Source organism: Hyperolius riggenbachi, chromosome 2 (assembly GCF_040937935.1).
Source record: "Hyperolius riggenbachi isolate aHypRig1 chromosome 2, aHypRig1.pri, whole genome shotgun sequence".
Lineage (NCBI taxonomy): Eukaryota > Metazoa > Chordata > Amphibia > Anura > Hyperoliidae > Hyperolius > Hyperolius riggenbachi.
Window position 1 is genome coordinate 226,779,391 of NC_090647.1, and position 72,089 is coordinate 226,851,479.

General features: G+C 45.4%; 1 protein-coding gene across 1 annotated transcript; it reads right to left on the reverse strand.

Annotated features, from left to right (window-relative positions):
• Positions 1 to 29,064: 29,064 nt before the first annotated feature.
• Positions 29,065 to 53,264, reverse strand: IL18R1 (interleukin 18 receptor 1). The gene is made up of 7 exons (XM_068266021.1): positions 53,192 to 53,264; positions 50,087 to 50,155; positions 46,968 to 47,121; positions 39,828 to 39,961; positions 38,076 to 38,237; positions 31,463 to 31,618; positions 29,065 to 29,989 (listed from the first exon to the last, which is right to left on the reverse strand). The coding sequence occupies exons 1-7, from the start codon at positions 53,262 to 53,264 to the stop codon at positions 29,634 to 29,636; spliced, it is 1,104 nt and encodes a 367-aa protein (XP_068122122.1). The 3' UTR covers positions 29,065 to 29,633.
• Positions 53,265 to 72,089: the final 18,825 nt, after the last annotated feature.

Sequence of the window (72,089 nt, forward strand, 5' to 3'; positions counted from 1 at the left end):
ATGAATGGGCTGCTTGACTGTCGCCACAGTCTTGCTGTCCAATCCCTCCTCCCCCAAAGTGCCCATCAGCATCTCCTGCTCAAAATCGCCAAAAACAGCAGACAATTCCCTCATGATGCCTGGGGTCAAAATACTGCTGAATGACAGGTCGCCAACTTGTGACGGTGAACTGGCCTCCACCTCCTCCCCAGGCCCTGCTGGGCGGCTGATGTGAAACGGGGTGGTGGTGGTGGTGGTGGTGAGGGTGGAGGCCTCGGATGCAGAGCTGATGGCGGGCTGCTCATCCTCCGTCATCAGTTGCATCACAGTGGCTGCATCCTTTTCCTCAATGGGACGTTTCCGACCCGGCTGGAGGAAAATAGGAGCAGGTACTACATGCTGCTGCTGCTGTGTCTCTGCAGCGTGAGTTGCAGATGGTCCTGCTGGGCGCCCAAGGCGTCCACGGCCAGTGGCTATAGGCGGAATGTTAGCCACTGACGCTGCTGCTGCTGCTGCGGAACTGTGCATGGTGGCGCGGCTTGCTACAATGCTGCTCCCTCTCCTCCTGATTCCCTTGCTGCCCTTCCCCTTGCCCAAACCACGCTGGCTGCCACTTCCAGACATCTTAGATGTTTTTGGCGTAAACAAAAACGTTTTTTAAAAGGGCGGGTGAAAAAGTGGGGTACTTTAATGGAGTGGGTTGGTGGGTGAGGTGACACTAATCACTAAGTGATTAGATCGCTAAGTGATTACTAGTACAGTACAAATACAAAATACAATAATCAGTAATCAGTGAGTGTGAACAGTGAACAGTGAGTGTGTCCCCTAGTACACTAGTACAACTAGAAAATACAATAATCAGTAGTAATCAGATTCAGTAGAAGGAAATAGAGTGTGTGTACTGTACACTACAGACAGTGCACGCACACACACACGCAGGAGCTATGAACAGTGACAGTGAGTGTCCCTAGTACAGTACAACTACAAAATACAATAATCAGTAGTAAAGGACAAGACAGGGTAGAATACACAGCACAACAAACACAGGTATAGATGAGAAATAAACAGAGGACAGCTGCCCACACAGGCAAGGCCCTGAGGCATAAAGCTGTAAGCTTGCCTGCAGCAGCAGCTGTCTCTATGTAACACACAAGCTACTAACTAAAATACAATCTCTATCTAGCTAACAACAATATAGGTGTGTATAGCAGGTGTATGTGAGCAAAAACGCTAGGTGATTGACCACAATAGAGCACTTGGTAAGCCAAAGCACAAAGGAGCAGATCTCTCTCTGTACAAGTCTCAAGCAAGGACGGAAAAACCTAAAATGGCGGCCGCTATTTATAGTGTAGGGGCTGGCCAGGGCCCCCCTCTGTGTTTGGCTGCCGTCAGAGGGCCTGGGAGCCCTCTGATTGGCTCTAAGGACATCAATCTGGGCTATGACGCTATTCGAGCTCAGTATTCGAGCTCGAATACCGCTGTTTGCTCGAATAGCGCGAATAGTGAATGGGCTATTCGAGTTCACTCGAATAGCCCGTTCGAATAGCTGCAGCTATTAGAGCTCGAATACCGAGCTCGAATAGCTGAAAAAGAGCTCGAATATTCGAGCTACTCGAATATTCGAGCTCTGCTGAGCATCCCTGTAGTGAGATATAAACTTACAAGAATTCTTCTAAACAGGACATAAAGTGTAAGTCTATATTCCAGTCAATAGGTAGATGAGGTAATGTTTCTCGAATGAGAGTAAGTAAATGTGAACAGTATGTTGACATAAAACTCCCTGCAGCTCCCATTCCTTTCTAAACGGTATGTCAAAAATGAATCATGAATGCCTTAAGCCAGTAAGTGAACAACTGAGGAAATTCTTATCTAACACACAGAAATTTCCCTTCAGTTTCACAAAAAGTAATGAGGTAATGTGAATAACCTTTTCACTCATCCGCCCACCTACTTTCTGTGCTGTGCTAAAGCCTGCTTTTGCGGTTTAATCTATCACTATCCTATTAAAAGGCTGTTATGTTATTGAGGTTAATCTCACACCTGTTCACAATTGTAGAGCAAGAAGTTGGATGCAGGTAGTGTCGGACAGGGCCGACGGGAGCTTGGGTTTTTGCCCGGTGGGCCTGTTGCCCCCGGGGACCCCAGTGATGAAGAGGAGGGGGCACAGTGCAGGAAGAGAGGGCAGTGGGCACAGAGCGGCGGGGAGGGGGGGAAGCCTCCCCCTCTCCTCCCTCACCTGGGCCCCCCCTTCCGTGCTCCCCCTCCAGAATGTACAGTAGCAGCCATCCAGCGGCAGCAGTGGCAGTGGGGAATGGCTTACCGAGAGTCAGATAGCTCTGCATGCCGCTGGTCTGGTCTGATCTTCTGCACAGTCCAATCACGCTCTCACTGTACTTCCTGTGAGAGCGTGTTTGGACAGTGCAGAAGACCCAGTGGCGTTCCTACCATAGAGCGCAGGGGGGCGTGGTGCACCGGGTGACTGACAGCTAGGGGGGTGTCTCCACGACCCCCCACAGCAGCAGAGCAGGAGGGGAAAGCAGCGCTAGAAGGAGGGGCAGTGGGGGCAGCGGCAGGGAGGGGGGCAAGAACCCCCCTCCCTCACCTGGGACCCCTCCTTCTGCCTCTCTCCCCCTCCATAGATTACCGGCAAATGCAAACTCGGTGGGGAGGCATGCAGAGTTATTCACCTCACTTCCGCGTTCCAAGCGCTGGAACGCAGCGTCATGTCATCACAGGTCTCCATCTTCAATGCCCCCTCCTAATTAGCGGAAGCACAGTGGGCGGCATTGAAGGTGGAGATCTGTGACGACATGATGCTGCCAGCGCTTGGAACGCGGAAGTTAGGTGAGTAATTCTCCGCATGCTTCCCTGCCGAGCCTGCACTTGCATGTAATCTATGGAGGGGAAGAGAGGCAGAAGGAGGGTTCCCAGGTGAGGGAGGGGGGTTCTGGCCCCCCTCCCCGCCGCTGCCCCCACTGCCTTCTAGTGCTGCTTCCCCCTCCTGGGGCATCTATACAGTGGGGGCAACTGTACTAGCTATACTGGGGCATGTAAACTAAGTTTACTGGGGGCAACTATACTAGCTATACTGGGGCAACTATACTAACTTCACTGGGGGCAACTAGCTTCACTGGGGCAACTAGCTTCACTGGGGGCAACTATACTAGCTTCACTGGGGGCAGCTATACTGGGGGCAACTGTATCAGTTGCCTGGCTGCCGTGCTGGTCCTCTGCCTCTAATTCTTTCAACCATAGACCCTGAACAAGCATGCAGCAGGTCAGGGGTTTCTGACAATATTGTCAGAACTGACAAGATTAGCTGCATGCTTGTTTCTGGTGTAATTCAGTTCACTACTGCAGCCAAATAGATCAGCAGGGCTGCCTATTGTTTCAAAGAAAATAAATATGGCAGCCTCCATATCACTCTCATCCCGGGTTCACTTTAAATTACAGTTAGCTCCACCCTCATCCGTCATGGCCACACTCATTTATAGCGACACCCATTTGTGTTAGCTACCTATACTGAGGCCAACTTTAGGGGGAGGGGAGCCTACACCTGGCATTACCCACCATGTCGCGTTTAGCATGCCACAGTCACTTTTTTTATGACGGGGGGTGTCTTTTAATACCCAGCACCGGGTGTCGAATGCCCTAGTTACGCCACTGAGAAGACCCGACCAGCAGCGGCACACAGAGCTCTCTGACTCTCGGCAAGTGATTCCTGCTCGCTGCCGCTGGCTGGCTGCAATTCTGGAGGGGGGAGCATGGAAGGAGGGCCCCACGTGAGGGCCCTCTGTGCCGCTGCTCTGTGCCCACTGCCTCCCTTTCAGGCTGGGGGCACCTGTAACCTGGCTGGCTACCAATAGTGGGGGACACTTATATACATGCCTATCTAAAAAACTGGGGACATCTATAGACCTGGCTACCTATACAGGGGGCACCTATAGACCTGCCTACCTAAACTGGGGACACTTATAGACCAGCCTACCTAAACTGGGGTCACTTACAGACCTGGCTATCTAAACTGGCAACACCTATAGACCTGGCTACCTATACTGGGGGCACCTATAGACCTGCCTACCTAAACTGGGGACACCTATAGACCTGGATATCTAAACTGGGGACACCTATAGACCTGCCTACCTAAACTTGGGACACCTATAGACCTGGCTACTTATACTGGGGGCACTTATAGACCTGCCTACCTAAACTTGGGACACCTATAGACCTGGATATCTAAACTGGGGACACCTATAGACCTGCCTACCTAAACTGGGGACACCTATAGACCTGCCTACCTAAACTGGGGACACCTATAAACCTGCCTACCTTTACTGGGAAAGGACACCTATAGACCTGGCTAACTAAACTGGGTACACCTATAGACCTGGCTACCTATACTGGGGACACATATAGACCTGGCTACCTATACTGGGGGCACCTATAGACCTGGTGTTATGATCACTTCTGCAGCATGTACTGCTGGCTGCAGTTTTACTGTAGACAGGCAGTTTTTGATTTATTTGCGTTCATTTGCTCGCATAGTTTTGCTTGCGCTCACACTAAGTGTTGATTCCATCTGCAGTCGCTCTGAAGTTAATGACAGTTTAGGATGTTCTTGTGAAGTCAAACATTGTCTGTTGCAGCGGAGCTGCAATCCCTTTCATGTAGGTTGCATAGCTTTGTCTGCCTTTCCCTGCTGCCAGCTTGTGATTGATTATCATTCACCTGTGTGGGAATCTGCATGCTTGCTCCCATTGGATGACCTCAGTATAAAGGACTGCTTCCTGCAGTGCTCCATGGGCTATCATAGTTCCAGCATAGGCCTGTCTTGCTGTTACTCTGGCCCCAGACCGCGTTTCTAGGTCTAGTGTTGATTCATGTGGACTGCACTGATCTCCTGCATAGGAGTCAGTGAGTCCTTCTAGTCCTGTTCTTGTTTATCAGTATTTGTTACTTTGCTAGTCTTGCATCATATATTGGCAGTGGTGCTCAAATACCCCTTTTTAAAATTCGAGTTTGGTCAAATTCGAATAGTAAATTATTCGAGGTCAGTCGAATATTCGAGTCGAATAATTTTTACTATTCGATTCGACCTCGGACTTCGAGCTCACTATTCGAGTCGGTATTCGAGCTCATTATTCGAGCTGACTATTCGAATTGGCCTTAAATAGCTTCCAACACTTGTTTTGAGGGTGAATGATGCAAGAAACATCTTTTTTTCCAAGTAACAACAGCAAGTGATTATGTGGGGATGTTCCTTTAAAAAAAAAAAAAAAAGGTGGAAAGAGAAGTTGTGTCCAAAATTCTGTTCAGTACTGTATATACTTCTTCTTCTTCTTCTTCTTCTTCTTCTTCTTCTTTATCTTCTATATCTTCTTCTTCTTCTTCTATATCTTCTTCTTCTATATCTTCTTCTATATCTTCTTCTTCTATATTGTCTTCTTCTTCTTCTTCTTCTTCATCTTCTTCTTCTTCATCTTCTTCATCTTCTTCATCATCATCTTATTCTTATTCTTCCTCATCTTCTTCTTGTTCATCTTCTTCATCTTCTTCTTCTTCTTCTTCTTCTTCTTCTTCTTCTTCTTCTTCTTCTTCTTCTTCTTCTTCTTCTTCTTCTTCTTCTTCATCTTCTTCATCTTCTTCATCTTCTTCTTCTTCTTCTTCTTCTTCTTCTTCATCTTATTCTTCTTCTTCATCTTATTCTTCTTCTCCTTCTTCTTCTTCTCCTTCTATATCGTCTTCTTCTTCTTCACTTATTTCTCTTTTCAATTTTTTTTTTAAAGAAATGCAGCTATTTTTGAGCGTAACAAATAGCTGGTGGCGCACGCATGTTGGAAGCGCCATTGTATGTGCTCCCTGGCAGTGGAAACACACAGACAGCAGGAGGTAAATTCAGCAGCAGGAGGAGGAGGATGAGTGTGTGGCAGCAGGCAGTCAATGAGGCAGGCAGCGTGACATAATAGCCCTGGTACCTAGCGGTGATACCAGGGCTGTAAATAAACACAGCAGGCAGGAGGTCCCAGACAGCGGTCGTGCAGCCCACATCGTGTCCAATACACAACTGGGACAACACAGTTTTAAACCCGGGCACCTCAGAAAAATTAAACTTTTTTTTTTTTAATGGTTTTGTAGTTTTGGTTTTACAACCAATTACAGATATAGCTATTGTTTGACGTAATAGCTGGTGGCAGAGTGGCAGCAGAAGGTAATTCTGTGTACCCTGGCAGTGGGAAACACAGACAGACAGCAGCATCAGCAGGAGGAATGGAGGAGTAGTGTGAGTGTGGCAGCAGGCAGGCAGCGTGACATAATAGCCCTGGTACCTAGCGGTGATACCAGGGCTGTAAATAAACACAGCAGGCAGGAGGTCCCAGACAGCGGTCGTGCAGCCCACATCGTGTCCAATACACAACTGGGACAACACAGTTTTCAACCCGGGCACCTCAGAAAAATTAAACCTTTTTTTTTTTTAATGGTTTTTTGGTTTTGTTTGTAAAACCAATTACACAGATATATAGCTATTGTTTGACGTAATAGCTGGTGGCAGAGTGGCAGCAGAATGTAATTCTGTGTACCCTGGCAGTGGGAAACACAGACCGACAGCAGCAGCAGCAGGAGGAATGGAGGAGTAATTATGTGAGCAGCTATTGTTTGACGTAATAGCTGGTGGCAGAGTGGCAGCAGAATGTAATTCTGTGTACCCTGGCAGTGGGAAACACAGACCGACAGCAGCAGCAGCAGGAGGAATGGAGGAGTAATTATGTGAGCAGCTATTGTTTGACGTAATAGCTGGTGGCAGAGTGGCAGCAGAATGTAATTCTGTGTACCCTGGCAGTGGGAAACACAGACCGACAGCAGCAGCAGCAGGAGGAATGGAGGAGTAATTATGTGAGCAGCTATTGTTTGACGTAATAGCTGGTGGCAGAGTGGCAGCAGAAGGTAATTCTGTGTACCCTGGCAGTGGGAAACACAGACAGACAGCAGCATCAGCAGGAGGAATGGAGGAGTAGTGTGAGTGTGGCAGCAGGCAGGCAGCGTGACATAATAGCCCTGGTACCTAGCGGTGATACCAGGGCTGTAAATAAACACAGCAGGCAGGAGGTCCCAGACAGCGGTCGTGCAGCCCACATCGTGTCCAATACACAACTGGGACAACACAGTTTTCAACCCGGGCACCTCAGAAAAATTAAACCTTTTTTTTTTTTAATGGTTTTGTAGTTTTGGTTTTACAACCAATTACAGATATAGCTATTGTTTGACGTAATAGCTGGTGGCAGAGTGGCAGCAGAAGGTAATTCTGTGTACCCTGGCAGTGGGAAACATAGACAGCAGAAGGGCAGTACACAGCAGCCCACTGTAGGTGTAAAATGTGTGGCTGCAGGCGACGTAATAGTCAAAGTGAACCAGGCTGGCTTAGTGAGCAGGAGCCAGGAGGTGGTAAAGGGTGGTAAGGCACATTAACGATGGTTCTATGTTCCGGCAGCCAGTTCATGTCCCCCTCTCGCCGACAACAGGGGCCAGGAACTCGCTTTCCACCCACGCCTGGTTCATCTTGAGAAACGTCAGTCTGTCCACAGACTTGTGAGACAGATGTGAGCGTTTCTCGGTGACCACGCCACCAGCTGCACTGAAGCAGCGCTCGGACAGCACGCTGGAAGGGGGACAGGACAGCACTTCCAGGGCGTACTGCGCCAGCTCGCTCCAGATCTCCAGGCGCTTGACCCAATACTCCATGGGATCAACAGGGGCATCGCTGTCAAGCCCGCTGTAGGACCCCATGTAGTCAGCCACCATGCGGGTCAGGCGCTGGCTGTGACCGGAGGAGGATGCTGCTGCATGCACCTCCTCTCTAGTCACTGCTGCCGGAGCCTCTACAGTCCTGTAGAGCTCGTGGCTGAGAGACAGCAGGTCTGTGGGGCGCTTGCTGCTGGATGCAGGCACCTGCTGCTGCCTCTGTGCTGGCTGGACAGTGGGGGTGGAAGGCTGGGGGAAGGCTTCCTCCAAGCGCTCAACGAGGGCCTGCCGCAAGCTCCTTATTTGTTGCGCTGGGTCTCCTCCTGCAGGCGGCAGGAACTGGCTCAACTTCCCCTTGAGGCGTGGGTCCAACATCATGCTGATCCAGATGTCCTCCCTCTGCTTCATCTGGATCACCCTGGGGTCCTTGCGCAGGCACGTCAGCATGTGCGCTGCCATTGGGAAGAGGCGGGCCACGTGTGCTGGCACATCGATGGCAGTGCTGTCCTCATCCTCCTCCTCTGCCTCCTCAGCCTCATCTTCTCTCCACCCCCGCACCAACTCAGCTGCGCTGTGCTGATCCCCCTCATCAGCAGCAAGGTCAGGGACCTCCACCAAGTCCTCCTCCTCCTCCCCCTCAGAGGTGGACTGTGCAGCTGCATGATGACACTCCTGCTGGTCCAAGGCTGCCGCTCCCTGTTCCAGCAAAGCATCGAGGGCCCTGTTCAGCAGACAAACCAGGGGCACCCACTCGCAGACCATAGCATGGTCCCTGCTCACCATGTTAGTGGCCTGCAGAAAGGGAGCCAGCACTAAGCACACCTGCTGCATGTGCCTCCAGTCATCATCGGGGACGATGGACGGGATGTTGCTGGTCCTGTCCCTTCTCTGAGCGGCGGACACAGTGGCCTGGGCAAGGTACTGGTTGACAGCGTGCTTCTGTTCAACCAGACGCTCCAACATCGCCAGGGTGGAGTTCCAGCGAGTCGGAACGTCAATGATCAGCCGATGGCGTGGCAGCTCCAGCTCCTTTTGCACGTCTTCCAGGCTCGCACAGGCTGCAGCCGAGCGCCGGAAGTGACGCACAACCTCCCTTGCCGTTTCCAGCAGTTCACCCATCCCCTGGTAGGTGCGCAAGAACTTCTGCACCACCAGGTTCAGCACGTGGGCAAGACAGGGGATGTGGGTCAGGTTTCCCCTGTCTATTGCGGCAACCAGATTGGCCCCATTGTCGGCCACCACCTCTCCGACTCTGAGGCCTCTGGGGGTCAGCCAAATCCTCTCCTGCTCCCGGAGTTTGGCCAACACATGGGTTGCCGTCAGCTTGGTCTTCCCAAGGCTGACCAACTGCAGCAGCGCTTGGCAGTGGCGGGCCTTCACGCTGCTGCTGAGGCGGGGGGTTTGGCCAGGTGTGCCGGAGGATGGCAGAGGATCGGAGGAAACTGCTGCAGTTCCCCTGACCCTGCGGGGGGGCACCACCCACTGTGTTGCTGCTGCTGCTGCTGCTGTGCCCGCTGCTGCTCTCCCATCCTCACCCCCTTCCACCAAGCTGACACAGTGGACAGTGAAGGACAGGTAGCAGCCTGTCCCGAAGCGGCTGCTCCAGGAGTCCATGGTGACGTGGACCCTTTCACCAACCGCGTGCTCCAGCCCTCGCTCCACATTGGCCATCACAAAGCGGTGCAGTGCAGGAATGGCCTTGCAGGCGAAGAAGTGTCTGCTGGGGAGCTGCCAGTCTGGGGCTGCGCAAGCAAGCAGCGCACGCATGTCGCTCCCCTCCTGCACGAGCGTGTACGGCAGGAGTTGGGAGCACATGGCCCGTGCCAGCAAGCCGTTCAGCTGCCGCACGCGACGGCTGCTGGGAGGCAGAGCCCTAACCACCCCCTGGAAGGACTCGCTCAAAAGGCTCTGGCGTGGCTTTTTGCTGGCACGGGAATCAGCAGACACAGCAGAGGAGGCCACTGAGGACTGGCTGCCAGAACAGGCCTCAGTGTCGGCGGCAGGAGTTGCAGAGGGGGGAGGAGCAGTGCATTTCCGCACTCCTGCTGGTACTGCTGGAGGAGCAGGAGGGCGGGTGGCTGCTGTTGCTGCTGCTGCTGCTGCTGAAGGCTGTGCAGTGATGGGTGTGGTGCCACTGCCAGCACCAGATGCCTTCAGCCTCTGGAACTCCTCATGCTGGTGGAAATGTTTCGCAGCAAGGTGGTTGATGAGCGAGCTCGTGCTGAACTTTAAGGGGTCTGCACCTCTGCTCAACTTCCGCTGACAGTGGTTGCAAGTGGCGTACTTGCTGTACACTGTGGGCATGGTGAAAAAACGCCAGATTGGTGACAAAAACAACCCCCTACGGCATGGAACCGCTGGTGCCTGTCTCCCTGTGGTGGTTGGGGGGGGGGGCTTGGGTGCGGCTGGTGGTGGTACTGGCAGATGCTGCTGCTGCTGCTGAGCCTGAGACACCAGCAGGCTGTGGGACCTGCCTACTGCTGCCAATGCTTGCAATGATGCGCCTCCTTGCAAGGCCCACAAGCGCATCCTCCTCCTCCTCCTCAGAGCTGCTGATGACGACATCCCCTGGAGCTGGTGGCACCCAGTCTCTGTCTGTCACCGTGTCATCAACATCCTCCCCCTCCTGAAACATGTCCTGCTGGGATGATGACCCCCCAAACTCCTCTCCTGATGCATGGATGGGCTGCTTAACTGTCGCCACAGTCTTGCTGTCCAATCCCTCATCCCCCAAAGTGCCCATCAGCATCTCCTCCTCCAAATCGCCAACAACAGCAGACAATTGACTCATCATGCCTGGGGTCAAAAGAGTGCTGAGTGACAGGTCGGCGACTGACGGTGAACTGGCCTCCTCCCCAGGCCCTGCTGGGCGGCTGCTGCGAACAGGGGTGGTGGTGGTGGTGGTGAGGGTGGAGGCCTCGGATGCAGAACTGGTGGCGGGCTGCTCATCCTCCGTCATCAGTTGCACCACAGTGTCTGCATCCTTTTCCTCAATGGGACGTTTCCGACCCGGCTGGAGGAAAATCGGAGCAGGTGCTACACGCTGCTGCTGCTGTGTCTCTGCAGCGTGAGTTGCAGATGCTCCTGCTGGGTGGCGCCCAAGGCGTCCACGGCCAGTGGCTATAGGAGGAATGTTAGCCACTGACGCTGCTGCTGCGGAACTGTGCATGGTGGCGCGGCCGCGCCCGCGGCTTGCCACAATGCTGCTCCCTCTCCTCCTGATTCCCTTGCTGCCCTTCCCCTTGCCCAAACCGCGCTGGCTGCCACTTCCAGACATCTTCGATGTTTTGGGCGTAAACACAAAAGTTTTTTAAAAGGGCGGGTGAAAAGTGGGGTACTTTAATGGAGTGGGTTGGTGGGTGAGGTGACTGAGTGAGTGTCTAGTACAGTAAGTAAGTAGTAACAGTCAGGAAGTACAACTAGCAGTTACAATAATCAGTAGTAATCACAAGGAAATAGAGTGTGTGTACACTACAGACAGTGAGTGCACGCACGCGCAAACACGCGCAGGAGCTGGCCTATGAACAGAGACTGAGTGAGTGTCCCTAGTACAGTAAGTAAGTAGTAACAGTCAGGAAGTACAACTAGCAGTTACAATAATCAGTAGTAATCACAAGGAAATAGAGTGTGTGTACACTACAGACAGTGAGTGCACGCACACGCAAACACGCGCAGGAGCTGGCCTATGAACAGAGACTGAGTGAGTGTCCCTAGTACAGTAAGTAAGTAGTAACAGTCAGGAAGTACAACTAGCAGTTACAATAATCAGTAGTAATCACAAGGAAATAGAGTGTGTGTACACTACAGACAGTGAGTGCACGCACGTGCAAACACGCGCAGGAGCTGGCCTATGAACAGAGACTGAGTGAGTGTCCCTAGTACAGTAAGTAAGTAGTAACAGTCAGGAAGTACAACTAGCAGTTACAATAATCAGTAGTAATCACAAGGAAATAGAGTGTGTGTACACTACAGACAGTGAGTGCACGCACGCGCAAACATGCGCAGGAGCTGGCCTATGAACAGAGACTGAGTGAGTGTCCCTAGTACAGTAAGTAAGTAGTAACAGTCAGGAAGTACAACTAGCAGTTACAATAATCAGTAGTAATCACAAGGAAATAGAGTGTGTGTACACTACAGACAGTGAGTGCACGCACGCGCACACACGCGCAGGAGCTGGCCTATGAACAGAGACTGAGTGAGTGTCCCTAGTACAGTAAGTAGTAACAGTCAGGAAGTACAACTAGAAATTAAAATAATCAATCAGTAATCAGAAGGAAATAGAGTGTGTGTACACAGACAGTGAGTGCACGCACACGCAGGAGCTAGTAGCCTATGAACAGTGACTGAGTGACTGTCCTAGTACAGTTACAGTATAAAACTACAATACAAAATACAATCAATCAGTAGTAAAGGACAGCAGAAATACTGGTATAGATGAGAAATAAACAGAGGACAGGAGAGAACAGCTGCCCACACAGGCAAGGCCCTGAGGCCTAAAGCTGTAAGCCTGCAGCAGCTGTCTCTATGTAACACAAAAGCTACTAACTAAAATACAATGTCTATCTAACTAACAACAATATAGGTGTGTATAGGCAAAAACGCTAGGTAAATGACCACAATAAAGCTCTTGCTAAGCCAAAGCACAAAGGAGCAGATCTCTCTCTGTACAAGTCTCAGGCAAGGACGGAAAAACGGAACATGGCGGCCGCTATTTATAGGGTAGGGGCTGGCCAGGGTCCCCCTCTGTGATTGGCTGCCGTCAGAGGGCTTGGGAGCCCTCTGATTGGCTCTAAGGACATCAATCTGGGCTATGACGCTATTCGAGCTCGGTATTCGAGCTCGAATAGCGCCGTTTGCTCGAATAGCTCGAATAGTGAATGGGCTATTCGAGTTTACTCGAATAGCCCATTCGAATAGCTCTAGCTATTCGGAGCTCGAATACCGAGCTCGAATAGCTGAAAAAGAGCTCGAATATTCGAGCTACTCGAATATTCGAGCTCTGCTGAGCACCACTGTATGTGTTCATTGCCAATATATATACATATACGTGTTTGTTATTTTCAATTGTATTCGTGTTATGTTAATACATCAGTGTCGCTGATATATACGTACTCGAACTGTTTATATCCTGTGTTCAGTCAGTCAGTTTCCAGCACGTTTCGGTAGGTTGCGCTTATCGTGATCACCCGTGCTTAGTTAGTTCAGTCCTGTTCCTGTTACCTTGCGTGGATTGCGCTCACTTCTGCGTAGAAATAGCGAATCCTTCCTAGTCCTGTTCCTTGTATTGCTCCAGTTCCTAGCTAGTGTTCCTTGCTTATGTTATATATCGGTTCATCGCCGATATATACATATGTTAGTCAGTCGTTTTTAGCTTCATTGATAGCTGTAATTATAATACGCTAGGAATATCATATCCATTGTATTTAAGTATTGTTTGTGGTTGCTCGGATCCACGCCTGCTCTGTGCGCCACATCTCCTACGGGAGTCAGTCCTCTCCTCCACTACAACTGGGGATATCCTGGTTCCTTGTGCTTGCGTGTGTGTCTCCTTCACATCAGGTTAGGCATTACGTGCTGACTGTGGAGTGTATACCACCGAGCGTAACACCTGGCTACCTATACTAAGGGCACCTATAGAACTGGCTTCCTATATTGGGGACACCTATAGCTAACTACCTATACTGGGGACGTCTATAACTTTCTATCTATACTGTGGACACCTATAGTTAACTACCTATACTGGGGACACCTATAGCTTGCTACCTATACTGGGCGTGCCTATAGCTAACTACCTATAATGGGGACACCTATAACTTGCTACCTATACTGGGAACACTTATAGCTGGCTACCTCTACTGGTGACAACTATAGTATACTCAGGCTCTAGGCCCTTCATATGACACTGACCTCAGGTCCTGGTCCTGCATACTCTAAGGCTACACAGCAATGCACCCAGCCCACCCCAGCCAGCACTGGCTACCTAATACTGATATATATGGGCATATGACCACTTCTGTTTTTTTGGGGAACATGGCTACTTAATTTATGTATACAGGGCCCATTTGGCTACTATTTTACTTTGATGCACCTGGCTATTTATTTTTTTCATTGTAAGGCACCTGTCTACTTAATTATTTTATCTGGAGGTGGTTGACTACTTAAAGCGGTATAAAACTCTGACATAATATGTTTTCCTATGTTTTATATGCCATACGGTTATCATATATGCTTTTGTGCATAAGCATTATTATTCATTTAGAAATTATACGTTCCCAAAGTACACTTTTTTTGCCCTGAGAGCTGAATTTTATTTATAACTGCTTTATTCATGTTCTAATGTAAGCAGAAATGCTTTCTGATTGTCTGATTTTGCTCAGCAGAGCCTGCAGTGTCAGAGAAGTGTTTATTTACATTCCTCACTTGATACAATTAAATACAAGATAACATTATCGAAAGTTCGAATGCATCCAGCTTTGCTGGCAGGGAACTTCTAAGTCCTGTGTGTAACCCTTTGAATGTTGTTCTATTTAAAAAAATGCTGGTTGTATATAATATGCTTTAAATAATCTATTAGAGCAAAGAAGAAATGCTGGGTTTCATTCCGCTTTATTATTTTTATTTTGCGTCATTTGACTACTTAATGAATTATCATGAGGCAATGTGACTACTTGATTATTTTATCTAAAATGCATCTGGTTGGACCCACTCTCTGTGAATAACACCACTACTTATTTTGTATATTTTTTTGTTATTTTGTGTATTTTTAAGTCTGCCCATGTCCCTTCATGACCATGCCCATGTTCCAGTGCGTGATGACACCCATTAATGCATGCTGCAGCACGCACAGCGCGCCACATGGGGACATCTTCCTGTTATGGACTGTCCTCTGAAGTGCTCACAATATATTTCCTACCATAACTTAATGTCCTACCAAACTATGTATATATATATGTATATATATATATATATATATATATATATATATATATATATATATATATATATATATATATATATATATATACAGTGCAAAATGTCTAGAGTACATGCGTATGTAAGCCCAAAATGGGGGGGGGGGGTGGAGGGCCCCAGGCTGAAGCTTTCCTGGTGGGCCCTTAGTGTCCCAGTCCGACCCTGGATGCAGGCTTAAAACATGACCATCAACAAATCGACATTTTGTCATCCAAAAATGCCATTATTTCAGAAATCAGCCATGGAAATAGAGGAAGAAGACAGGCACAGGCTTAAAACAGAACTTGCATTTTTACCCTTGGTGCAGAAAGTTGTGTAGAGGAGGCCCCAGTAGGAAGCTCCTCACCTTACAGCTGATGGTCTTGCATCATCAGAGGTGGAACTGGAGGGCACAGGGAGGCTCTGCTCGCTTCCTCAGAGACCAAATACTAAAGTGTTTGGCCTCTGAGGAAGGGATCGATGCTCGTGAAATAGCTGTCAGGTTATATGGCCATTTCAGGGATGGAATAAATTGATCGTTTTGCACTGCAACTAAGCAGGTACCCGGAATCTGTTTTTTACATAGTGGAAAGACTTTGCAAAACAGCTGTAATGTAGGGAGAAGAGCTTCCCACCTGAGCCTCCTCTGCACAACTTTCTGCAAGTAGAATAAAAATGCAAGTTCTGTTTTAAGCCTGTGCTGTCTCCTTGCTCTACAATTTTGGTTATTTGTCTCTGGATATGACGGTTGCATAACTGATTGCTGAAATGATAGCATTGTTGGATGAACAACTGTGGGTTTGTTGAGTTCTGGTCATTTTACTTACCTATAGAATAATCTCATACCTATTGTTGCATTTCTATTGGTGGCTTGTATTTCTTCTTGGCTTTCAAACAAGGGGAAATGATCGCATACATACAAAAAGCTGCTTTTTTAAGGGGGGCAATACTGTGCTTTAAAGGAAATTTAGTGAAAGACAAACAGTTGTACATATAGACATCCTGACATAGTCGATGCTCCAACACAATGGGCTCAATCCAAATAACTTTTTCTCCTAATGCGGAGAATACACAATAGGCCAGATTTATCAAAGCATTACCGACAGTTTTTTCTTCTAAAACTGTTCTAACCAGCAGAAGAACAGTTCTGCATGATAGTAAGAAACTTCCCAAAGCCTATGTAATAGCGGCAGTTTAGCGTGGATTTCTAGAGCTGCACTACAGTTAAGAAAAGTGCAAATCCATCCCTAAACTGCTGCAGATTAAGAAGTGCTCATTAGCAGTTCCCCAGCAGTGCAGGCTAGATGTGATTTGTGAAGGGCTCCTCCTCCCTCACTCAGAGCTTGCTGACAGCAGATGTGTTGGTTACCTCAGCAACTGCAATTCCCCTCACACACTGCACTGCCTGAGAGACCTTCCTAGCTCCTTCTATTCCTTACAGTTTAAGAAGGAATCTGCACTATTTAGTGATTTCTTAAGATGCCTGAGACAGTTCTGCACGGATTTCTAAAAACCTACTAATATTTTGTCTCAGACACTCCTGATAAATCTGGCCCAATGAGTTTTTCCAGCAGATTTACTAGCCAATTGATTTTCCGATCATTTTTCCGATTTATTTTCTAATCGTTTTTCTGATCAATTTCCATTCACTTCTATGAGAAAATCGATCAGAAAAACGACCAATATCAGACCGAACCTGTTGTAAATTTTTTATCGAGCCATCCATCTGCCAAAAAACGCATCGAGTATTCCCAGCCTAAGTTTCCTCCTAGGTGATATTTTCACATCTTATAAATAATATGCGTTTTAAACCACCAGCAAGCAGAAAAATACTTTTTGGTACTTTTTCAATTGCAGAGTGCTTAACCTTTAGGGACCGGCCGCCTAACTCCCTTTAAGGACCGGGCAAATTTGTATGCGGGGGGAGGCACGTTTGGGGGGTCAGGCAGCAGGATCCCTGCTGGGGCTTGCTGGGCATCATGTCCACTGTGTGGCCAGGGCCGGTTTAAGCAACAATGGGGCCCCAGGGCAAAATAAACCTTGGGGGCCCCCCCAACAGATACCCCGGAGAAAAAATTGGCATTAAGGGACCTTTTTTGCAGCTGGTATAGTCAGGGTTTGAAGCCCCAATCGGTCAGAGCTCCACATTCTGCCTACCCTAGCCTGCTTGGGGGACAAGGGGTTAAAAAGTTTCAGGAGGGGGGACCCCACATAATTAAAAAAAAAAAATCCCACACTCTAAACATAAAAAAAAATAGGGAACATAGGAAAAAAATGCCAGGGATCTTCATACAGCCATATTGCGGCTGTATAGCGATCCCTGGCCAAAGCGCTGCGGCTGCGTATGGACCCCCTGGAAATCCTGTCAGGAAATTTGTTGCTCTTTCTTTTAATACATGTAAAATTACACTACCGTTAGGTTTGCTACTAAAAGTGACATTTACCGCATTTAAAAGTATACTTTTTTCCTTCGAAACTTTAAAATCGATTTTTTCAAAAACGATAAGGTCTTTTTGAAAAATTGTTTTTTCCTCTTATTCCCAATGATCTCCTTAACATAGCCTGCAAATTTAGGGTTTCTATAATTTAAGGTTGATTTGCTATTAACCATTAAAGTCTGCTGGTTTTTAAATGTGTATTTTTTTTCCTTTGAAACTTTAAAATTGATTTTCTCAACAACTACAAGGTGGATTTGAAATTTTTTTTTTCCTCTTGTAGCCACTGGGGGCCCCTACAAGCTCTGGGGCCCTGGGGCAGCTGCCTCCTTTGCCTCTATGGTAGCGCCGGCCCTGTGTGTGGCCAGATATCCCCCCTGTAGCCAGCAGCCTTTACTCACCTTCCAGGCTCCAGCAATGAGCCGCAGTGGACCCCTCTGCTCTGACCAGCATCCCCATTCATACTGACTCTCAGTTCTGGGTCGCTGCTTGATGGCGTCATCAAGCCGTAACCCGGCACTGACGTCAAAGTGAGCGGAGATGCCGGCCAGAGCGGTTGGGAGCGCCGATCGCCGGGGGAACATCAGGGAGGTGAGTGGACCCTCTTCTTTCCCCCTACCGCCGCAGCTGTCACAGTGATCACTATGATCCGCCGGCGATCATAGTGATCACGTGATCAGAAGCCATACGCGATGACTTCTGATCACTGAGGGGAGATGTCAGCTGTCATATGACAGCTAAATCTCCCCTCTCTGGTGCACATAATCGCGTTGGGAAACGGCAGGCGACGTTGATTCTACGCCGCATCAGGCTAGAACAGCCATAAGTGCGGCGTAGGATCTAATATAGGCGGTCCCCAAAAGGTTAAACGTTATTTTAAACAGAGGATGAAAAATTATCTCTTAGGGGAAAACTAAAGGGACCCATACACTGGTAGATTTCAGCCATCGATCGATCAATTGTATGGAATCGATCGATTGATTGGAAATCAATTCTATCAAATCTATCGATCGATTTGCGGCCAAATTGAATCGATTTTGATCGATTTCATCTATCTGACAAGATGGAAAATCTAGGTCCATAGAGTTGCAATGGATCTAATGGTCCAATAATGCATTTAGATCGATTTCCAATAGATTTAATTCTGAAATCTATTGGAAATCTGTTCCTGTGTGGCACACAACAGATAGATTCCTGCCAGATTCGACTTGACAGGCATCTGACAGAAATCTATCTGATGGTCGAATATGCTACAAATCTATAAGTGTATGGCCACCTTTGGCAGAAAAAAGTAAATTGGATTGGGCTCAATAAGATCAGCTTACAGATATACATGACTTAAGGGGCCCATACACTCAGCTGGTTTTTGGCCGATCGAGCGATCAAAATTGATCGATTGATTTGTCGATTGCAAATCGATCTGGCAGGCTGGAAAATCTAGGTCGATCTGTTGAGATTGCTTATCATTTTGCATTAGCCCTAATGGAAATATGATGGCAAAAAAATACCATTAGATCGATTTTCAATAGATTTCAAACTGAAATCTATTGGAAATCTGTTCCTAGTAAAAATGCTCCTAAACACATCAGATAAATCAGAAATCTATCTGCTAATCTAACGAGTGTATGGCCACCTTTTCTCCCTGGACAGAGAAAAGAGTGTCAATACTCTATCTGCAGTTGGGTGCCACAGAGGTCAGTTGGAAAAAGTCTGTCTAGCAGATAATGGTTGGGTATGGCTGAGAGCACTTATAGACATTCACACTTGTTGTACAGCTGTCATCAGGTGGCATCAAGTGATATTCATTTGTCTATAACTAGTTTTATCAGCAATCAATAAAGCAATATATTTGGATTATTCACCTCTCTTATGCCTGAGTTCACCTTTTTGTGGGCATAACTGTTGATACATTTACAATATATATAGGAGCAGCATTAGTAATGTGATGTATTTGCATTATTGCTCAGAGGCTATATTTGATTGGGAAACTATTAAAGCATGATTATAGTGAAATGTGGTGATTTACATAGTATCCATCTGTGTGTGAGAATCACAATACAAGCTTCTACAGGCGAGAAACAAACATACATTTATTTCATTCTGGAAATTCATAGCTGATGTTTAAGTCCACTTCACTTCAGGAAATCCCTTATCAAGATAAAACCCTGACTTAACAGGAACGCCTAACATATTAACTTTCTCACTTAGCAGTACACCTGTCTTGCAGATTGGAAAACACTTGCAAAGCGGAGAAAGATTGCTTAATTGCATGAGGTTAAAAGGAAACACAGAACCACATGACCTACTTAATGGTAAAAAGTTGCAAAAGGGATTTCCTATGTTTGCACAATGTTTGGCTCTTTTCAGTACAAGTACAAAACAACATTTTAAAAGCTTTTAGCATAGACAAGAATAATTCTACATTAACACAGTGTGGTACGGCCAAGCATGTGTTAATTAGCTGTGTGACCTCTTCTCATTATAGTGAGCAAAGAATGTAATGGTGTTATGTGTCCCCAACTGCAATGATTGCTGTCAGTGAACATGTGCTGTGCCAGCCTGTAGTTAAGGCGGCCAGTCCACACACCATACAATTTTTTATATTTCTTTTCAATTCAAGATTTACAATCAGTTTTTCTGATTGATTGCAACATTTGAAAAATCTGATCAATTTTTCCCCAATTATGAAAAAAATGATTGAAAACTGTGAAAGAATTCTGTTTGTCTCTACATTTTGAAATTGTCAATCTACCACACACCATACAACAGAAATTCCCACCACTCCCGATTGAGGGGGGGAAAAGGGGGAAATCTGATTTTCACACAAATGTAAAAAAGCAATTTGATTTTTCTGTTGAAACAATCGTTTTTATCTAATTTCTGTGAAATAAGATCATTTTATTGTATTGTGTGTGGCCACCAATATACTGACATTCCTCACACATTAAGCAAGATCGCACTACAGTAGCTTATACTTGCAATAATCTTTTTTCGCTACTGCTAATTTATGTTAGGCTTGTTAGCAAATCACTGGTAGTGTAAAAAACAAAAAAGCTAAGATGTAACTGCAAACTTGAAACGTCACACCATGGATCCCCATAGAAGAATTACGTTGAGCTCCAACCCAGGACACAGTTGAACTACTCTATGGATATTTTAATTAAGCATTCATATAGCGCTGACATTTTCTACTGTGCTTCATAGAGTACTTCATGGAGTATTCTGAGCAATTTATGTAATTGTTACCTCCTGCTCACAGTCTACACTTTTGTCTAAGAAACCAGTGAACCTACCAAAATGTTTCTCTAAATAGTTTTTTTGTGATGTGGTTGGAAATGAGGTGATGGCTGAAAACTGGGGATTCTATTGCTACAAGGGCTCCAAGCGCAAGCCATGTTTGCATCCTGATTAGCCCTGTACTGAGAGATTATGTACCTCCATAACTATCTTCATTCTAAAAAAATCTCAACTGTCTGACTCAGTGGCGTAGCTAGGGTGTTTAACACCCGGTGTGGATAATTCACCGACACCCCCCCCCCAAAAAAAGCGAAGCACGCAGCGGCAAAAAATGGGTGTGGACATGACATGGGTAGGGGTAACTGTAAGGCAGTGGGCTAATATAGGTAGCCAGAATAGTTGCCCCCAGCATAGGTTAGATAGGTAGGTGCCCCCAGTATAGGTTAGTTAGGTAGGTGCCTCCGATATAGGTAGCCAGTATAGTTGCCACCAGTATAGGCTAGGTAGGTAGGTGCCCCCAATACAGGTTACATAGGTAGGTGCCCCAGTATAGATTACATAGGTAGCTACCCCCAGTATAGGTTAGATTAGGTAGGTGCCCCCTAGTATAGGTTAGATAGGTAGCTGCTGCCCAGTATAGGTTAGATTAGGTAGGTGCCCCCCAGTATAGGTTAGATAGGTAGCTGCTGCCCAGTATAGGTTAGATTAGGTAGGTGCCCCCCATTATAAATTAGATAGGTAGCTGCCCCCAGTATAAGTTAGATTAGGGAGGTACCCCCCAGTATAGGTTAGATTAGGTAGGTGCCCCCCAGTATAGGTTAGATTAGGTAGGTGCCCCCCAGTATAGGTTAGATTAGGTAGGTGCCCCCCAGTATAGGTTAGATTAGGTAGGTCCCCCCCAGTATAGGATAGGTAGGTAGGTGCCCCTCAGTATAGGTTAGATAGGTAGGTGTCCCCCCTAAGGGAGGCAGCCGCGGGGAGGGCAGCCCGACCTCTTCCTGTTAGCCGGAAGCAGTGTGTGTAACAGCGTATACGGAGAGGAGAAGACCAGCGGCGACTGAGCGGCGATGGGAACGCAGGGAGGTGAGTCGTTTAGTACACCGGCTCCCCTGCGCATTGCTGTATGAATTCTGGAGGGGGGAGCACGGAGGACAGCCCTGGGAGAGGGAGGGAGAGGTCGGGCTGCCCTCCCCGCGGCTGCGGCTCTCCCCTATATGCAGCGCACCCCCTCTAGGGCGGCTGGGGTCACCCCACCTGGTGCGGGTCGCACCCCCCGCACCCCCGTCACAACGCCAGTGGTCTGACTTATTGAGCTGTTAATAACAACAGCCAACAGAGTCAGTAACCGTCAATAAGCAAAAAGTCAGTGAGGTTGCAGGAAGCTAAAACACCTCATTCAAGGTCAGTAGCTCAGAAATCAGGTCATTGCTATGATCCTATAGGGTCTGGAGCACTATAAACAATGTGGTGTGCTCAGTAAAAAGTGAGCGTGGCCACAACAAACTCTGTGTTAGGTTACATAATGCATGAGATAGATTGCATGCTGTAATACGCCAGGAATAAAACTCAGTAATGCACTCTCATTCACACAGGAGCCATAGACATTTTTCCACGGTAGTTAATGGTCATCTGCAATTGCAAACTTCCATCCATTTAGAAATACAGTATTTTAATTCCCTACACAAGGCTTAATGCTTTCTTGTCTGTCTATGCATACATTTCTGTCAGCACTTAATAGTGAGCTTGATGCAAATGCTATTGGCCTTTCACACTTGTCTGGGAGGAAAGGGGTATAATTGCTCACAGTCCATACATGGATGCATCACACACTTCTTGGCCTTCAGGATTGGAAAGAACACATTTCTTTGCTTTCTGAAATGTGTTTTCACATTCTTAAAGAGAATCTGTATTGTTAAAATCACACAAAAGTAAACATACCAGTGCGTTAGGGAACATCTCCTATTACCCTCTGTCACAATTTCGCCGCTCCCTGCCGCATTAAAAGTGGTTAAAAACAGTTTTAAAAAGTTTGTTTATAAACAAACAAAATGGCCACCAAAACAGGAAGTAGGTTGATGTACAGTATGTCCACACATAGAAAATACATCCATACACAAGCAGGCTGTATACAGCCTTCCTTTTGAATCTCAAGAGATCATTTGTGTGTTTCTTTCCCCCTGCATCTCTCATGCACTGAAGTTTCAGGCTGCTCTTTTTCTTCCTGCAAACAGCTTTGCCCTTGTCTGTAATTTCTCACTGTGTGAAAGCCCAGCCAGCTCAGAGGACGATGTATTCAGCTTGTAAAAGATAAGAGAGAAGAGAGAAGCTGCTCTAATCTAAATAATACACAGGCAGTGTGCATAGAGGGGCCTGGAAGGGTGAGTTCATAGCAGAACCACAACACTGAAGAACTTGGCAGCCTTCCAGACACAGGCCTGACAAGTCTGACAAGAGAGAGATAAGTTGATTTATTACAGAGACTGTGATAGTACAAAGTGCTGCAGTAAGCCAGAACACATTAGAATAGCTTTTGGAACTTGTAGGATGATAAAAAACAGGATGCAATTTTTGTTACGGAGTCTCTTTAAGTCCTCTCCCATTTAACTACCTTCTATAGCAAGTTGATTTGTAGCGTCATTGCCAAATTCAACACAAACAAACAAACAAACACAGAACATTTATATCGCGCTTTTCTCCTGGCGGACTCAAAGCGCCAGAGCTGCAGCCACTAGGACGCGCTCTATAGGCAGTAGCAGTGTTAGGGAGACTTGCCAAAGGTCTCCTACTGAAAAGGTGCTGGCTTACTGAACAGGCAGAGCCGAGATTCGAACCCAGGTCTCCTGTGTCAGAGGCAGAGCCCTTAACCATTACTCCATTCAGCCACTGAACATGGATGGTGTATGGATGGTGCTCTTGGGACAATGGGACAATGCCAATCAGGGGCGACTCTAGCCATTTTTTCACTCCAGGCAAGAAATCCTGCGGCAACCAAACCTGCAGCGTTTCACCCAAAAAAATAATCGTAATACAGCAGCATTTCACCAGAAAATAATTGTTATGCGGCAGCGTTTCACCAGAAAATACATGTATTGCAGAAGTGTTTCACCAGAAAATACTCGTAATGCAGCAGTGTTTCACCAAGAAATAATCGTAATGTGGCAGTATTACACTTATTGCGGCAGCGTTTCACCAGAAAGATACACATAAATGCGGCAGTGTTTCACCAGAAAATATGCAATGCGGGCAATGTTTCACCAGAAAATACACGTAATGTGGGCAGTGTTTCACCAAAAAATACACTTCGGCAGGGCTCCACTTTCATGAGGCACAAAGGGGGACAGAAGAAGGCACAGGGGGACTGAAGAAGGCACACAGGGGGACAGAAGGAGGCACAAGGGGACAGAATGAGGACCACATGGGGACAGAAGGAGGCAAAATGGGGGACAAAAGGAGGCACAATGAGAGATACAAAGGAGGACAGAAGGAAGCACAGGAGGACAGAAGGTGATACACAGAGGGCATCAGAGGTACAGGGGGACAGAAGAAGACAGGAGGGCCAGAAGGAGACACAAAAAAGGACAAAATGAGGCACATGGGGACTGAAGGAGGCACATGGGGACAGAAGGAGGCACAAAGGGGGGGCAGAAGGGGGTATAAAGGGGGGTAGATGGAGGCACAATCAGGGACAGATTGAGGCACAAAGGGGGACCAAAGGAGGCACGGGAGAAAAGAAGGAGGCACAGAGGGACTGTAGGAGGCACACAGGGGACAGAAGGAGGCACAAAGGGGGCAGAAGGAGGCACTATGGGGGACAGAAAAAAAAGAACAAAGGGGGACAGAAGGAGGCACAGGGAGACAGTAGGAGGCACAAATGGGAACAGAAGGATGCACAAAGGAGGACAGAAGGAGGTACAATAGGGGGGCAGAAGAAGGCAGAGGGGATGTAAGGAGGCACAGGGAGACATAAGGAGGCAGAGGGGGACAGACAGAGCCACAGGGAGACAGAAGAAGGCACAAAGGGGCACAGAAGGAGGAACGGGGGACAGAGGAAGGCACAGGGGACGGATGTGGCACATGGGGACTGAAGAGGCACATGGAGACAGAAGGAGACACAGGAAGACAGAAGGTGACAGAGTAGGACTGAAGGAGGAACAGGGGGCAGAGGTAGCACAAGGGGACAAAGAAAGGCACTGGGGGACAGAAGAAGGCACAAATGGGCACAGAAGGAGGCAGAGGTGGCACAGTGGGACTGAAGGAGGCACATGGAGACAGAAGAAGGCACAAAGGGAGACAGAAGGAGGCATAAAGGGAGACAGAAGGACAAACAGGGGGTCAGACATGGCACAAGGGACTGAAGGAGGCACAAGGAGACAGAGCCAGGCACAAAAGGGACAGAAGGAGGCACAAAGGGGGGGGGGGAAGGATGCACAAGGCGCAGAGGGACACAGTGGCAGCTGCCTGCAACTTACGCTAAGCAGATGCAAGTAATAGAACACCCACAGGGGGGAAGTGGGCCCTTAGTCGGGGTGGGTCTTCATTCAGGTGGCCCCTAGGACCAATGTCACTCCAAGCAATGGGGCAATGGCCTGTACTGCCTATGCCTAAAAGCACCCCTAATGCCAATTATCGAACTGCTGTACAGTACTGGTACCTTCCTCTGCTTTCATAATGTCTAATAAGCCTTTGAGAGCTCAGTCAGTTTTGCTGTAAGTCAATCATGGAGCTTAATATGATATGTAATCTAGTGTAATTGGTGATTTTAAATTCTCTGCAAATAGAAACATAATTTTCTATAATAAGAGATACAACATGTATTCCTCAAGCACTCCATGGACATCCACACCATTCAGGCTTATGAACATGGATGCATGAATATTGGGGACAGCTGGCTCTAATGACACCACTGTCAGTAAGGAGAAAGTATCACTGCCGGCAAAAGTTAAAAATGGTCTCTAGAGCATACATGTCAAACTCTGGCCCGCGGGCCAAATCTGGGCCTCAGAGCCACTAAATTTGGCCCTCAAGTGGCTTCCCCACTTTGCAGAATGTTTAGCCCACTCTAGACCATTAGGGAAACTGTATTGGAGGTGAAGCCCTAGAAAACCAGTGAAGCCATATGGCGGAGGTTGGGAAAAGCATTAAACACTAGGGAACTGTATAGGGGAGAGTGGAGGCCACAAAGCATCAGGGAACTGTATGGGGGGAAGGACCACTAGACACCAGGGAACTATAGCGGTTGGAGGGGCCATTAGACACCAGGGAACTTTATAAGGTGGACAGTAGACATTGAGGTTGGCCCGCGACTAGGTGCCAGTGTTCAATTTTGGCCCACTTTGAATTTGATTTTGACACCCCTGTTCTAGAGAGATTATCGTCAGACCTCTTCTTCTTTAGTCTATAGGTTTCTTTTTCCCCATGCCCTCCCTGATGTGATCCGTGGTAAGCATTTGCACCATCTCTAGACCATCCACCATCTCTAGGGCCATCTACCTTACCATTTTTGGTCACTGCAACTATGGGAAATATAAAAAGGTAGCAATCCTGTCAATCAAGAATCCACTTTTCCCAAGTGCTGATTAGCAGAAGGGAAGAATTAGAGTCTACATTTCCAAACTCAAATCTGTGATGTTCATAATGAGTTTGACTTAACCTTAACACAAACAGCGGGGGGCCAAGAGCGGTAAGGGGGGCCCAACTCCCCCTGATAAAGGGGTCCATGCTTCAGATCAGGTGTTTATGTGGCTACATTTGTTATGATATGATTATGATGTCTGCACTTAATTTATGATCCTTGCAAGGTATACCACCCCCCCCCCCCCCCCCACCCCATTTGTGAGGGTCAGCAAGGGTAGGCAACGGAAAGGGTGAGAAAGGGTTTATTTATTTAAATAATTATATAGCACCACAGCAATGTATAGAGTATATTGTCTTGTCACTAACTGTCCCTCAGAGGGGCTCACAATCTAATCCCTACCATAGTTATATGTCTATGTATGTATCATGTAGTGCATATATCATAGTCTGGGGCCAATTTCGGAAGAAGCCAATTAACTTATCTGTATGTTTTTTGGATGTGGGAGGAAACCAGAGTGCCCAGAGGAAACCGACGCAGACACGCTCACCACTACGCCACCGTGGGTTATTGTGTTAAATGTGCCAATTACAGTAGTGCAATATCTCCCTGGTAATGTGCAATGTACTGTATTCAATACTTCAGAGTGGGCTGCACTATATAGCAACATGTTTTCATAGTGTGAATGAGCCCTCACTGTTTTTTTTCACATTTCTTTAGTAAGTTCAGATCTGCTTTGAAGGACAACTAACCTAAGAGGCATATGGAAGCTGCCATATTTGTTTCCTTTTAAACAATTACCTTACCTAGCTGTTCTGCTGATCCTCTGCCTCTAAAGCTTTTAGTCAAATACCATGAACAAGCATGCAGATCAGATGTTTGACTTAAGTTTGACAGCATTTATCGCATTCTTGTTTCAGGTGTGTTATCCAGAGTCACTACTGATGCATGAAAGATCAGCAAGATGCCAGGCTCATTGGTATTGTTTAAAAGGAAAAAAATATGGCCGCCCCCATATGCCTTTAAGGTCAGTTGTCAAGGGTTGTTTAGAGCAGATCATATGTTGAGTATGAAGCAATAGCTGGCCCAGTCTAATATTTGTATCACTAGTCATGACTCGCTTCTGGCACGGTGCTATATTTCGGCCAGCATACCCAGTACCAAAAAAAGACAGAAATTAAAGAAACAACCCGTTGTGGCCAATGATGTAATTTTACTTGCTAGTCTGTCCAATTTAACTGTCACAAAATGGTAAGAATGAATGGACTTTAGAGAGTCACAGCATCAGATCAATAATACTTCATACATATTTTATTTCATTATTATATATTATATAATACATATTACAACTTCAAAGTTACATAAAAAAGTAAAAATATTATTACAGTTCAGGATAATTAATTTGTAAGTATGAAAACACATGTGCCTTTTCACAATATAAGTACAGTTTGCAGAAAGGCTGGATGATATTGATAGAAGGTATGGATTTGAGGTATATGATGCAGATACTGTCAGGCGAGACTTAGTTCCTTAGTTCCTGACAGTGTGTTGGAATGGGGGAAAAAGTCAAAATTACAAAATGACACGGATGCATTTCTAAATACTTATATATTAAGGATAGGCAAGAAAATCAGTAGCAGATTTACAACATTGCTCTTGTGATATATTGCAAGAGAAGCAGAAAGGATTGCCACACACTACTAGCAAAGAGCAGTGGTGTAGCAATGGGGGATGCAGAGGTTGTGACCGCACCAGAGGTCCAAAGGCCCCGGTATTAGCTCTGGAGGGCCTCTGTAAAACTTGCACTGGGACCCAAAGCTCCTTAGTTATGCTACTGGTAAGAGGTTAAGGTTTTGGCCTCAGGAAAGGGCGAATGTTAGGGGCTGGTTAGTTAGACGTAGGTTAGAATCAGATATCAGAAGAGTTTAGGGTTAATGTTGCAAGGAGGGAAGTCCACCGTCAGCATTAGGAGGGGGATCTAGCATTAAGGGAATTGCTTAGGATTAGGTACATTGACAGGGGAAATTCATTGAAACACTGACTAAAACAGCATTGACAGCAGGAAGCCATATCACTGTTATAATGAAGCAACATTCCTTTTGAAATTATGAAGACCTAGCTGTGAAGTGATCACTGGAATGTCAGGGATAAACACAATGGGGGGAGTTGAGCAGTACTCCTTTAATGCCAGAAAGGAAAGTTGACTTGAAATAAAATTTGGAAAAAACGAGAGCACAATATAGTGTAGTATGTTAAGTATCAATAAAGTAAAGATGATCAGTGAGAAGAGTATACTCACAAACATGGGTTACCACACAGGCAACCACTGTATAGACAGGTGGGGAGATTAGACCTGTCCTCACTCAGGGATAAGAAGTCGCTCTCTGTAGATCAGAAAAGGGGTAGCTCACCCCTCCGCCAGGGGTGGACACAGTATAGCAGTAGGAGAACAGAGGCGCCAGCAGGATAAAAATGGATAAAACCTTTGAAATTTGCTAGGAGGAAGCAGTGGACTTACCTCCAGAAAGCAGACACGAAAGACTGTCCGAATAGAAGCAATCACATTTATTATATAGTACCCCAAAAGTGCAGTGCAACGCGTTTCACAGGCAACGCCCGCTTCATCAGGCAATAAAGTGAGGACAAACAGAAATTCGGCAATAGGCGCTATACTTGCTATTGCCGAATTTCTGTTTGTCCCCACTTTATTGCCTGATGAAGCGGGCGTTGCCTGCGAAACGCATTGCACTGCACTTTTGGGGTACTATATAATAAATGTGATTGCTACTATTCAGACAGTCTTTCGTGTCTGCTTTCTGGAGGTAAGTCCACCGCTTCCTCCTAGCAAATTTTAAAGGTTTTATCCATTTTTATCCTGCTGGCGCCTCTGTTCTCCAACTGAAATACAATTTGTTAGCATGGGTTTCTCTTACTTCTGGAGGTTAAGATAGCATGGAAATGTTAAACACAATAGATCATCATAAGGATTTTAGATACTATTATCATCAACGATAGGTGGTGCTAAAGAAGGAGTTAAAATAATGAAAACATTGAAGAAGGAGTGGAAGTAAGTACTTACTTCTGGAATAAGCACCCAGCATAGCACATTTTCCAAAGCATTACTGGCACAATAAAAATATGCTTCTCAAAGGAAAATATTAGGGTTGGGCTCCTGACAGGGGAGGAATTAAGGTTTAATGCTAGGTTCAGGTTAGGGCTATTTGATGGGTTGCAGCAAAGAGGAGGGTTTGTTTTGTGTTAAAGCCCAACTTAACACAAAATGTTATACCAAAAAAAGGTCAATTCTAATTTAAACCAGGATGATACATTTTTGCATATGAGAAACGTGCTTGGAGCTGCAGTACAATTTACTTCCTGTCCTGTCAGCTGGTGGACAGGTCAGTTGAGAGTGGTAATGTAATTCACAAAGTAGGTAGAGTACTTTTTCAAAACATGTGCAGTAAATAACGATGGTGGTGGCAAAGATCAGTTATATAGGTAGTGACAAGAGTATAAAAGGGGAAAAGTTTGTACATTTGTTTCTTTAGCTGCACAGTTAATCATCTATCTCATTCACATTCAACCCCATTCACCAAAACCTTAAACCCCTTTAAACAATACCCACAACTACAATACAATTTTATCTGAAGTTCAACTCTAATCAAATTTCTGTTTAATTAATTATTCTGATTTATCAATTATTTATTCATAAAGCCAAAACATCATATCAATGTCCATTTCTTCTGTCGGCTGTGAAAATCACTGCTTGTTTTAGTTGGCTTGGCTGGCATTAGATACTGGATTCTCTTCCAAAATCTTGAATTGAGAGGATGAGACTTCGCCCCCTCCCATCTGACTTTGTTTCTTGTCTTTAGAAGCTGCAGAGATTCTGGTACAACACTTAGCTCACTCAGAGGTGTGAACTCAACCAGAATAACTTTAATCTTCCGCTCCACCATTGCTTTGTGCAACCCACTTTCAAACTCATACATTGCTTTACCAGAAGTGTAGTTTTTGCTTATGACAATGATTAATCTCCTGCTTTTTTCAAGAAATGCATGTATATCGTCAGCTATAGCTGTGAAAAAAAAAATGTTTTTATAAAAATATATCAATTTTCTATAATAGCGTCTGCATCAACTATGCCAACACAGCATTACGAAAATAGCAGTAACACAGAGGTGCATTTGTACCACTAAATAGGTAAATACAAATAACAAATTAATATAAAATGAAATGCTTTTGGTACAAAGAAAGATACAGTAAGTAAACTCAAACTCATAATTCATGATATGTAAAAAAACAAAAAAAAAATCTTCTTGTATGTAAAGGAATCAAACAAGGGAAACAGGAAGGAAGTGGAAAACATGAGGAGAACTTGAGAAGTAAGGAAAGGATGAAATTAATAGAAGTAAAGGAGAACATATGGGGGAACAAACTAAAATGTGAAAAAGTATTTGCCCTTCTATTAATTTCACCCATCATTGCATGTATTTGAAGTATTTGAACACCTGAACTCAGAGGGATATGGAAGCTGACATACTGTATTCATTTCATTTTAAACAATGGCGATTGCATGGCTGGCCTTTTGAGCCTCTGTCTCGAATACCCTTAGCCATAGACCCTAAGCAAGCATGCAGATCAGATGTTTCTGACTGAAGTCTGACTGGATTAGCCACGTGATTGTTTCAGATGTGACATTCATATACTACTGCAGTCTGCAGCCAAAGAGATGCTCTGTGGCGCCAGCCTCCTTAAGCTTAATGCAAAGTGGGCATAGGGAGCAAATGATGCAAGTGGCACTATACCGCCGACATCCTCCCTCTGGTTCCTAACACATGTCATGTGATCGGGACCTGACGGAGGATGTCAGTGGAACAGCGTTGCTCGTCGGTGGAAGAGGAGGCCGATTCTGCATCCAGATCAGGTAAATATAAAAAGCTACCTGCACCCACTCTTCATTAGTCTTAGAGAAGCAGCTCAAGAATAGCCGCCTGCAGCTGCCTTGCCCACTGTTAATTTAAAATCAGATTAAGCGGCCAGGGCATTTAAATGGTTAAGGAAGCATATTATAAGTCATAGGCCATGTATGTTTATTAATGAATTATAAGCATAAAGCTTGTAGCGCCATCAAGTCTCAAATACAGCTTACTGTACCCCCGCCGCCTCCATTTACCTTCTGTGCTACTCCCTTCACCCATCAGACTGTAAGCTTGAATGGACAGAGCCTTCTCTCCTATTGTATCATCATACACTGTATTTGCTGACTGACCCAATTCATACAAATTGTGCTATACAATATGTTTTGATCTGCACAGCCCTTGTTTGTGTAAACTGTTTGTAATATATCTATTTGTCCCATGAAAGATGATGGTGCAATATATAGTATATGAAAAATGAGTGGGATAGTGTTAGAATACTACACTTGGTTGTCTGAAGTCAGATTTAGTCAGATTTAGATAAAATAATGCAAGGAACAGAAAACCATACTGTAGGAAAGATGCTGAGAAAAATACACCAAACATTCAAATAAATAATAAATAGCTCCCACCTCCTCCTGGAATAACATCCCTCTCAAAAAGGCATAGTTTAAAACCAAAGCAGTTCTCTAATATTGGAGCAAGTGTGCAGAATGCAAATTTTCTCTCTTCTCCTTGAAGGCTGGAATGACTTTCCAATGAAATGTAGGCATCATATTCTTTAGAATCTGAGAAACAGACACAACACATTCTGAGCTGTAGTGACTGTATAATGAAATCTACTTATCATCATAAACCAGTAATAAGCGCAAATATTTGGGTGATTTTAAGCCTTCGAGCCCAAATATGTAAATGTGACCCAGATAAGAAAGTATTCCTTCAGTTCACCTTTTGGATAAATGACACCATCATTAGAGATCATTTAATCTGATTTTTACGATCAAATTGTACAGAAAACCATGCAATCTGTAGAGAAAATCAACTTGAAATGATTCTATGATCGATTGGACTACAGAACTTTGTCAATCGGAATGTTGGATTTTACAATCAAATCCGAAGAGAGAAGGTACCCTCATTGTCCCATTTAAGTAAACAAGAGGGGTGCAGCAAGGCCCAGACAAACGAATGAGTGGCTTAAGGCCTCACCTACAGCAGGGGCCTCCCATACTGCTAGGCCGCCATGTCTGTGACTTATGTATGGCTGCCACTGCCTCCTGATCACTCACACACAGATCTCAGTGGCAACAGAGGGGAGATTGGCGTAGTGACCACGGAGTGCGCTTCAGATGTTGATGTTAGGTCATTGCTTACTTCCTGCATTTGAAGTGTGCCACAGAGTTACTGTGTGCTGCTCTCCTCTCTTCGGGTTACTGCTGATCTGCAGGTCTGTGAGTGTCTGGAATGGGGAGGCAGCAGGAAGCTACATACACCCACTGACACTAAGGCCCTACACTGGGAAGGGTGGGGGACTTTGGCTACCTATACTGGGGGGTGTCTGTCTATTCTGGAGGAAGCCCTAGCTACCTATACTGAGGTAGCTTATCTATACTGGGGGGACACCTTGGCTACCTATACTGAAGGTGGCTACCTGTACTGGGGGGGCGGAGGTGTGCATCATTGGCTACCTACTTACACTGGAGGGCTAATTTTTGTTGTTGGGGGGCACCTTTGGCTTCCTATTAGTATGTGAGAAGGGGCCTCTGACTGGGGGAGGGCCACAAATGATGTGCTGCTTCAGGTTACAAAAACCTTATCAGCCCCCCCTGGCGCACACTCGATAATTACCTTCCCATTACTTACCACCCTGATAATCTTATTGAATGACTGCATCTGAGTAACAGAGCCAGCACAAGGTCCTCCAGCACCCAAGGCTGAGAAACCAAAGTGCGCCCCTTCATCTCTCCCACCCAGCCGTCACACACTGATTGCTATTAGACTAAGAGGAGCCACAGGGCCCACAACCTCCCTAACACCTTAATCTTTAGTTATCTGGCTTGCAGTCACTTCCATGTATCCCCGGCCCTTTCCTTATTTCTCTCTGCTTCAAACACAGTAGGTAAAAGATAGCTCAGTGACTTATGCTCCCCCTCCTACCTGAGGCTGGAGCCTCTCTCGCCTCTGCCTCGGCCTGGCCCTGCTGAGTAATATATTGTACCATAAATGGGCACATTTATGCCATTTGTCAGACAAACTATACACCCATAGCAGTCTATGGAAAATCTTGTTCCAACACATGTCCTCGAAAAGTTTCTGAAAGGGGTTGTGAGGGTCTGCAATCATTACAAATAATACAGAACATGGTTAAAAATAAAAATAGTGGTGCTGTTTTAGCTTAGAATGTTTCTGAAAAGGACATCATTGTCAGATTAAAAATATCTGTTTGTCAGATTAAGAATCTATTTTATAAAAATACTTTTTCTATTGAAAATAGTTATGGTACTCGTTGTTTCTTTCTATATTTTCCCCTTCTGTATGTGCACAGGCAGCTGTTGCCTTCTCGTGGCCAGGAGCATTCTGCGTCTGCGCACTACTGCATGCATGAGGAAGCGTGACTCAACCAGAGTACCAGGCCTTTCAGCAGGGGACAGGAGCGTCCCAGGGGACCGAGCAGCCTCAATGGGATGGAGGAAGCCCAAGGTAAGTATAAAACCTGAGACTTTTATTGTCTCAGGTACACTTTAAGCACTTGAGGACCCACCCTTTACCCCCCCTTAAGGACCAGCGCTGGTTTGATTGATCTGTGCTGGGTGGGCTCTGCAGCCCCCAGCACAGATCAGGGTGCAGGCAGGGAGATCAGATTGCCCCCCTTTTTTCCCCCCTATGGGGATGATGTGCTGGGGGGGTCTGATCTCTCCTGCCTGCTGTGGGTGGCGGGGGGGGGGGCACCTCAAAGCCCCCCTCCGCGGCGAAATTCCCCCCTCCCTCTCCTACCTGCTGCCTCCCCCGGTGATCGGGGCTGCACAGGACGGCTATCCGTCCTGTGCAGCCAGTGACAGGACGTCCCCTGTCACATGGCGGCGATCCCCGGCCGCTGATTGGCCGGGGATCGCCGATCTGCCTTACGGCGCTGCTGCGCAGCAGCGCCGTACAAATGTAAACAAAGCAGATTATTTCCGCTTGTGTTTACATCTAGCCTGCGAGCCGCCATCGGCGGCCCGCAGGCTATTCACGGAGCCCCCCGCCGTGATTTGACAGGAAGCAGCCGCTCGTACGAGCGCTGCTTCCTGATTAATTAGGCTGCAGCTGGCGACGCAGTACTGCGTCGCTGGTCCTGCAGCTGCCACTTTGCCGACGCACGTTATGAGTGTGCGGTCGGCAAGTGGTTAAACAAGACTTACTTAAAGCCATGTGTTTATGTTGTTGTAATGATCCGCTCAGCTGGCTGCACAGGCAGCCAGCTGTTTGACCATTCCTTATGTCTGAGAGATGCAGGTCTCTGGAAAAGAGACCTGGCTTCATCTTGCAACTTTCAGAGTTGCTTTGCTGAGGAATTTGCATACATGCAAATTGCTCAGCTGTCTCATTGGAGGGCTGGCAGTATAAAAGCCTGCTGCTGACCAGAAGGCTTCGCTGGTCATAACGGTTTGTAAACAAACTCCTGGAGTGTCAGCCTTCTCTGTTGGATTGTTAGCTAACTTAGAGTATATCGGGGGGCTGTATTAGACACCCCTCTAGTCCAGTCAGGTTGTATATTTGTATTGCCTGTTCTGTCTGTTGGGTGCTAACCAGAGCAGCGGTTGCCACTAGTAGCTCCTTCTGTTTCTATACTTGGATCACACTCGCTCTGGCGGAAAGAGCAGTGGATCTTGCTAAGCTCTGTTGCTTTACTTGGATCGCACTTGCTCTGGCGGAAAGAGCAGTGGATCCTGTTACCTCTGTTGCTTTACTTGGATCGCACTTGCTCTGGCAGAAAGAGCAGTGGATCCTGCTAGCTCTGTTGCTTTACTTGGATCACACTCGCTCTGGCGGAAAGAGCAGTGGATCCTGCTAAATCTGTCTCCCTATTTAGATCGCACTCGCTCTGGCGGAAGAGCGGTGGATCGTATATCTCACTTATTCCTGTTTCCGTTTATCTGTCTTGTCTGATACGAACGCTTGCTGGAGGCTCGGTGAGGTAACTGTTAAGCAAGCGCTCGCGTCCTCTGTTTCGTGTTTGTCTGTCGGTGGTTAGTTAGGCGTGCTTGTCTCTGTTGTGCTTAACATGCGGAGATCGCGCTGTAAACGCGTTCGCTGTTGCGAATGAGTGCGGTGTTCGTGTTTAGTTAGCGTTTGTTATTTTCCTTATCTTCTCATTGTATGATTTGCTGTGCCTTTGCTACTCTCGTGCCCTGTCTTGCTGTAGCCTTGTGTCACCTCTGGCAATCGCCTCTCTTGCAATTGCGTAACTACTTCGTATCTGCTGTTGTGTGTGCACCGTCGCGGGTTGGCGACTAGATTGGTGCACACACATACATTCTGTCCCTGTGCTCATTCTCATTCGCAATCGCTTCTCTTGCGATTGCGTTCTCACTTAGATTCCTCTGTTGTATGTCCACCGTCGCAGGTTTGCGACTAGATTGGTGGACATACATACAGTCCTCCTCTGTGCTTATTCAGTCTTGTGTCGCTGTTAGCAATCGCTATCCCTTGCGATTGCCTTCTCACCTAATTTTCATGGTTGTGTGTTCATCGTCGCTGGTTGGCGACTAGATTGGTGGACACACATACACTATCGCTTTACTCTCTCTCTTTAAGGGCTATCTTGCCCTGCATTCTTCCCTTCGTACAATTCCTGTCTGGCGTTTGTGGCAGGGCAGAGGATCTGTTCCTCTGCACTCCACAGCTCCATCTGCCAACAGGAATCTCCCTCCACAGGTGCGTTGCACCTTTTGCTGGGTTCTCTCAAATTGTACGCTTGTGGAGGATTTCCGCAGTGTCAGCGCACATCCTGTGCGCTGACCACGGAGAGAATTCCACAATCGTTACAGTTGTACTGTAATTACTGCTGTTTGCAGCAAAGGAGTCCAGTGGCCCTTCATAAAAAATTGCCTATTTTTCCAGCCTTTAGCAACACCATATAGGCTAAGTACAATTATTTACTTATCCGTGATAGAATAGAAACTAAAAGGCAATTGTGTATTGAATCATCAAGTCTGATGCCTGTATTGCATGTTTCATTTTTAGCCATCTCTACCTCTTATGGAAGTGCAATCTATAACGAGGACAATAACTTTTATAGAGTTGAAACTCCCATGACTGTCATGATTCATGAATTACTTGCAGTTAAAATATGTGTGTCATAAACATAGGCAAACCAAACTGATGATGATAGCTTTCATATGATAGATGAAATGGAGTGAATTCCATATCCTGCTCTTCTCTCCTGACGTGTATGGCTCTGTTACCTCCCGCAGCGTCTAAAGTCAGAAACGGCATTCATTTTTCTGAAATATGTAACTAGAATGACTTAAAGCAGAAACAGCAGCCAACATTTCCCCTGTGCTCTACTAGATTACCCACACAATTATACTGTAAGCTATAAAAACAAAACACTTTTCCTGAAATCAGGGGGTAACTAGAGGAGAGCCACCCCTCACAGGAGGGGACGGGGGGCAGAGATGTGGGAACCCCAACTAACTTCCCTCCCTCCAATACAGGGGATCATCCTTCAGATCAGATGTTTTTTGTGGCCACACTTTGTGTATGGCTATAAAGACAATGAAGGACAAACTTATTTTATGACCCCTGTGAGATGGGCCCCAAGGCTGTGAAGGGCACCAAGAGGAGGCAAGGGAAGGGGTATGAACATTGGGGAGGCCCCATCAAAGCTTATTTGGGTGGCCCCATGAATTGTAAATAGCACAACACTTTAGAAAGAATTGACTCTTGGGTGCATGTGAATCTACAACAACTTTAATGAAAAATTACTCATAGTATACAAAATTACCATATCAATTATAAAATCCCACCCTAGATATCAAAAAATCTCTGCATAAAAGTTGGCCAAATTCTTTAAATGCATGTGAAATAGGGGCTGCAGTCCCCAGTCCTTTGAAACACCTATTTCACATCATTTATATAGATATATTTATAGAGTTTGCCAACTTTTATGTGGGGATTTTTTTATATCTAGGGTGGGATTTTATAATTGATATGGTAATTTTGTATACTATGAGTAATTTTTCATTAAAGTTGTTGTAGATTCACATGCACCCAAGAGTCAATTCTTTCTAAAGTGTTGTGCTATACAGTGGCTTGCAAAAGTATTCGGCCCCCTTGAAGTTTTCCACATTTTGTCACATTACTGCCACAAACATGAATCAATTTTATTGGAATTCCACGTGAAAGACCAATACAAAGTGGTGTACACGTGAGAAGTGGATCGAAAATCCTACATCATTCCAAACATTTTTTACAAATCAATGACTGCAAAGTGGGGTGTGCATAATTATTCGGCCCCCTGAGTCAATACTTTGTAGAACCACCTTTTGCTGCGATTACAGCTGCCAGTCTTTTAGGGTATGTCTCTGCCAGCTTTGCACATCTAGAGACTGAAAACCTCCGTAAATACAGAAGAGAAATAATAACAAAAAGATATATATAAAGATTAAATATTGTTACGTAATTCAACAATACAGCTTAACCCAACCCTACCCTCACAGAACCCTCCCCTGGTGGTGCCTAAAACTAAACACTCCCTTGGTGGCGCCTAACCCTAACCCCCCCCCGTGGTGCCTAACACTAACCACCCCCCTGGTGGTGCCTAACACTAACCACCCCCCTGGTGGTGCTTAACTCTGACGACTCCCTCTGTAGAAATGCCCTTTTTTACACGTAGAAACAATAATATCTTTGATAATGTAAAATCTGTAAAATCTGTAAATATAAACGAAATAATATGACAAAAACTATAACGCTTCTAAAACGATAACATACTTCAAAAACTATAATGTTCTAATGTTGTTAACAATATTTATCATGGCGCCCTTTTTTCTGCTTTTTTCGCCGTGTTAACGATAATTGCATTAAAGTCTATGGCGGTGCCCTTTTCGTCCACCCTCAGCCGGCGCCCTTTTTTCCTGCTACCGTAAAAAGGGATTACTAATAGTGTACAATCCGGCAAGTGCATGTATATCTTTTTAATTACATTTTATTGTTTGCATCAATGAAAAGGTAAGTGATAAAGCTCACAGCTATGAAACCTACCTCCAATGGTCTCATCAAGACCTGTTATTTTCCGGTACAGTAAAACAATTTCTATTCTGAAGTAGATGCACAGGCCAAAAAGAAACACTATGGAAATGAAGGAAGATATAGATGCAATGATTGAAGTCGTAAAGACACCTCTAGGAATACCCCAACTTTTATCTGTTGAATTAGAAAATATATTATTTAGCATTTCTCTCTCCACAGGATGTATATTGGTTCATGCAAACTTTTTCTAGGCATCTAAATCACTATAAATATTAACAATATTAGGGGCCTGATTTATTGAGGCACGGAATGGATCAAATTTGCCAAAACTGATGCCTTTTCCATCATGTGAGTTCATATTTGCACTTAAAACCAATATAGAACAATGGGATTGTTTATACTTAACTGAAAATGTTGCATGTCGCAAAGAACTTTGCAGTGCAGCATAATTTCTCACATCGTGTGCATTTTCACATTGACAATCATTGAGCTACTGTAGGAAAACGTGTGCATTGTACCGCTGTAGGAGGTGCACAGTGTCTAAAAATGTGGACACAAAGACAAGTTTGACCCCTTCCAACCCAAGCATCTCCTGGTTTATTAAAAGGTACCTGCATTGACATGTGATATCATTATATAAACATAGGTGCATATAGTACTAGTACTACTAATAAATTGTGTGAAGTCCCTTTCTATTTAACTGCATTTATAAAAAAAACCAGTATTTTTATCTATGCCAATGAGGCATTCGAACAGCAAGTCAATTGCAGCCCACTGTCCTGTAAAGGAAATAGTCAAAACATTTCTATATGGCTGAGAAAATACCGCTGATAGGGTTTTATTGCAGAAAGCTACAAAGGGTCATTACTTTTGTTTTTCAGCTGAATCCATCAGATTTTACACCAGACTGTCATTTGGAATTCAATCTTAAAATTCAGCCTGTAAAATGGAAATAAAAATGTGAGATATGTTACTAATGTTCTAGTTTAATCCCATATATACTAGTTCCAACTAGTATGTATGGGCTTGAATTCGGTTTGAATGGTATTTTTTTCTCTTTACTTTATCACTCTTGCTATCAAATTATTTATTATACCGAAAAGCATTTAGTAAGACAAAGAGACATCTCCTTTCTATTTTTCAGACTATGATGAGAACTAATAATCCAGCATGAAGAGGTTTCCAATGAAGCTTGGTACCGTGGTCCCACCACACGCCTCCCCAATCATGCTCCCAATGCCAGGAGTGTTCTGCATATGCGCAGTTCAGTAAGGCCTTAACTGCACTTGCACAGAATACCCTCAGCCACGGGAGCGCAATGAAGGAGGTGCACGGCCCAGAACAGTGCATACACAGCAGTGTCCCACAACCCAGCTGGATTGCGGTCTTCACAGTTGCATAGCAGATTGGACCAGAAGAACATTGAGGGAGTGGAAAGATTACAGGGGCCTGGAGAAAGACCCTGGTGACTAAAAAAATGCTTTTTTCTAGCAATTAGCAATGTTTGCAGTGTTCCTCTGTCTAATACTAACAAGTCGCTGCTCCACTGCATCCACTATCCTTCACCTTTCGCTATTGACAAACCCACAACAATTCTAACTTAAAACCTATTAAACAAGGTGTTACAATAATCAATGACTTAGACCCTCTAATGAAATCAAATTATTAAGAGGAACACATACTATAAAGCTATGTTGCCCATTGTATTGTGTTATTAATAAGATTCACTGCAATCACTTATACATTCATATTCTATAAGCTTACCTTTCAATTTTAAAACATATTTCCTTGTATCTGTACCATCTGCAGTTGTTAAAATGCAATCATATGGGTGCTTAATATCATCAGCACTTATATTTATGACATACAGTTCTATTACTAAAATTTCTTCATTTAATCTGTAAAAAATAGGAAAGCAGACCTATAATTATAAATCACAATTCACATGAATGATACATATTACATTATGTACATATTACATTATTACATCATGGTGCATATTACATTATTATGATAAACTAAAAGAAATACCTCTTTATCTTCATAAGTAGAACAACTAAATATGTTCCTAACGTCTGTCCCATAAAAACCACAAACAGTCTTCCTCCCTACTTACCCCTTTCTGACACAGTGGTCCATGTCAATTATTATCACTAATGCCTGGTACACACCATGCAATTTCCCGTCAGATAGAGGAGTCAAATCAATAATTTCCAACAGGTCCGATCTGCTTTTCGATCGTTTTTCTGATCAGTTTTGTATAGAAGTGGTTGGAAAATTGATCAGAAAAACAATGGGTAATCAGATCAAACCTGTCAGAAATTATCGATTCAAACCTGTCTATCTGATGGGAAATTGCATGGTGTGTATCAGACATAACACAGCTGTTTAAACTGTGGCAGCTTCTTCTGCAAGGGTGTATCAAATATATTATATAGGGTAGCCCCTGCAACCACAATAGTGGAGAGAGCTGTGGGGGGCTCAACATACAAAAGCTTGGAGGCAAAAGTTTGGGTGCCGCCATAGGTGCCTGTATATAGTATGAAATATGGGCACCACCCACAATGCAAAATACGACTGCAAATATCTGGTGCAGTGCCCACTATCTGTAGCCATATTTTGCATTGCAGGTCGCCCAGCTGACCACTAATTATCAGGTGTCAAAATTTCACACTATAGCTGCTATTTATACAGGCGCCTATGTTGAATCCCAAATTTTTGGGTGGCGGGGGATTTGTTAAGGTTAGGTGTGCTGGCAGGGGGTTAGGTTAGGCATCCAGGGGTGTGGTTAAGGTGAGGCTTTGGGGGGGAGGTTAAGATTAGGTGTGGGGCGTTGAGGTATGCCATTGTAGAGGGTTCTATGTGAGAATAGGGTTACGTTTTGCTGCAGTAATATATTGGTGACATTTACCAGTACTTTACCAACAAAAAATCCTGTTGAATATCTGTAAAATACCGATATTCTACTATCAGCTACACCTGGGCACTGAAATGTCCCAGCGCCCCTATTTCATGTACACCCAACATACTACATTCCCTCAGCAGTCCATCCTCCAGAATCTGGGAAAGGGTAGGAGGCACCCTTTGGCCACTTGCTTCCTCAGGTCTATAGGTGTGCCTGAAGTGTCACGTCTCTCTCCTGGCGCTCAGGAGAGAGACGTGACACTTCAGGCACACCTATAGACCTGAGGAAGTGGCTGTGGCCGTGAAACGCGTTGTCATTTGTGCCCTAATAAAATTTGAGAAGCTTTTACCACTACCTTAGGTGTGAGTCTCACTACTATAAGGTAGAAATGTAGTACCTTACTTCAATTACTATAGTACCCATAAGAACTACTGATACACGTCCACGGGCGCTGCCTACCCTTTCCCAGTTTCCTTCACCCCTATACCGGGGAGTGCACACTCAGAAGCTTTCCCAGTGGCCTATCTTTTGCCTGGAGCTGTGACCTACCCCGCTATCGGAAGCAAGGCCGAGTGAGGACGGTACTTCCTCACATGCTAGAAGAGAGGTTGCTTACTTAGCAACCCAATATTGTGAGTATATTTCTTTTCGCTACACATATACTCTGGTGTCCCTTTGATAATACACCAGATCAGGCTCCCGGTCTCCCTGTGCTTTTTGGTTTCCTACAAGAGCCTGCCATCCTCCAGAATAGTGTTTTTGTGACCATACTTACTACGGGTGGGAAGGTTATGATCACCATACTTATTTTCTGACCCCTGGCAGATGTCACCAAAGGGAGGCAGAGAAGGAGGTTGGAGGGAGGCCCATTTGGAGGGGGGTTTCCATGATTTGTACTGCTCTTCTCCCTCCTTTCTTCCTCTTAAAGTTCCCGTCAACATTGACATTTTTAAAGATCACTTCATTCAGATCAAAAGAAAAGATCATATTTTTAAATCTTCAGCATTAAAGAGACTCCGTAACAAAAATTACATCCTGTTTTTTATCATCCTACAAGTTCCAAAAGCTATTCTAATGTGTTCTGGCTTACTGCAGCACTTTCCACTATCACAGTCTCTGTAATAAATCAACTTATCTCTCTCTTGTCAGACTTGTCAGCCTGTGTCTGGAAGGCTGCCAAGTTCTTCAGTGTTGTGGTTCTGTGATGCATCTCCCCTTTCCTGGCCCCTCTATGCACACTTCCTGTGTATAATGCTCTCTTGAGATACAAAAGGAAGGCTGTATACAGCCTGCTTGTGTATGGATGTATTTTCTATGTGTGGACATACTGTACATCAACCTACTTCCTGTTTTGGTGGCCATTTTGTTTGTTTATAAACAAACTTTTTAAAACTGGTTTTAACCACTTTTAATGCGGCGAGGAGCGGCGAAATTGTGACAGAGGGTAATAGGAGATGTCCCCTAACGCACTGGTATGTTTACTTTTGTGCGATTTTAACAATACAGATTCTCTTTAAAGGATCCAAGCTAATCCCATCTTCAATGCTATTTGTAAGAAAAAATCCCCATCCCAATCAACCAGTTCTTAAAGAGGTACTTTATCAAAATATAGTAGTAGGGGAAAAATAAATCAATATATTGCAAAGAGAGAAGTTAAAAAACCAGAAGGTAGATAAAGAAAATATTGATACTCGCCCTGGAATTAATTGATGTTGTTTTGATCTACTGTAGTCTGCAGGTCATCATCTTTACCTCTGGCAGCCATGAAAATAATGGACAGCACAAACTGCCCTTTTTCTATAAACACACCCACTAACAATGTGATAGGCTAAAATATATATAGAGGGAAATACTGCTTGCTTGGCATTTGGAACAGCTGTTATATCTCACAATGCAATGAGGTTCATACACAAAAAAAAACCTTCCATGGCTCTGACATCACACAGCGGGAGGGGTTTCACCTCAATATCAGCCAAACAGACATCCCTGATGATCTATTCAATTATAAGGTAAACATTTCTTGTGGGCAATTATATATCAGCTGCTGATTGGGAAGGAATTTACACTTACCTTATCAAACACATGGAGAAACTGCTGGCAAAACACAAAAGGGAAACCAAGAGCCCAATATAGTGTAGTATGTAGAAATAACCAGTTACTTAACCACTTAAAGGACGTCTGTTCTTTGAGAAAATAGATTTTAAAATTCTACTTCTGACCATGGGAAAATTAAACGCCCACCGACTTTAGCGGTTAATAGTAAAATCCCCTTAAAAGCTAGAAACACCTTTGCTGGGAATTTTAAGAAGAACAGTGGGAACAAGAGGAATATTTTATCCTTTTTGAGAAAATTGATTTTAAAGTTTCAAAGTAAAAACAGCCAATTAATTCGATTCAATTCAGTAAAAAGAACCGGATCATTCATGAACCGGTTAGTATAGCTTAGGATGCAACCTGTGCAGGACACATAGCTGCCGGCTCCCGCTGTCTCTCCCCATCTGCCTTCACCTGTCACTCTCACCTAGCCTAGCACCTGGTGCACCCATGGGTGCACCAGGTGCCAGGCTAGGTGAGGGTGAGAGGTGAGGAGGCGGGGAGGACAGCAGGAGCCGGCAGATATGCGTCCTATGCGACGCATTCTCTGCTATTTGGGGGCAGAAGATCGCAGGATTAGAGGATACTGTTGCCGCGGGACATTTCCGAGGATATTGGCGTGGGAACTTTTTTTAAAGGTACAGGTAAGTATTTCTGGTTAATTAAGAACATTAAAGGACTTTTTTCGTTGTCGTGTTTTTATTTTATTTAACCCTTTGTGGAAATGGGTAAGGGGTACTTTGTACCCCTATACTCATTTCTCCTGGGAGGGGGGTGGGCATCTGGGGTCCCCTTCTGAAAGGTGACTCCCAGATTCCACCATGAACCTCCCCCCAGGGAGTCATCACCCCCACCTCCTCCTGGGGCACCGGAGGTGGGGAAAAGCCCCTTGCCCATGAATTGGACAAGGGCTCGGGGGGAGAGGGGAAGGCTTACCTGCCCCTCTCCCCCTGAACCCCCCCCCCATACCATAGGCTATGCGGGCTGGTATAGCTCAGGGTGCGAAGCCCCACGGGGCCGGGGCTCCACGTTCTGGCTATCCCAGCCTGAATGGGGGACAAGGGATTACAGAGAGCTCGGGAGGGGGGACCCCACATCCTTTTTTTTTCAGATTTCCCAGACTCAGCACATAAAAAATAATAAAAATGTTTAATTTTTTTAAAAAATATTGTTTCCTGCTATCTTCTTAACATATCCTGCAAATTTGGTGTTGCTAGGATGTAAGGGGCCTTTGCTATTAACTGCTAAAGTCGGCGGGTGATAACCAACCAGAGTTATGGGGGTGCAAAAATGCTGAATTTTGCCATTGGCTTGTATTGGGCTTCCTATTTCACTGTTAAAAACCTCAAATCTCTTCAAAGGACGATGGCTCAGCAGTGGCAAATTTTCTAGCATTGTAGGGACTTTTAGGGGGCTCAGGACTGGTGAGTTTGGGGCCCCTAGGCTGAAGAGGTCATAGCCTAGGGTCACAAAAGCTTGTTTTTTTGGCAATAGTGCCGGTGACGAACGTAAATCACCACCATGGCCATTAGCAAAGTCTGAAGCTCACGACATTTCGCATGCAGGTAGAAAGCATATTGTTGTACTTGCACTCCAATTTTGGGTTCCCTAAATCTCTGCAAACCAGAGTTATGGGGGTGCAAATGTGCTAAAATCTCCCATAGGCTTTCATTGGGGCCTAGGTTTTTTAGGGTACAAAAGCGCAGGTTTCTGCCAAACGGTATGGCCGAGCGGCCCCAAATTTTCAGGCTTTGTACGGAGTTTAAGGGGGCTCAGGGCTGGTGAGTTTCGGGCCCTTTCCTTACGGTTCAGCAGAAACCTGCGCTTTTGTACCCTTATAACCTAGGCCCCAATGTATTGGAGAGTGCACCACCAGTTTGTTAATAAATGAGGCACATGTGGTATCATTTTAAAGGGAACCAGAGAGGAGCGGTGATAAAAAAAGAACACGCTTTTATACATACCTGGGGCTTCTTCCAGCCCCATAAGCCTGGATCGCTCCCACGCCGCCATCCTCCGCTTCCTGTATCGGCGGTACCGGGTCCCGTCACTTCCAGCGGACGCGGACAATTGGCCGCATCTGCCGGCCGACTCGCGGCAACGACGGCGGATTCAGGCAGCAGAGGACGGCGGCGTGGGAGCGATCCGTGTGCATGGGACTGGAGGAAGCCCCAGGTATGTATACCAGCTTTCCCCCAACGTCTCTGGTTCCCTTTACCCATGACGAGTTGTAGAATATATTTTGGTGGGTCTAAAAGCTTGGATACACATCACATAAAAAATAGGTACAGACAACCTCAATCCAACATAAAAAGTCATTTTAAAAATTATGATAAAATTTGTGAAAGTTTTAGCAAAACTACAAGAGACATATTTGGTAACATTGAATCCATGATAAGTAGTAGAATAGAGTTTAGAAAGTTTTAGGGTTGAGACCCATGTCCTGTGTATTCTTTTTAGTGACAAATTAAATCAAAGGCAATTAAAATTTTGCATATTCTGTACCAAAATAAGAGAAAAAGTGACAGAATATGAAAGAAACAACATATATTGTTACCTTGGGAACTTGGTTTTTTAAATATGTATGCCATGAGGGTATAAAAAAGCACTTTAGGCCTGCAATTTAGCATTCGATGTGATTTCTGCCCTTAAAACGCTGCTTTGCGTCAAATCCAGATTTTTCCCCCGGACTTTTGGTATCTATCCCACTCATCCATGCAAAAACTCAGATGTTAGACCCCTTGAAACATCTTTTCCATCACTTTTGTGGCCAGCATAATTGTTTCTAGTTTTCAAAGTTCGCCTCCCCATTGAAGTCTATTCGGTTCGTGAAAGTTCGCGCAAACCGAACTTTTGCTGAAGTTCCCGTTCGCGGTTCGTGAACCGAAAATCGGAGTTTCGGGCCATCTCTATTTACAAACAAGGGCTTACCTCAAAGGCAACCACAGCAAAGATAGGTGAGGAGAACAAACGCGATCTAGTGTCTGGAAACAAGAAATAGCTAGCACCTATCCACCAAGGGTGGAATGTAGGCAATGTAATAGTAGGTAAAACATAGGTGCCAACAAGATTAAAATACACTAAGAACAGTTTAAAAGGGAGGTAGTGGTGGACTTACCTCAACTTAGAAGACAGAAGTGGTCTATTATTTTTTATTTCTATATTATTATTTAACAGCTTTTTTTAGACAAACGTTTGGAGTCTTTGTCTAAGTAAACTGTTTTTGAGATAGACTGCTTATGTCTGCTAATTAAAGGTAAGCCCACCACTACCTTCCTTTTAAGCTGTTCTGTTGTTAGCACCTCTTTTGTACCTACTATTATATAGAGAACCTGGATCACTGACAAATAAAAGGCTTATATAGACACTAAATTGTTTGTAAATAAAAACAAAACTGACACGTTAGAAATAACTTGCCTAATCTCCATGCTCCATCCAGTGACTGACTAAGCATTACCTTGTACTCATACTGTGCTGCGTGATCTGTTTTTTCTTGTATTCCTGTATTGTCATATTGCTGTAGGTCACCCCTAAATATTGTCTGTAACCTAAACTAATGTCCAGCGCTGCGTAATATGTTGGCGCTTTATAAATGCAATAACTAATAAATAAATGTATGTTACAGAAAGTTAATTTGTTAAATGCATAACAAAGGAGTGAAAGACATAGGGTGCTGCATCTGGATGAATGTCAATGGTCGCCTCTATAGTGGCAACTGTAAGAGAGCTATAATAGAGCACCAAGGGGGATTGTCATTAACTAGAGTAGTAAGGGATTGGCTGCAGACTGACTTCCACTGCAGTTACAGGAGATGCTGGATAACTGAATAACTGGATGTCACCAGATGCTGGAGATTTTTAAGCACTATTGCTCGTATTGTACCAAGTGAACATTATACTACTTACCGGATTCGCTTGGTGCATGTTTTGTCTATGACATCAGTACAGTCATCCAAAAGACTTTCAAGATCATCGCTACTGCTACTCTTTTTTTGGATCCAGTAAAATGTGTTCAGATCATTAACTACAGAAGCCTCACATATTATAGTCTGATTTTGTCCTGCATGAGAAATAAATTGGGCTTAAAACATTGTCCACAATATTGGAAAATAGGGCCGCAAAGAAAGAGAAAAATGTGTTACTGACAAAATAGGGGCTTATCACATGACCTGAGTTGCCAAAACTGTGAAGGCATCCGTGCCAGTTTTTAGGGCAAGGACCATTCACACTACAGCTAAAAACACTATATACAAGAATCAGACGCAATTCAAGCCTATGAGAACAGGCAGTGTCCATACCCATTAGGCTTCCCGTCGCACAAAAAATGCTACCTGACGGTGGCGGCGGCATTACCGGTGGACACGTAAGCAGACAGGTTGCGACAGAAACACTGTGGCCAGTGTGAGCAGCAACAGTGGATTCACACGGGGCCATTTACACAGGACGATTTAAACATAGGCTGCATTTGCGCTATCGTGGGAACTCGGCCTAACACTGCACAACATATACCTCCACCTTATTCTACCTCACTAACCCCAGCAATGGCACATGGTGGTGTAGGTGTTCAGGGAACATAGCATGCCATGGGTCCAAGGGAACTGGGAAAACCTGACACTATTACCGAGAAGGAAGGAAGTAAAAGTTTGTATATCCCATGGTTAAAGCTATTTTCAAAACCTGTAAATGATGACTTAACTTTTGATTACCATAACCATGAAGTCCAATTTGCTTAAAATACTGTAAAGCTGACCCTGTCTTGTTGGAAGACACTTAAAGTGGATCCGAGATGAACTTTTACTCATTGCATAATTGTGTTCCTTTCCTATAGTTTATAGGGCATTCCTCAAGCCAAATACTTTTTTTGTTTTTGTTTTAATACTCTAATTCCCTATAAACTAAATAAGCCCCACCCACAGTTTTCAGAGAGCCTTGGCAGTAGCAAGGGATCATGGGAGCTCAGTCTGGGCAGGAGGAGGGGGAGGTATTACTAGCCAGAGATTTCAGAGGCAGAGGGAAGGAGGGAGGAGGAGGAGGGGGAATTAGGTTCTTTTCAGTTTGAGTGCTGATGGTGCAAATAAGCCTGCCCCTGTGTAATGTTTACAAACAACATGGCTGCTGTCATATATAGACAAGTTACTTGTTATAGTTAGTCGTATATAGACAAGTTACATGTTATAGTTAGTTTTTAATCTCGGATCCGTTTTAAAAAGAAACCAAGGTGAGAGACATATAAAGGCTGCCATATTTATTAACTTTTAAACAATACCAGTTGCCTGGCAGTTCTACTCATTTTTATAGTCAGTAGTATCTGAATCACACACCTGAAACAAGCATGTGGCTAATCTCATCAGATTTTTGCCTGATACTTCTGATCTGCAGGCATGTTCAGGGTCCCTGGCTAAAAGTATTACAGGCAGTGAAATAGCAGTACAGCCAGGCAATGTGCATTGCTTAAAAGGTAATAATGCAAATATACTCAACCAATGGTATTATACAGGGCCAGATTTATGTCCAGGCCAATTAGGCCATGGCCTAGGGCACCACAGGAGCAAGGGCAGGTTGGCAGCAGGCTGGGCTGGTGCAGTTCCTGAAAGCAATTGCAAATGTAAGTTTGCTGTGCAGATAGCGAGATCAGGCGATCGCCTGCCATCTGTCTGTGCATTGTGTGTGCTGCTGCTTTTGTGTTCAGCGCCAGACCCATCTGCGGCCGCCTGCCCTGCTCCACAATAGCTGCAGGCAGCTATGGGCAGGAATATATAAACAGAGAGAGAGCATCATGATCAGCTGAAAGCAGGTGGCAGCTGTACGATCATTGCAGCATTCCTAGCCCGCTGTCATAGCATTCTCTCTGGTTCTGTCTTCCTAACCATCTTCAGCCTATCAAAGGCATAGATGGGTGGGGAAGTCTCCCTAGTGCTGTCTGCGAGGCATCTCCGTGCCGCTGCTGTTGATGGCCCCTCCTCCACTCCTAATGGAACTGGATGAATGAAAAAGCCTTATTCCTGGCAAACTCCCCTCTCAGCCTTTCACACCATGACCTTGACCTTTTTATGGCTCTTTCTTTCACTCCTTGGATTCCTTTGTTTGGTACAAACAGGACTGTTTATTTAGCACTTTACAGTGTTCATGCTTATGCAAGCCCCCCCCCCCTTTTTCGCTCCCTATTAACTCTGTCATTGCTGCTAATGACAATATTTATACTACTTTTCATGTGATATATTGTATATAACATTATGATTTGCCCATCTGACATTTAGCACTGGTGTCACTTTTGCATTAGCATTTTTTATTAGCACTTTTATTCTGAGATACAATAATAATATAAATAATCGCTGTATCGTCAATTACTATTCACTGTTCCCTATACCTAATGTGCTATCAGGGCTGGATTTCTGGAAAGGTCACAAAGGCCCAGGGTTTGGGCGGCAGCAGCCCAAGGGATACACACTAACTGCCTAATGCCTAAACCTAAACTCCCCCCCCCACACACTACCTGCCTAATTCCTAACCCTAGACACTACCCCCACACACACACTACCTGTCTAATGCCTACCCCCCGCGCCCCTCCCCTTCCCCCCCCCCCCCACACACACACACTACCTGCCTAATGCCCCACACACACACGCTTCCACAAAGGGGAAAAACACAAATTCTCGGGCGCTGCCATGGGCCCGATAGACAATGCAGCACCCAAATTTACGCTCTGGTGCCCAATTACCGAAAAAATTAGTCCACTTACCGGCGCCGCATGCACCCAAATTTACTGCTTCGCAGTCTGTGTACTGGGTACAGAGCAAAGCATGGCTTGATGTATAGCTGCTGTAACTTGCAAATTAACCATAACTAAATTCCAGTTTATTCGACATCAGTGATTACTGAACACAACAACATGCCCTTAATTAGGCGCTTTTACATAGTTTTATCATCCAGTCATACCTTTAATTTTTTGGTTAAATTAACTTATAAAAAAGTTGAAAAATGTCAGTACAGTTCATGCATATTGATAAGACGTTAAATATACATACCTATTTCTACTTCTATCACTACAGGATTTTCAACACCTTTTATTTTCGGGTATACAATATCCTGTACATCTACAATGAAAAAAAGCATCACATAGAAAGTGTGGATAATGGCAGTTTATTATACTATCAGTAAAAGCAGTGTAATTACAGTATAATCAGGTACTGTAAGCATAGCACAGGAGATCACATGCAGCTTAAACATGGCACTTGGATAAGATAGAGATGAGTATTATCCAGTTCTGTGCTAGCAGGAGCAGGTTTGCTACAATTTTATCTTTTACAAGCCCTACTCCATAGAGCCAAATTAATCCATGTCATGCACTGATGAGGATCAACCAATCGAAAACAGTCTGTATGCATGTTGGGTTATTATGGCTCTGTACATATTAACAAGCTGACACATCATTGCATTCCAGCGGTTCTGGAGGTGTGTCTAGCTCCTAAGGGTAACAATGGTTAATTTGCATATATTCGGCAGTGATGCACTGGGAGACATCTCAAGCTCACTCCAACCTGAATTATCGCAAATACTTTCTGTTTTAAGAAAGCAAACTTTTGTTTTTCTTAGCATTTTAGTAAGGGGGCTTTTAGGACCATTGTAGCCCCTTACACACTCCAATGAGTTCTGGTTCACCATGAGCTTGCTGGTTGGTCTGTACCTCTCGGTGTTACAAGCCCTACTGCATAGAGCCAAATGAACCCATGCCATGCACTGATGAGGATCAACCAATCTGAAACAGTCTGTATGCATGTTGGGTTATTATGGCTCTGTACAAATTAACAAGCTGACATGTCATTGCATTCCAGCGGTTCTGGAGGTGTGTTTAGCTTCTAAGGGTAACAATGGTTAATTTGCATATATTAAGCAATAAATCCACATGGAACAGGCGCCAATGATGAAAATAATCCTCTCTTTATTGATCACATCGATTAAAATCAGCAGTGATATAACAACGACAGACCGCTGTTTCGAGCCATGGGGCTCTTTATCAAGTTGTCAAAACTTGCAGTTTTGACAACTTGATAAAGAGCCCCATGGCTCGAAACAGCGGTCTGTCGTTGTTATATCACTGCTGATTTTAATCAATGTGATCAATAAAGAGAGGATTATTTTCATCGTTGGTGCCTGCTCCATGTGGATTTACTGAACTAATGGCTCCAGTGGTGTGGAACGCCATAAGCTTGGGCACACGCTTCTCCCTACGTTTGATGGGTGCTGATCCAAACCTTTCCTGTGTTTACCATATATTAAGCAATGATGCACTGGGAGACATTTGTGTAGCAGTGAGCATGCTCAGAATTGTATTTTTCAATACAGTTTCTTGGAATCCATATTTCAGCCACAGGAAGTGAGGAATAGAGAGCCTCACTTAGAATTTGGCTTGCTGCCATAAACTATGTTACCAGGCATTGCCTGGGGTATGTCCGAAGCCTATTTTAAGCATTGCACAGGGTGCTGGTGTGAAATCGAGTTAAACAGTTGCAGTGAACCTCCATGCCTGGGCAGTCTAAAGCCAGGTTCACGTGGCACTGCAAATGCAGCAGAAACAGAAATGGAGCGGTAAGCACATCTGCTCAGGATGCATGTCATCTTTGAAATCATCCCCTTACTGGCTGTTTGCATTCCGCTGCCATCTGTTGCTCCTCCTTAAACTTATCAGAAATGAGAAGAGCCATGATGCTCCCTGTTGGATTGTAAAAACCCTACCTAGCAACAAGGAGGATTCTCATTGATCCATGTGAACCAATGGGATGTTTCCCTGTTGAAGCAGGACTCCCATTGGTCTTTTGTAAACCAAAAAGGTGCCCCATGCTTCTTCTGCTCTCTGATCCTCTGCAGTGGACCGAATGGTGGCAGCAGAACCAAATCCATCTGATAGGTGAATGTGAGACAAGCCCAGTGGAAACACACCATCGATTTCCTTTGCATCCCATTTCCAGTTTATGTGGCCCGATCTCGATTCTATTTCGGAAAAATTGTCCAGTCCATGTGTGTTGTGTGCGCGTTCCAATTGATAGTGTGAACACATCCTTTTAGTAATATAGGATGCGTTCAACGTCCGTTTCTACGTTTTCCTGTGCTCCAGAAAACCCTGCATTTTTTTTCTGCAGTGTGAAGTGAGAGAATAAGACATATTTTTTAGCATCTTCTTTTTATAACACAACTACATGTTGGCCTCACGTTGTCTCATCACAAAGATCTAGTGATAGTGAAGGAGGCTTATGTATGTATCCACTGATAAATCTTAAGCAGAGGGGATTTTGTGCTTGCTTATTAGTAATAGCTACAGTATATACCGCCAACCTTCATTTCCATGAACACTTTCCAGGTCACGTACCTGGAAATGTGCCTGACTGTGAACATTCATCTGTTTTTGCTATTTACTAATTAAGCAAAAGGCAAACCCCTGAATGTTATTTTCAGTGTGAGCATTATTTTTGGTATGTTACGGTTATGTACCAGCTAAGAGTCTCTCTGTTTGGGTGGGCATGATAAATATAAATTGGGCATGATAAATATATATTGGAATTAAAGCTGGCTTCACCAAATGATTCAACATTTTATTTCAAGTTGTTGCTTAGCATATAACCACAAGGTTATTGCAAAACAACAAAAAAGGGTTTATATGGAGTAAAGTAAATAGGGCTTACATAAAACTTAGCTTTTAATATTTGATTTATATGTCTCATTCAAAAAACAAAAGTTATTTGCAGTCAAAACAGAACAAGGTAACCTCATAAAAACATAATTGTGAGCAGCAGCTACGGTGTCAGTGTTGACAGACGACTTACTCACATTTCCTGGTTCATCGGCCCCCTCACATCGGAGGCCATAATTATGTAATAAAAGTCTTACAGTGCAAATAACACGCTTTTAGCCGCGTCAATTTATGAAATAACATGCTGGTGGATTCAGTACGTGGTGCTGTCCATTACTGTTGTTTCAACATCTTGCTAGGGATCAGTATTATTTACACAGCAATTTATTTATTACATATAATTTGGCCTCTGATGAAGTGGTTGGTGAGCTGTGAAATACATGTCAGGCTTCTATCAACATTAACACCCCAGCTGTTGATTGTAATTATACTTTTATGACATTACACTGTTCTGTTATGACTGCTAAGAACTTTTTGTCATCATGATTGCGGCAGCCAGAATTATCCACTGCTCCCATCGCTCCACCACGGCAGATCCCCTCCTAGAATCCCTCCCCTGGCTTCCTATCCAGTCCAGAATCAGATTCAAGATACTGTGTCTGACCTACAAATCTGTCCACAAAACCTGTCCAACCTACATTTCCGATCTTACTCAGAGGTACACACCTAGCCGCTCACTCCGCTCTTCCAATGAACTTCGCCTAACCGCCCCCCCCCCCGCATCACCCAGTCCCATGCAGGCCTCCAGGACTTCTCAAGAGCTGCTCCAACACTATGGAACTCCCTACCTCCACCCATTAGGGCAGCCCCCTCCTTCAACATCTTCAAGAAAGCCCTGAAAACTCACCTTTTCACTCTGGCCTACTACCCCTCACAAGTGCTCTAAACCTACAGCTGAACTCTGGTCCCCTACCATTCGTGTACTTACCTCTCCCTCTAGATTGTAAGCCTTTGGGCAGGGTCCTCCTTCTTTTGTGTCCTACCTGATCTTGCACCTCCATTACTGTGAACCCATGCTATGCATCTGAGTGAACCTAACTTGCCTAATCTCCATGCTCCATCCAGTGACTGACTAAGCATTACCTGGTATTCATACTATGGTGTGTGACCTGGTTTTCTTGTATCCTGTATTGTCATATTGCTGTATCTCATCCCTAAATATTGTCTGTAACCTCAATTAATGTTCAGCACTGCGTAATATGTTGCCGCTTTATAAATACAATAAATAAATAATATATAAGGCGTCATTAAAAAAATGTATTGAAGGATACCCTATGTGATATGTGGCATGATGAAAACATGTACCAGTCCTACTTAGAACTTAATGAGAAAGTTCATGACGCTCTACCCCCAACCATCATACCAATCGGTGCAGGATCAGGCAAGCCAAGCCATAGCAGGACAAATGTAGAAAGGAGGATCTGCAGACCAGAACAGGTTGAGGTAAAAAAAGCTAATACGTTTATTCGAAAAAATCCACAGACAGTGCAATAAAATCACAGGATCAACTGACGCGTATCGGGCCTACCATCTGCCCTTAGTCATAGTTAAAAGTTTTAATGATCAAAATCGCGTTTGCCGCAATTTTGATCGCGAAAATAGCGAAAACTAAAAGGCATAGAGCGGCGGTTTATATATTGTTGGAAAGAGGAGAAAGAGAGCTTCAAAATGGTATGCATCTTTCCATAGTTTCTGCACTGCTCGGAGTCCCTTTAAAAGTTCTACACATAACAATTATTTATCTCAAAGTGTATTTTTTCTTCAAGTTTTCGTTAACAACTATGTTCCGTGCATTCTATATTCAACATAAACCCCATTTTTGCTGTTATGCAACATATGTAGTATATGCTATGATCAGGCATACAAATATACACTTACGGTACTTGGGTGTTGTTTGACCACCATTTGTCTTTACAGTATATGTACTTGATCAGTACTTATGCATTTTTGTTGCCATGCTATCAGCATGAGGCCTCTTGCACACTACATGCGATTCCGATTTTTTATACGATCCGATTTTTGATTCCGATTACAAATGGTAGCAGCATGCAGTACTTTTTTTTAATCGCAATCAAAAATCAGATCGTATAAAAAAATCGGAATCACATTTTATGTGCAAGAGGCCTGAAAGTCAAATATAAAAATAGATGTATGTCCCAGGAGTAGTGTTGGGCGAACAGTGTTCGCCACTGTTCGGGTTCTGCAGAACATCACCCTGTTCGGGTGATGTTCGAGTTCGGCCGAACACCTGACGGTGCTCGGCCAAACCGTTCGGCCATATGGCCGAACTAAGAGCGCATGGCCGAACGTTCCCCGAACGTTCGGCTAGCGCTGTGATTGGCCGAACGGGTCACGTGGTTCGGACCCGAACGCGCTCTGATTGGCCGAACGGTCACGTGGTTCGGGTAAATAAATACCCGAACCACGTCATATCTCCGCCATTTGTCTGTGGGTTTAGCTTTGGGTAGGCAGGCAGGGTAGTTCGCGCTCCAGCCACGCTAGCCAGGGTCCCCCCTGTCATTGTGTCACTGCTGGGAACAGTAGTACACCGCTTGCTCAGCCACACTATATAGCATTCTGTTTACTGCCACTCTGTGTACCTCGCTCAGCCACACTATATAGCATTCTGTTTACTGCCACTCTGTGTCTGCTGGGAATAGTAGTACACCGCTTGCTCAGCCACACTATATAGCATTCTGTTTACTGCCACTCTGTGTACCTCGCTCAGCCACACTATATAGCATTCTGTTTACTGCCACTCTGTGTCTGCTGGGAATAGTGGTACACCGCTCGCTCAGCCACACTATATAGCATTCTGTTCACTGTTCTGTGTCTGCTTGGAATAGTGGTACACCGCTCGCTCAGCCACACTATATAGCATTCTGTTTACTGTTCTGTGTCTGCTGGGAATAGTGGTACACCGCTCGCTCAGCCACACTATATAGCATTCTGTTTACTGTTCTGTGTCTGCTGGGAATAGTGGTACACCGCTCGCTCAGCCACACTATATAGCATTCTGTGCACTGTTCTGTGTCTGCTGGGAATAGTGGTACACCGCTCGCTCAGCCACACTATATAGCATTCTGTTTACTGTTCTGTGTCTGCTGGGAATAGTGGTACACCGCTCGCTCAGCCACACTATATAGCATTCTGTTTACTGTTCTGTGTCTGCTGGGAATAGTGGTACACCGCTCGCTCAGCCACACTATATAGCATTCTGTGCACTGTTCTGTGTCTGCTGGGAATAGTGGTACACCGCTCGCTCAGCCACACTATATAGCATTCTGTTCACTGTTCTGTGTCTGCTGGGAATAGTGGTACACCGCTCGCTCAGCCACACTATATAGCATTCTGTTTACTGTTCTGTGTCTGCTGGGAATAGTGGTACACCGCTCGCTCATCCACACTATATAGCATTCTGTTCACTGTTCTGTGTCTGCTGGGAATAGTGGTACACCGCCCGCTCAGCCACACTATATAGCATTCTGTTCACTGTTCTGTGTCTGCTGGGAATAGTGGTACACCGCTCGCTCAGCCACACTATATAGCATTCTGTTCACTGTTCTGTGTCTGCTGGGAACAGTAGTACACCGCTCGCTCAGCCAGAGTATATAGCATTGTGTTTACTGCCACTCTGTGTACACCGCTCAGCCAGACTATATACCATTGTTTACTGACACTCTGTGTACACCGCTCAGCCAGACTATATACCATTGTTTACTGACACTCTGTGTACACCGCTCAGCCAGACTATATACCATTGTTTACTGCCACTCTGATTCTGCTGGGAACAGTAGTACACCGCTCGCTCAGCCAGACTATATAGCATTGTGTTTACTGCCACTCTGTGTACACCGCTCAGCCAGACTATATACCATTGTTTACTGACACTCTGTGTACACCGCTCAGCCAGACTATATACCATTGTTTACTGAAACTCTGTGTACACCGCTCAGCCAGACTATATACCATTGTTTACTGCCACTCTGATTCTGCTGGGAACAGTAGTACACCGCTCGCTCAGCCAGACTATATACCATTGTTTACTGACACTATATAGCAGACTATATAGCATTGTGTGTACACCGCTCAGCCAGACTATATACCATTGTTTACTGACACTCTGTGTACACCGCTCAGCCAGACTATATACCATTGTTTACTGCCACTCTGATTCTGCTGGGAACAGTAGTACACCGCTCGCTCAGCCAGACTATATACCATTGTTTACTGACACTCTGTGTACACCGCTCAGCCAGACTATATACCATTGTTTACTGCCACTCTGATTCTGCTGGGAACAGTAGTACACCGCTCGCTCAGCCAGACTATATACCATTGTTTACTGACACTATATAGCAGACTATATAGCATTGTGTGTACACCGCTCAGCCAGACTATATACCATTGTTTACTGACACTCTGTGTACACCGCTCAGCCAGACTATATACCATTGTTTACTGCCACTCTGATTCTGCTGGGAACAGTAGTACACCGCTCGCTCAGCCAGACTATATACCATTGTTTACTGACACTCTGTGTACACCGCTCAGCCAGACTATATACCATTGTTTACTGCCACTCTGATTCTGCTGGGAACAGTAGTACACCGCTCGCTCAGCCAGACTATATAGCATTGTGTTTACTGCCACTCTGTGTACACCGCTCAGCCACACTATATAGCATTGCGTACTCTGCCAGTCAGTGTGTATATTGCTGGGATCAGTAATACTCCACTCACCGTCAACCACTATATGAGCTCAACATGAGTTCCCCAGAGACCTCCGCTGTGAGCAGCACTCCCAACAACAGCAACAGCCAACGCCCCACGCAAGCTATAACATCCACCCCAGCAGCCAGTGGTCAGCAGCAGCCCTCCCCGGAGGAGAACGTTGTGTCCATCAGTCCGTCGCCAGAGCGATTAATGAGGGCTGCCATTGAGGAGATGATGGGGCCTGATGTGGAGGAGGAGGTCTGGCTCAGGCCAGCATCCCAAGTTAATGTTGAGGACGATGAGGGGTCTGTGTCTGGGGATGTTGGGGTGGCAGAGGTGGTGGGTGGGTCAGACTCAGGAGAAGAGTTGTATGATGAGGATGATGATCGGGACCATCTGTATGTGCCTCAGAGTCCGACCCCGGAAAACATGTTGTATCGTGTGTTTAGGTACTAAAATCTGCGTTCCCTCCCAGTAGTGTTGGGCGAACAGTGTTTGCCACTGTTCGGGTTCTGCAGAACATCACCCTGTTCGGGGTGACTATATAGCAGACTATATAGCATTGTGTTTAATGCCACTCTGTGTACACGGCTCAGCCACACTATATAGCATTGTGTTTACTTCCACTCTGTGTCTGCTGGGAACAGTAGTACACCGCTCACCCGCCACTGTATAGCATTGTGCTCTGTGTCACTGCTGACAATAGTGGTACACCGCTCACCCACCACTGTATAGCATTTCTGTACTGCCACTGTACTGCTGCCAGTCAGCGTGTACTTTAAGGATAAGTGAAATGAGGAAGAAATCCGTTGAAAGAGGGAGGGGCAAGGGAAGAGGTGTTTCCCCTGACGGTTCACGTACAGGCCACAGGGGAGCACCCAAGAAAACCCACTCAATACTGCCCATGTTGTCCAGGACAACAACCCTCACAGATCCAAAAGAACAGGACCAGATAATTACTTGGATGACCTCTCAAGCGTCCAGCAGTGGGTTAAGCAGCACCAGCACATCACGCACGAGGTCCGAGTCCTCAGCCAGTTAAAGTCTGGGCTTTCTTTGAAGACTGCACTGAGGATGTTACCATGGCGATTTGCAAGGTGTGCAAGACCCGCCTGAGCAGGGGGAAAAGTATTAACAACCTCTCCACCACCAGCATGAGCCGCCACATTCTATCCAAACATCCCACTCTGTGGGCAAACGCGGCAGGACAGGGTACCACCAGCAACACTGCCTCCCTTGGGTTCACCAGACTCACCACCAGACCCGCCTCAGCAGCAGCAGTAGCCCAGCCATTGCGTGGTTCACAACATTCACAAACATCAGACGATGCTGACACTGTCACTTTCCGGACTAGTGCTCTTGAGGTCTCCCAGTGTTCATCAAACACAACAACCAACAGCCCTTCGGTGTGCAGCGCTACGGTTGAGTTGTCTGTCTCTGAGATGTTTGAGCACAAGAGGAAATTGCCAGCAAATGACCCCCGGGCCGTGGCAGTAACAGCCAGCCAGCATAGCCAAGCTTCTGGCCTGCGAAATGCTGCCATATCGAGTGGTGGAGACAAACAGCTTCAAGGGCATGATGTCAGTGGCCATCCCACGTTACGTTGTTCCCAGCCGCTACCACTTTGCGCGCTCTGCAGTGCCTGAGTTGCATGAGCACGTGGTCAGCTAAATAACCCGAAGCTTGAAGAATGCCGTTGCCTGCAAGGTTCACCTCACCACTGACACCTGGACGAGTTCGTTCGGCCAGGGTCGATACATCTCCCTTACCGCGCACTGGGTGAACCTTGTGGAGCCTGGCAGCGATTCCTCACCTGCTACGGCGCGGGTGTTGCCCACGCCGCAAACAGCTGGATAACAACAGCAGCACCTACCTCTCTGACTCCTTCTCCTCCAACGCATCTCAAAGCTGTACCTCATCCGGAAATGCTAACCCAGCACCAGCAGCAGTAGGATCGTGGAAGCAGTGCAGCACAGCTGTTGGCATGCGTCAGCAAGCGTTGCTGAAGCTGATCTGCCTTGGGGATAAGCAGCACACAGGGGAGGAAATTTGGAGGGGAATAAAGGAACAGACGGATTTGTGGCTGGCACCGCTGGACCTGAAACCGGGCATGAAGCTAGACACCTGGCACGAACTGGCAATGTACGCAATAGAGGTGCTGGCTTGCCCGGCAGCCAGCGTTATGTCGGAACGCTGTTTCAGTGCTGCCGGAGGCATCATCACAGATCGGCGTATCCGCCTCTCCACAGAAAATGCAGACCGTCTGACTCAAATTAAAATGAATCAATCCTGGATTGGAAACGACTACGCAACACTCCTGGACCCCAACCAAGTAACCTGACCGATGAACATCTGGGATGGTTTAGCGTTTCCGGTCCCTGTTTATTGAACCTCTCATCTGTATTACATTTATGACTGCATGGCGGCAAAAAGCATTGCTGCTATATCCGCACGCTTTTTGTCCTCATGCAAGGCCTGGGTTGTTGTGTCTCACAAAGCGTGGCCTTCTCCTCCTGCGCCTCCTCCTGTTCCATCACGTGTGCTGCTGCTGCTGCTGCTGCTGCTGGGTTACCGTTGCCGGTCCCTGTTTATGGAACCTCTTATCTTTATTACATTTATGACTACATGGCGGTACAAAGCATGCTATCCGCACGCTTTTTGTCCTCATGCAAGGCCTGGGTTGTTGTGTCTCACAAAGCGTGGCCTTCTCCTCCTGCGCCTCCTCCTGTTCCATCACGTGTGCTGCTGCTGCTGCTGCTGCTGCTGGGTTACCGTTGCCGCGTGGTCCCTGTTTATTGAACCTCTTATCTTTATTACATTTATGACTACATGGCGGTACAAAGCATGCTATCCGCACGCTTTTTGTCCTCATGCAAGGCCTGGGTTGTTGTGTCTCACAAAGCGTGGCCTTCTCCTCCTGCGCCTCCTCCTGTTCCATCACGTGTGCTGCTGCTGCTGCTGCTGCTGGGTTAGCGTTGCCGCGTGGTCCCTGTTTATTGAACCTCTTATCTTTATTACATTTATGACTACATGGCGGTACAAAGCATGCTATCCGCACGCTTTTTGTCCTCATGCAAGGCCTGGGTTGTTGTGTCTCACAAAGCGTGGCCTTCTCCTCCTGCGCCTCCTCCTGTTCCATCACGTGTGCTGCTGCTGGGTTAGCGTTGCCGCGTGGTCCCTGTTTATTGAACCACTTATCTTTATTACATTTATGACTGCATGGTGGTACAAAGCATGCTATCCGCACGCTTCTTGTCCTCATGCAAGGCCTGGGTTGTTGTGTCTCAAAGCGTGGCCTTCTCCTCCTGCGCCACCCTCCTCCTGTTCCATCACGTGTGCTGCTGCTGGGTTAGCATTACCGGTCCCTTTTCCTGGAACCTCTTATATGTATTACATTTATGACTGCATGCCGACAAAAAGCATGTTACCTGTGCAAAGAAAACAGACATTTCCCGCATTTAAAAGACAGTTTTCCCTTTGAAACTTTAAAATCGATTTTCTCAAAAACTATAAGCTCTTTTTGCTAAATTTTTTTTCCTCTTGTACCCACTCCCAAGGTGCACATACCCTGTAAATTTGGGGTATGTAGCATGTAAGGAGGCTTTACAAACCACAAAAGTTCGGGTCCCCATTGACTTCCATTATGTTCGGAGTTCGGGTCGAACACCCGAACATCGCGGCCATGTTCGGCCTGTTCGGCCCGAACCCGAACATCTAGATGTTCGCCCAACACTACCCAGGAGCTGGCTTGCTGTTCATCTAAGCTCTAGCCAGCCAGTTAGCAACCACCAGATAGGATTACGCAGCGCTGTACAGAGTATATTGTCTTGTCACTAACTGTCCCTCAAAGGAGCTCACAATCTAATACCTACTACAGTCATGTGTATGTATGTATCATGTAGTGTATGTATTGTAGTCTAAGGCCAATTTAGGGGGAAGCCAATTAACTTATCTGTATGTTTTTGGGATGTGGGAGGAAACTGGAGTGCCCGGAGAAAACCCACGGAGACACGGGGAGAACATACAAACTCCTTGCAGGTAGTATCCCAGCCAGGGTAGTGACACGACAATATACTCTGTACAGTGCTGCGTAAGATGTCGGCCCTATATAAATACTAAATAATAATAATAGGATAGAACATCCCTCCCTGGACGTATTATTATTTTCTCTTTATATAGTGCTTCCGCAGCATTTTACAGAGTATATAGTCTTGTCACTAACTGTCCTTACTTATATTTCCTTTCATTTATGTATACAGTATTAGTTTTTCATTAAACAAAACTATTAAAGGGGACAAAGTCTAATTCTTTCTTAAGCAAAGCTGTATGCACTGTGGGAGTGTTATATTGCATTATGCTTTATTTGCCTAAATTTACAGTATGTTTTTCAGTATTGAGAGAAATTTGATGAAGGTGTAAAATTAAGAGTTGGCAGATAAAGGCCATTCCTAACGCCAAAAGGGCAAAAGGAGTTGAATAGAAGTTTGATGATTTTGTAGAAAATAAATGTAAAATACTTACTAAATTTCAGCAGACAGGAAAAGGCTAAAATGAAGCAAGCTGTTCTGTGTCTATACATGTTCAGCGTCTTCCCCAAGACAGACTCAGCATACTCTGATGAGTGGTCTCTCATTTACCACCAGGTAACACACTGTGGTACACGACAGCGGCTTCAGCCTCTGGTTTCCTGTGCTACGTCAAGGTACGATGTGTTAAATCCCTCGCAGTGTATGAGCTTGCTAGAGGAAACAATTACGCAATGTATGCTGCTGATGTGCAAAGCGATAGCTGTGAGCAAGTCCTTATGTCTCTTAGTGAAGAGGATTGATGTGAGGCCTTGTATAAAACATTGGATATTCTACTGCATTTATTAACAACAAAGAAATAAGCGCAGTACCACACCACGACATTTTAGCATTCAAATGAAAATAAATACCATTAATGTTTTCCAGACCTGTCCTCGTGACTTCCCATCCCCAATGGTGCATGTTTTGCAGGCTATGCACAGGTGGAGTAATTAGTGTCTCAGCTAGGTGGAATCCACCCAGGGGCGTATCTGGGTAATATAGCGCCTATGGCAAACACTGAAATAGGTAATAATGGCAATTTAGCATGAATTACTAGCGCTACACTACAATTAAGAAAAGTGCAAATCCATCCCTAAACTGACGCAGATTAAGAAGTGCTTGACAGCAGTTCTACAGATGTAGAACTGCAGGCTAGACATGATTGCAGAGTGCAGGCTAGACATGATTTGTGATGTGCTCATCCCCTCTGCTGAAATCCTCCTCAGAGCCTGCTGCTATCAATACTGCAGGTGTGTTGGTTACCTCAGCAACAGCAGTTCCCCTCACACTGCACTGTCTGAGAGACCTTCCTAGCTCCTCCTATTTTACAACACTTTTAGAAGGAATCTGCACTATCTAATGATTTCTTAAGATGCCTGAGACAGTTCTATATGGATTTCTAAAAACCTACCAATATTTTGTCTCAGACACTCTTGATAAATCTGGCCCTGAGAAACTAATTACCCCACCTGTGCAAAGGTGAAGTTGCCTGCAAAACATGCACCGTTGGGTAAATCACGAGGACAGGTTTGAGAAACACTGCCATAAATGAATAATTTTATATTTAAAGAACTTTTCTTAACCACTTCTGGACCTTGCTTATTGAAATCTACGCCCTGCTTGGCACCTGTTATCCCTGCCAGGGCAGAGATGTCAATTACCACTCCATGCTACCGCCACTGCTCTCCCGCTCTGCTGTTGGTATGACAGCAGAGCTCTGTGAGCTGGTCAGGAGCCGATTTCATTGACTCCTGACCCTGTGATCACTGTCACTGTAATCGGCTCCTAATGGCTCATGTAGCTCTGCTGTCATACTGACATTGGAGAGCTTTCGAATGGTGTGAGAGACAGGTCCGTGCGGCGTTAGGCTGGTGTGCCCTGTTTTCTGACCAAAAAGTCTCTGGTCCTTAAAGGAGCACTGTAGGGGTAAAAAGAATTAAACTTACATGGGGCTTCTAATGGTCCCCGCATACATCCTGTGCCCGTGCAGCCACTCACTGGCACTTCTCACCGGCACTTCTTAATCTGTGCCAGATTAGAGATGGTCCCCTCCTCCGTTTTTTTGCGACTTTAAAGTCGAAAAACCACTGTGCCTGCATGGCCATGCCTTCACTCCCACTGATGTCAGCAGGAGTGTATTGCACAGGCCCAGTACGGTCTGCGCCTGTGCAGTACGCTCCTGTTGACATCAGCGGGAGTGAGGACATGGCCGTGGAGGCACAGTGTTTTTCCAACTTTAAAGTTGGAAATTCCATAAGTGAACCAGATGTGGGGACCAGAACATCGGTGAGTGGCTGCGTGGGCACAGGACGTCTGCGGGGAACCATTAGAAGCCCCGGGTGAGTTCAACTCTTTTTCCCCCTACCGCCCTACAGTAGTCCTTTAAAGAGAACCCGAGGTGGGAATTACTTTTACTATTGGGGCACAGAGGCTGGTTGTGCGCACTAAGACCAGCCTCTGTTGCCCCATCGTGTGCCTCCATGTCCCCCCTGCTCGCCGCTATACCCCCCGCATTGCTGGCGACACGCAGCGTGTCGCCAGCTCAATGTTTACCTTGCGCTGTCAGTCAGCGCTGCTCCCCTGCCTCCTCCGCATCGGCGCACCCGCCCGTGTCCCTTCCCTCCCGCTGATAGGAGGGAAGTGACGCGGCGGGTGGCGCCGATGCGGAGGAGGCGGGGGAGCGGCGCTGACTGACAGCGCAAGGTAAACATTGAGCTGGCGACACAGCCAGCAATGCGGGGGGTATAGCGGCGAGCAGGGGGGACATGGAGGCACACGATGGGGCAACAGAGGCTGGTCTTAGTGCGCACAACCAGCCTCTGTGCCCCAATAGTAAAAGTAATTCCCACCTCGGGTTCTCTTTAACCCATTCAGGTTCCGTCGTTTTCACGTGAGAAATGTTCACCTCCCATTCATTAGCCTATAACTTTATCACTACTTATCACAATGCACTGATCTATATCTTGTTTTTTCCGCCACCAATTAGGCTTTCTTTGGGGGGGTACATTTTGCTAAGAGCCACTTTACTGCAAATGCATTTTAACAGGAAGAATAAGAAAAAACGGAAAAAATTAATTATTTCTCAGTTTTCAGCCATTATAGTTTTAAAATAATACATGCCTCCATAATTAAAACTCACGTATTGTATTTGCTTATATGTCCCGGTTATAACACTGTTAAAATTATGTCCCTATCACAATGTATGGCGACAATATTTTATTTGGAAATAAAGGTGCATTTTTTTCCGTTTTGCATCTATCACTATTTACAAGTTTAAAATAAAAAAAATATAGAAATATTTCATCTTTACATTGATATTTAAAAAGTTTAGACCCTTAGGTAAATATTTACATGTTTTTTTTTTTATTATTGTAATGGTTTTTTTTTTTTTATTGTAAACATTTTATTTGGGTAGTTTTGGGAGGGTGGGAGGTAAACAATAGATTTATAATGTAAATGTGTGTTAATTTTAAATTTTTTTTTTTACAGGTGTAGTATTACTTTTTGGCCAAAAGATGGCGGCCATGAGTTTGTTTACATGACGTCACTCTAAGCGTAACATACGCTTACAGTGACGCATCGGGAAGGGAACGGCCAGAAAAGTCGCAGCTTCTGAGAGAAGCTGTCGCTTTTTCAGCGGGGGAGAGGAATCAATGATCGGGCACCGTAGCCCGATACATTGATTCCCTGGCTACCGAATCCGCGGCCGCGGGAGCGCGCATGGTTCCTGGACGTAGAAACTACGTCCAGGAACCAAAATAGGTTAAGGAGCCAGAGACTGCTGGTCTGGAAGCGGTTAATAAACAGTAACTCAATTAATAAAATTGCTTGTTTTTTACAACAGTTATTTAGTCAATGTTTGCCCATTTTAAAATCTTTCATCAGCCTTGTTATATTCTTAACTACTCTGTGTTCCAAGGTTCTTGCCCCTTAAGGTTCTGAACAATTTTGACATTTCAGCTGTGTTGTTATTGATGCTGTATTAACTTTGCCATATGTACAGTTGTGTTCAAATGTATTCAACCCCCACTGAAATTGAGTGCTTTTTACCAGTTTGACATTGATTTTGATCATTTCAGTCATCTTGTTTACAATTAAATCAAAGAGGCACTTGTAAGTCAGACAAATATACTGTAACATAACATTTATAATGAAATAACCACATATGTCTTTTCTGTGCTCACATCATTATCAGTTTTATTCAACCCCCAAGTGACATTCATTCTTAGTACTTAGTACAACATCCTTTTCCAGTTATAACCGCTTTCAAACGTGAAGCATAGCTTGACACAAGTGTCTTGCAGCGATCTACGGGTGTCTTAGCCCATTCTTCATGGGCAAAAGCCTCCAGTTCAGTAACAGTCTTAGGCTTGCGCGCTGCAACTGCTTTCTTTCAGTCCCACCAGAGGTTCTCAATCGGATTTAAGTCTGGTGACTGCAATGGCCACTCCAAAATGTTCCAGCCTTTAATCTGCAACCATGCTCTAGTGGACTTGGAGGTATGCTTGGGATCATTGTCCTGTTGAAAGGTCCAACGTCTCCCAAGCCTCAGGTTTGTGACGGACTGCATCACATTTTCATCCAATATCTCCTGGTACTGAAGAGAATTCATGGTACCTTGCACACGCTGAAGCTTCCCTGTACCTGCAGAAGCAAAACAGCCCCAGGGTATGATTGACCCCCGCCATGCTTCACAGTAGGCAAGATGTTCTTTTCTTTATAGCCCTTGTTCTTCCTCCTCCAAACAAAGTATTGATCCATGGGCCCAAACAGTTCTAATTTTGTTTCATCAGTCCACAGAACACTATCGCAAAACTTTTGTGGTTTGTCCACATGACTTTTGGCATACTGCAGTCGACTCTTCTTATTCTTTGGAGACAGCAAGGTGGTGCGCCTGGGAGTTCTGGCATGGAGGCCTTTGTTACGCAGTGTGCGCCTTTTTGTCTGAGCTGAAACTTCACTACCCGCATCTGACAAATCTTTTTTCAGTTCTTCAGCAGTCACACGGGGACTTTTCTCCACTTTGCGCTTCAGGTAGCGCACAGCAGTCGAAGTCAGCATCTTCTTTCTGCCATGACCAGGTAGCGTTTCAAAAGTGCCCTTTGCCTTGAATTTGCGAATGATGTGTCCTATGGTGTCTCTTGGTATGTTTAACATATTTGCAATCTTCTTATAGCCATTGCCCTTCCTGTGAAGAGAAATCATCTCTTCTCTTGTTTTCCTGGACCATTCTCTTGACTTCACCATGTTTGTAAACACACCAGGAAATATCTAGAAGGAGCTGAGTATCACAGTAATTTTAAATCTGCCTAATTGGTGCTTATTATGCTTGATTGCTGCTCGTTAACATCCACTGGTGTTTCCAATACCTGATCGAAAACACTTGAATGAACTTCTGTTCTTAAGAGTGGTAGTCTTTAAGGGGTTGAATAATTTTATCAATGAAGAAATCACAAAAAAAAATTAATACTATATTACAAAAAGAATTGATGTCATTTTAGTTGCATTTGGTTCTTTAAAAGTCCTTGTAAGATTTTATTCTGAACACAATTACAAATGTACACTAAATTCCCCAAAAACCCTTTACAGCAAGGGTCTCCAAATGTTTTGGGTCAAGGGCCGGATCAACATACTTCAGACTGCTGGGGGGCCGGAGTATACATAGAAGTCTTTGCGGGCCAGACAGTGATGCATACTAAGGTGACAACCTTCCGTCCAATTGGTCAACAGTGTTACCTGATGTGGAATTTGATTGGAAACTAGCGAATTTCTGCTTTCTGGCTTTATTCTATATGCAGAACACCAATATTTAAAAACGTAGCTGACCACATCTATAATACATTTTGTGTGTGGGGGGGGCGGTAAAAAAGCCTCAAGGGGCCACATTTGGCCCGCGAGCCTTAGTTTAAGGACCACTGCTTTACAGCATTGGGGGTTAAATAATTTTGAATACAACTGTATATATTTTTTTCTGGACAATTTAAGGTTTCCCTGGGTAATATTTTTTTCCAAATATTATTCTATTTTAACATTATTTTACAGGGGAAATTATGTACATAAATGCAGAAAATACACTTATTTCACGCTCCCCAGTTTTCATATGATGTGCCACTACTATAAAACACCTCAAATATATACTTTGGCTCTTCCCGATTATCGCAGAATCTATGCCCTGGAATGTTACAAAGTTACATTTATCACAGATGGCTGCATCTTTACTGCAGGCAAGATGAATCACCTTGGAATGTTTCCTCTCTCTGTGATGTATGTGAGCAGGTTCAACACTTGGGCCTTGAGTCACAAAAGCGTGATAACTCAGTTATCACGCCTAAAAACTCAGTTATCACTCCTAAAAGCTTTGCACATGCAAACTAGGGGGCTAAGTAGTTTGCACCCTAGTTTGCACGTGTAAACTAGAGTGCAAACTACTTAGCAACCTATTTTGCACGTGAAAAGCTTTTAGGCGTGATAACTTAGTTATCTACCTTTTGTGAATCAAGCCCTTGGTCTCCCAGATTGTTCTGGGGTGAAGGCTGCATAATATCATAGTCTAGGTTAAGCATCACTGGGAGGGGTAAGTTACATGCCAATATACAGTAATGTATAGATAAAAGATGCATTTCTGATGCTGAAACCAAAATATGTAAGGCACAAATGAGTATCCTTAATAGTGTATTACATTCCACTTTATGTCATTATGAATCCTCTTTAACTGGGTGGTTGTGTGTTATAGCTCCAGTATTATTCCACTGGAAATGGAAAACAGTAATTACACAGATATAACTGTGGTTCAGCTAGGAGGAGAATAGAGGAAGGCCAGTTGGATGGAGAATATTTGGAGCCCAGTTGGGCGGAGAATAGCTGGAGCCCAGTTGGGCGGAGAATATTTGGAGCCTAGTTGGTTGGAAAATAGCTGGAGCCCAGTTTGGTGAAGAATATTTGGAGCCCAGTTGGTTGGAAAATATTTGGAGGCCAGTTGGTTGGAGAATAGCTGGAGCCCAGTTGGTTGGAGAATATCTGGAGGCCAGCTGGTTGGAGAATATCTGGAGCCCAGCTGGTTGGAGAATGTTTGGAGCCCAGTTGGTTGAAGAATATTTGGAGCCCAGTTGGTTGGAGAATAACTGGAGCCTAGTTGGTTGGAGAATATCTGGAGCCCAGTTGGGTAGAGAATATTTGGAGCCCAGTTGGTTGAAAAATATTTTTAGCCCAGTTGGTTGGAGAATAGCTGGAGCCCAGTTGGTCTTAGAGTTGTTGGATTAGATCGCATACATGGATCAATTAGGGGAGGTAATCAAGACAGATTACTTAAGCAGAGAGAATGCCGGTGGATCTTTGATCTTAAGGCAACAGTTCCTCTTGGTCTTAATGAGATGGAGGGATTTGCATCATTTTTGCCCGTTTAGTTCGGGCATTCTAGTTGCCAGACGGGTGTTCCTACGCCTTTTTTCTGCCCTGGGGCATTACCTCACCACACCATCTGGGCGGCATGGTATGCCCGGACTGTGCATTTCTCTTCTGACACTGGTTCCGGACATTATCTCCTTTCTCTGTTTTATGTACATAGATTAGGTTTGAGGCGTAGAGTTAGCCTTTATGTGGTTTGGCCACTGCTTTGTTACGGTGGGCTAGACACATATGTTTACATATTCATTGAAATGCATGGGTATATATTGCAGGGTAATGATTGTTGTATGCATGTTTGAGTGTTGTTCTAATGCCTTCTGGCAGTTATGTTTTTACCTGTTGGGCGTTCCCTTCCACCCTGCGCCTCCGTCCGCAAGCGCTTGCGGGATTCCGTGCCGTCCTTGGTGACCTGGGCGGCTGGACTCCCGGCGGCGCTGCGCGGTCGGCACGCGTCTTCTACCTTCCCCTCCCTACACGCTGGTTTGCGGCGTCAGGGGGTGGATGTGCTTTGGTGGTTGGCGCGTGCCGCCGTCAGCGGGTGGTGGGCGCGGCCGGATGGTCCCGCCCCTCTGGTCGGTGATTGGCTCAACTAGCCAACTAAACGTCATGCTGCACGCTGAGCGGTGAGCCACGCCCCCTGAGGAAACGAGCAGGTAGCTCGGGAAACATGTCGGGGCTATAGGTGGCGTCACCGCATGTTTGCCCCGCTCTCTCCCGCTGCCCTGGACTGCTCGGACTCTCTCCACACGCCTGGCACTGTTATACCTGAGGGGACGCATACAGCAAGTTGGCCCCAGTATGCTGGCAGACACGCATGGACTTTGAAACCTATTCAAGCCTAGGACGGCGTTCGTGGTAAGCCACATCAAAGGTACTCTGTTAAAGTTGTCAGCTGTGGCTGAAGGCATGCATGCCCATTTGGACAGAACTCTGCTACTGCCTCTTGACATACTGCTATGCACTAACCACTTGGGAGGACAATTGAGCATTCATTGTGCTATATGTGCTGCACTAATCAACTGCAAGTCTTATCTCTCATGCTGGGACTGATGTACTAATGCTTTATTGCTAGCAGTTTGTGAGGACATTGTGCTTTTACATCTGCGGACTATGCATGAACAAGTTTTGCTTATTCAGCAGTTATTATAATGGAGCACTTCAAACTCCTTTAACATTGGACTATATGTCAGTAAGCCATTTCTGACTCCTTGAGCGGCAGCAAATGTGTCTAAATTTCGAACTTTCATTTTTTTGACACATATGAGAATAAACTGAGCATGATGGCCATGACTTGGGTTGGATGACATGCGTGTTTTGATGAATGTGGGGAGCTCCCAGTAGTGTTGGGCGAACACCTGGATGTTCGGGTTCGGGAAAGTTCGCCGAACATGGCCGCAATGTTCGGCATGTTCGGGCCGAACCCCGAACTCCCCGAACATCCCGCTTTTGGGGGCCCTATGGGGTCGCAGGCATAAGGGGGGAGCATGCCCCGATCGCGGGGGGGGTCGGAAATTCCCCCCACCCCCTCCGCTAGCGCTCCCCCCTCTGCCCGCTTCCCCATTCAAAAGTTAGGAAGTGAAACTGTACCTGTGCGGCCGGTAGTGGGTGACTGGCAGTGGGCGGCACTATGGAGAGACTGAGGAGGAGGAGGAGTCCGGAGAGTGACGCGTTGAGGGAGGCCGGGCAGTGGGCGGATCAGCAGTAGTACCGTACTACTGCTGATCCGCCCACTGCCCGGCCTCCCTCAACGCGTCACTCTCCGGACTCCTCCTCCTCCTCAGTCTCTCCATAGTGCCGCCCACTGCCAGTCACCCACTACCGGCCGCACAGGTACAGTTTCACTTCCTAACTTTTGAATGGGGAAGCGGGCAGAGGGGGGAGCGCTAGCGGAGGGGGTGGGGGGAATTTCCGACCCCCCCCGCGATCGGGGCATGCTCCCCCCTTATGCCTGCGACCCCATAGGGGGCCAGTATTCGGGCGAACAGGGCCCTGTTCGTGCCGAACAGGGGCCCTGTTCGGCCAGGCAATGAGCCGTTCGGGCGAACCCGAACAGTTTGGCCGAACACCACCAGGTGTTCGGCCAAACGCGAACATCACCCGAACAGGGTGATGTTCTGCAGAACCCGAACAGTGGCGAACACTGTTCGCCCAACACTAGCTCCCAGGTGGTACTGTAGGGTAGCTGGGTATAGTGATAGGGGCAATTTTAAACGTTTTGTACAAGCTTTTGATATTCATTAAAGTTTCTTGATAAATTTATTGAGGTGTATAGTTTTGGTGTGTATCGTCCTCCCTACGATTCCTTCCTACTCATTTTGTGCAGTTGGTTGGAGAATATCTAAAGCCCAGCTGGTTGGAGAATATCTGGAGCCCAGTTGGTTGTAGAATATTTGGAGCCCAGTTGGTTGGAGAATATTTGGAGCCAAGGTGGTTGGAGAATATTTGGAGCCCAGTTGGTTGGAGAATAACAGGAGCCCAGTTGGGTGAAGAATAGTTGGAGCCCAGTTGGGTGGAGAATATTTGGAGCCCAGCTCGTTGGAGAATATTTGGAGCCCAGTTACTTGAAGAATATTTGGAGCACAGTTGGTTGGAGAATATCTGGAGCCCAGTTGGGCGGAGAATAGCTGGAGCCCAGTTGGCTGGAAAATATTTGGAGCACAGTTGGTTGGAGAATAGCTTGCACCCAGTTGGGTGAAGAATAGCTGGAGCCCAGTTGAGTGGACAATAGTTGGAGCATAGATGGTTGGAAAATAGTTGGAGCCCAGTTGGGTGGAGAATATTTGGAGCCCAGCTGGTTGGAGAATATTTGGAGCCCAGTTACTTGGAGAATATTTGGAGCACAGTTGGTTGGAGAATAGCTGGAGCCCAGTTGGTTGGAGAATATCTGGAGCCCAGTTGGGCGGAGAATAGCTGGAGCCCAATTGGTTGGAAAATATTTGGAGCACAGTTGGTTGGAGAATAGCTGGCACCCAGTTGGTTGGAGAATATCTGGAGCCTAGTTGGGCGGAGAAAAGCTGGAGCCCAGTTGGTTGGAAAATATTTGGAGCACAGTTGGTTGGAGAATAGCTGGCACCCAGTTGGTTGGAGAATAGCTGGTGCCCAGTTGGGTGGAGAATAGCTGGAGCCCAGTTAGGCAGAGAATAGCTGGAGCCTAGAT

Excerpts from the sequence above, each read along its gene's own strand:
- IL18R1 (XM_068266021.1), bottom strand. The coding sequence starts at position 53,264 with ATGGGAGCAGTGGATAATTCTGGCTGCCGCAATCATGATGACAAAAAG. Across the intron at positions 38,238-39,827 it reads ATATGTTTTAAAATTGAAAG|ATAAAAGTTGGGGTATTCCT; the intron begins GTAAGCTTATAG and ends CTAATTCAACAG. Across the intron at positions 29,990-31,462 it reads GGATGTTATTCCAGGAGGAG|CTATAGCTGACGATATACAT; the intron begins GTGGGAGCTATT and ends TTTTTTTCACAG.